A 56,072-nucleotide genomic window follows, 5' to 3' on the forward strand; every position below is an offset into this window, starting at 1 on the left:
GTCCCGACATTCGCAAAAACCGGAGACGCTGATTAGTGACTTCAGAGCAATCTATAAATATCTCAAGTGAGCCCCGGGTGCTAATTTCGTTTATGAGAACACCCATCGATATTCTATTTTTGATACAACCATGAATGAATATAATTCCTCCTCAGACTTTTCAATGATTTAATAAAATGAAGGTTTGGTGATCCGATTTGGGTACTGTTACCTAATGCTTCGCGATGATGTTACAATAAAGACAATCTTTCAGTAAAATAACAATATTTGAATGTGTTGACATGCAATTCTGGGTACAATCAGTAATTTGTTTCCATAATTAACACATAACGGTATATATTTTATTATGAAAAATAACAAAAACGATGCAAATACCTTGTAGGCCTAATGTAATTTCTCAAGAACGTCGTCTGGCTTCGGTATCCTAAACGTACTTAAGCTGAGATTTAAGTCCGAACTCAAGAACTCAAGCTCAGCGTCCGCATTTCGTTATCACAAACTAAAAACTCAGCTCAACGCCATAATAATGTGTGTAAATGTCAATGCTGCTAGTGATCAGCCTGTGCCAGTTTAACCTAGACATATGAGGACATGTTTGGATATGAGACCAATCAAACACACCTCTCTTGTATATGATTTTCGTATTATTCCGCTGGTACATTTTCAGGGGTCTTCGCGTAAATCTTTCCTATTTTAAGTTTTACCCTGGTTTCATCGTACTTCTTGGCAATTGTTTTGCTTTTATTTTTGTACTCTGTTTATGTCTTCTTTTAGAACGTCCAGGATGGTAGACAGCGTAATAAAACCAGCAGGTACACGGAATGTTTTGTAGAAACCTAACCCCTAGACCTGCACCCGTCTCTAGAATGTTTTGTAGAAACCTAACACCTAGACCTGCACCCGTCTTCAGAATATTGAATCATATAGAAACAGATAAACTCTAATTATTTTGATCACTTTGATGTCTGATCCTGAGTTCTAAACTAGGGCGAGATAAGCTAGCAGTAAAATGCAGCCAGGAAATTCGTCACATGCTGATATGTAGTGTAATTCACCATAGGTAGTTAGCCTGGTATTTGGGTAAATACTACCCATGATCATTTGTATTTACAAGCAAGTGGTTTTGAACCTGTAATTATTTACTAACTATAAGGTTTAAAAGATGACTGAAAGAAAACAAAATATCGTTTGGAATGAATATAAATACAATAAAACTATACCTAGGTATAAATCATAATGCTTCCATCATTAATCACTATTAAATGTAATTAAATTAGAGGCATCGACATCGGGATATCTGGTACATATCTCGTCCGGCTTGATATTATTTTCTGTACATTTAGAAATATGAATTGATCTGCTTTAATGTGATGGTGATGCTGCTTTATAGCTGCTAGTTAGGACTCGTAGTGTTAACACTTAGTGCACGTGCACTCCCTGTTTCTTAATATACGAAACATCGTGTGTGAAATGGTGCCCTCTTGAACTTGAAATAAAGAGAAAACTCACGAATTGTAAAATGATGCATGCCTGTTGTTGCATTTCATCAGATTATCTCATGTGATCAAGGAAATATGCTGAGTCAACCTTTCCTACGCTCCTCTTATTGGCTTATCGCGCCGCGGTCTAAATAATGACCCATACCTTGTAGTCCTGTTTATAACGCGCATGCAGTATAAATAGCGTGTCTCTAAAAGCAATCCAACAAGCAGCAGAGCAAGATGTCGATATCAACTACGCGCGTTACTCTTAATAATGGCCAGAATATGCCTCTTTTGGGGCTTGGAACCTGGCAGGTAAGTGTGCTGTTATGATACATGTGAGTACCCTTTATGGGGTATCATATTGTGTTTACGTGGTACATTTAAATTAAGTTCTAAATGCGTTTTGTAAGTTGTGATATGAATAGCTCTTCAGGAACAATATAGCTTAACAGCTGCCGTTAAATGACTCTGTTAGCATGAATATCTATATATATTTACAACGACAGCGTGACTTTGCGGTATTTGACCGACTAAACATAACATAATGTTTTAAGAGGGAAACAGATATTTGAATGCATGGCAAATATCTTATATAATCCTTTCAAGGGGAATGTGACCTTGAAGCATTAGACCGACTGTAAATTAATATTAAAGAGAGAAACAGAAAGATGCATGATTGAAAATATCTTTCAACGTAGGACATAGCAAAAATAATGCACCAACAATGTTTCTCTAGATGACGATATCGTGTGGTTAATCTACTGACATTAATATCCATATCTAATAATAGAAATGAATATATACGAATTAGAAAGTTTTACATTGTGTATACAACTAGTGACATAGAACGTCCTACAGCCTACAAATTAACCTTTTTTCTATCAGCATTCCTTTTTAGTTAGGTGTGCATGCTACTCAAACTTCGTTATCGGCTGTCTCTTCTCAAGTGTTGATATTATTTAGGTAATTTGAGTTTAGATCCAAGTACTGTAAAGTTCAATAGATATCGGTTTACCTGCTCAATGTGCAACATTTATATTAAACTCAAGACAGGTTTACTGTTTTAAATATCTGTGACGAGATGGAAACCTGTGCTGGGTATAAAACGGAGGCAAATAAGCAAACCTCCCCGACCTTCGGCACTTATGGGAACATGAACAAAAGATTACAATGATATACAATATTGGTATATACTTATCTAAGTATAGGTTCATAAACTAGGGAAGATGTTACATGCCTGGAGCCGTTGTAACGTTGAAAATGGATTCCCGTGGAAGACGGAACACGGGTCGATTTTCAACGTTAAACATAAATCAGGGGAGCCATACAAACCTGACTCTCCCATAAAAAATGACCTCGTTAGAGGTTAGTTTTCAGCGTGTAACCCGTGGAAAACAGAACCTAATCAGATTCTTAGTACCATTAACTCACCTTGTCCGAAGGATCTAAGTGATAACAATTCGTACCTTGGCGTCCGTCGTCCGACCAAATTAGGTCACTGTAACCGACTTCCGAAAAACTGACCTACATTATTTAAAATTGTCATTGGTTCACCAAATTAGGTCACTGTGGCCAACTTTTGAAAAAAAATGACCTGCATTTCTAAAAATGTCACAGGGTTCAAAAATGAATTTAGAAGTGTTGTATCGCCCAATTGGGTAACTTTGACCTACTTTTGAAGAAAATTTCCTACATTACTTAAAATTGTCATTGGGTTCAGAAATGAAATTATAAAAAGTTGTTTTACTCAATAAGGTCACTGTCAATTGATTTTGCCAAACAGCTGTTAAATTTTAATTTCTGACATCTGTGACCTTTTTTGATAATGCATGTCAAATCTTCAAATCTAGGTCACTGTGACCCAATTAGGTGAAACAATAGTTTGATGTTAGTTTCTAAACTTGATGTTTTACAACAAATAGGTCAAAGTGACCAAATAATGTCAAACATTGATATTGAGTTAATTTCTAAACCGAATGGTGATTTTTTGGTAAATGTCAACTTCTTAGAAATTTGTCACATGACATCATTACTGTTTTAATGAGTTGAAGTGCATCAGCAATGCAATAGTCTATTTTACCACAAAAGAAGTGCATACATGCGAAATTAGAGCAATTGAGCAATATTTGACTGACATCTGTGGCACAGACAATATAAAATTTTCAGAGTTGTTAAGCAGTTGTATTGCCTGAAATGTTGGCAATGTGAACATTTTCGATTAACGACATTTTGACAATGGCGGGAAAAAGGTAATGAAATGGTGCTACAGTGTTACTTAATATAGATTATGTCTTTGTTTATTCTTTTGTTCTCTTAATCTCTATAAGATGTTCTGAATCAAAGCAGAGGTCATGAAATGTACTGTAGCCTTCATCATGTAGTAAACAAGCTGACGCACACATGGTGGCATTAAAAAGGTCATATCTACTCTCATATTGCCAGTATAGTACAAATCACGGTCAGCTTATTTGTCAAAATATACTTAGTGTAGGGCTAAGGTAATGAGAATATCGCGTCGTCGTTAATACCCTTTAGTAATCTGTTATATCGTTATATATGTATTAGGAGAGTCAGCGTTTTGACATCAACCTTCAACGTAGATACACAGCTTCAGCATACGTAGTTATCTTGTTATTTCAGTGAAGGACACATTATGCCAATCTTCGTTCTACTTTTAAAGCTGACTAATGAAATGTCTGCATCATTTGTACTCATTAATATAATACGAGCGTACAAGAATTTATTAATGGTAAATGTCCTTTTCATAATTAAAAGAGTTATTTTTCGGTTTAAATTTTATTTTATTTGTCCATTAATTTAAATTTACTTTTTTCATATGTCATTACGTCGTATATTTACATGTATGATGCTCCTTCAGAGTGACCCGGAGGAAGTGAAGACGGCCGTCCGGACCGCCATTGATTATGGATACCGCCTCATCGATACAGCTTACAACTACGTCAATGAGGACGCGATAGGTGAAGTCGTAGAGGAGGCTTGTAAGGCAGGAAAAGTGAAGAGAGAGGAAATGTTTATTTGTACTAAGGTAATACACTAGATTGCCTTTTTATCGTCAGGATAAACGTGTTTAGTTCGTTGGAGAACAGCATATTCTAAATGGGTAACTCGCTTTACTGTAGTTGAACTAAAGATATAATTGGTGGTAGCATTTACCAGTTCACGTTCACGTTTTAGATGCGAACGCTGAAAAAAGGTTTTACAAGTGGTGAGCTAACGCTACGTGCAAAATTAATGCAACGCAAATAGTCACCTCGAAGAAGAACAGCAAATGTGTACGGACATAAGCCCACACCCCTTTTCCTCTATTAACACCAGAAATAACTAGTCTACTTCAAAATAAGACATGCCATCTTTGCAATATATAATAACAAGGTGTTATATTAAGTTTCATTATTAACCAAATAATGTTTTCCAAAGAAAGCCGTCTACAAAGTGTGATATACTATTAAAGCTAAGAAAATGACATATTTCTTTAAAAGTGGTACCGTATCGACCATGTTTTCTACTTAATAATAGAAACGTTGTTTTATCATTCCGTTTGATGTAATATATCCCAGTTTCAAAAGCATGCTTAGTAAATGCAGTAAACCTGACTGTAAGTTAAAACCAATCTAATGTTTGTAATGAATAAATATTGACCATAACAAGGTAAATAGTAAGCATGGTACAATGTATATCTATCCTTTAAAGCTCGGCGGTATCTACACCCGACCTTCGGATGTTGCACATTCTATGTCCGAGAGTCTGAGAAAACTTCGGATGTCTTATGTTGATCTATTCCTGATACACGGTCCTATGGCGTTTAAGGTAATTATATAAACACGTCGATCTATGTATACTTGATTATTTTTTATTTCTTTTCATTTTCAGTGTTATAAGAAAGTCTTCTGATAAGATTTTAAAATCTTGTAAAAATACTATAATAAATATTCTGTTAGACAGAACGATAGACAAAATATTGTGAATTGCTATCCATATGATATCATCTGACACATTATATCACTTTTACTGAACTGACCGTCATATTCGTTATATTGTGCTCGTTTATTGATCTTGTCATCCTATCACCGAGACACACTAATACATGCAGTATTTTCCAACCAATATGTGAATATGCGATTGAAATATATTTCTATACGTTGTTTTAGAAACCAGAGGATCCTAACAATGTTTTTCCCATGAAAGATGGCCGTCCGGACTTTGAACAAAAGGTAGACATTGAAGGTGTTTGGAAGGTAAGTGTGTCTTCCACCTGTTTACCGATTCCTAGTACCGTGTGCTAAATATGTTAACTGGAACAATTCCACTTATACCACACTTATATAACCTATTTAGAGACATTTTGGCATACTGAATATTATATCGATAAAAATAATGGGTTTTGCGTACAAATTGTGTTAGGCATCCGTCAAGATTTTCTGCAACATGTGACAAATAATTACCGCACGACGTTAAATATAACATAAAAAACATTCTTTGATAACCTAAAAATTGTAAAATATGTTTTCGCCAGTTAAGGCAGTTTAAATCATTGCTTGTATTTGGTTAATCTACTGGTATTAATATCCATATCTCATAATAGAAATGAATATATACGAATTAGAAATTTTGTGTGAGTTGACAATGTGTTCGTATTGTGTTGATGTCTCCCCTGTATCTAGTTGCTTTACCGTAGTGTTTGTGTGTGAGTTGACAATGGGTTCCTATTGTGTTGATGTCTCCCCTGTATCTAGTTGCTTTACCGTAGTGTTTGTGTGTGAGTTGACAATGGGTTCCTATTGTGTTGATGTCTCCCCTGTATCTAGTTGCTTTACCGTAGTGTTTGTGTGTGAGTTGACAATGGGTTCCTATTGTGTTGATGTCTCCCCTGTATCTAGTTGCTTTACCGTAGTGTTTGTGTGTGAGTTGACAATGGGTTCCTATTGTGTTGATGTCTCCCCTGTATCTAGTTGCTTTACCGTAGTGTTTGTGTGTGAGTTGACAATGGGTTCCTATTGTGTTGATGTCTCCCCTGTATCTAGTTGCTTTACCGTAGTGTTTGTGTGTGAGTTGACAATGGGTTCCTATTGTGTTGATGTCTCCCCTGTATCTAGTTGCTTTACCGTAGTGTTTGTGTGTGAGTTGACAATGGGTTCCTATTGTGTTGATGTCTCCCCTGTATCTAGTTGCTTTACCGTAGTGTTTGTGTGTGAGTTGACAATGGGTTCCTATTGTGTTGATGTCTCCCCTGTATCTAGTTGCTTTACCGTAGTGTTTGTGTGTGAGTTGACAATGGGTTCCTATTGTGTTGATGTCTCCCCTGTATCTAGTTGCTTTACCGTAGTGTTTGTGTGTGAGTTGACAATGGGTTCCTATTGTGTTGATGTCTCCCCTGTATCTAGTTGCTTTACCGTAGTGTTTGTGTGTGAGTTGACAATGGGTTCCTATTGTGTTGATGTCTCCCCTGTATCTAGTTGCTTTACCGTAGTGTTTGTGTGTGAGTTGACAATGGGTTCCTATTGTGTTGATGTCTCCCCTGTATCTAGTTGCTTTACCGTAGTGTTTGTGTGTGAGTTGACAATGGGTTCCTATTGTGTTGATGTCTCCCCTGTATCTAGTTGCTTTACCGTAGTGTTTGTGTGTGAGTTGACAATGGGTTCCTATTGTGTTGATGTCTCCCCTGTATCTAGTTGCTTTACCGTAGTGTTTGTGTGTGAGTTGACAATGGGTTCCTATTGTGTTGATGTCTCCCCTGTATCTAGTTGCTTTACCGTAGTGTTTGTGTGTGAGTTGACAATGGGTTCCTATTGTGTTGATGTCTCCCCTGTATCTAGTTGCTTTACCGTAGTGTTTGTGTGTGAGTTGACAATGGGTTCCTATTGTGTTGATGTCTCCCCTGTATCTAGTTGCTTTACCGTAGTGTTTGTGTGTGAGTTGACAATGGGTTCCTATTGTGTTGATGTCTCCCCTGTATCTAGTTGCTTTACCGTAGTGTTTGTGTGTGAGTTGACAATGGGTTCCTATTGTGTTGATGTCTCCCCTGTATCTAGTTGCTTTACCGTAGTGTTTGTGTGTGAGTTGACAATGGGTTCCTATTGTGTTGATGTCTCCCCTGTATCTAGTTGCTTTACCGTAGTGTTTGTGTGTGAGTTGACAATGGGTTCCTATTGTGTTGATGTCTCCCCTGTATCTAGTTGCTTTACCGTAGTGTTTGTGTGTGAGTTGACAATGGGTTCCTATTGTGTTGATGTCTCCCCTGTATCTAGTTGCTTTACCGTAGTGTTTGTGTGTGAGTTGACAATGGGTTCCTATTGTGTTGATGTCTCCCCTGTATCTAGTTGCTTTACCGTAGTGTTTGTGTGTGAGTTGACAATGGGTTCCTATTGTGTTGATGTCTCCCCTGTATCTAGTTGCTTTACCGTAGTGTTTGTGTGTGAGTTGACAATGGGTTCCTATTGTGTTGATGTCTCCCCTGTATCTAGTTGCTTTACCGTAGTGTTTGTGTGTGAGTTGACAATGGGTTCCTATTGTGTTGATGTCTCCCCTGTATCTAGTTGCTTTACCGTAGTGTTTGTGTGTGAGTTGACAATGGGTTCCTATTGTGTTGATGTCTCCCCTGTATCTAGTTGCTTTACCGTAGTGTTTGTGTGTGAGTTGACAATGGGTTCCTATTGTGTTGATGTCTCCCCTGTATCTAGTTGCTTTACCGTAGTGTTTGTGTGTGAGTTGACAATGGGTTCCTATTGTGTTGATGTCTCCCCTGTATCTAGTTGCTTTACCGTAGTGTTTGTGTGTGAGTTGACAATGGGTTCCTATTGTGTTGATGTCTCCCCTGTATCTAGTTGCTTTACCGTAGTGTTTGTGTGTGAGTTGACAATGGGTTCCTATTGTGTTGATGTCTCCCCTGTATCTAGTTTATTTACCGTAGTGTTTGTGTGTGAGTTGACAATGTGTTCGTATTGTGCTGATGTCTCCCCTGTATCTTTTATTGTCCCCACCTTTTTGTTAGTGTCTCTTTAGGCTATGTTGCTGTCTTTCATTTTGTTTTTTTTTGTCTCATCAGTTCCTGTAACTGTCTTTACTGTTAGTTTGGTGTCCGGTCGCTCTCTGGTTTTGTCTTTCTGATGTTTCATTGATCCTGAGTTTTTCTGTTGTTGTTTAGCTTTGTTTCAATGTCTCTGTATTTTTTCAGATTCTTCTTATTTTCTGTTGTTACCTTTCTTTTAGTTTAAGTGTCTCCTCAGGGTTTTTTGCCGGTGTCGCCTTAAGTTCCTATTGTTTTCTTTACCATTGGTTTGGTGTCTCATCAGTTTCGATATTTATAATGTTTCAGAGTCTCCTCTGTTGTCGTCTTTCCTTTAGTTCGGGTGACTTAATTACTAGTTTCTCTCAGTGTCTCCTCTAATCTTGTTGCTGTCTTTCCTTTAGTTCGGATGACTTAATTACTTGTTTCTCTCAGTGTCTCCTCTATTCCTGTTGTCGTCTTTCCTTTAGTTCGGGTGACTTAATTACTAGTTTTTCTCAGTGTCTCCTCTAATCCTGTTGCTGTCTTTCCTTTAGTTAGGATGACTTAATTATTTGTTTCTCTCAGTGTCTCCTCTATTCCTGTTGTCGTCTTTCCTTTAGTTCGGGTGACTTAATTACTAGTTTCTCTCAGTGTCTCCTCTATTCCTGTTGCTATCTTTCCATTAGTTTGGGTGACTTAATTACTAGTTTCTCTCAGTGTCTCCTCTGTTCCTGTCGTTGTCTTTCCCTTAGTTTGGGTGACTTTTAGTTCGGGTGACCTTTAGTTCGGGTGACCTTTAGTTCGAGTAACTTACTAGTTTTTGTCAATGTTTCCTCTGTTCCTGTTGCTGTCTTTCCTTTAGTTCGGGTGATTTACTAGTTTTTGTCAATGTCTCCTCTGTTCCTGTTGCTGTCTTTCCTTTAGTTTGGGTGACTTAATTACTAGTTTCTCTCAGTGTCACCTCTATTCCTGTTGTCGTCTTTCCTTTAGTTCGGGTGACTTACTAGTTTTTGTCAATGTCTCCTCTGTTCCTGTTGCTGTCTTTCCTTTAGTTTGGGTGACTTAATTACTAGTTTCTCTCAGTGTCACCTATATTCCTGTTGTCGTCTTTCCTTTAGTTCGGGTGACTTACTAGTTTTTGTCAATGTCTCCTCTGTTCCTGTTGTTGTCTTTCCTTTAGTTCGGGTGACCTATAGTTTGGGTGACCTTTAGTTCGGGTGACCTATGGTTCGAGTAACTTACTAGTTTCTGTCAGTGTCTCCTCTGTTCCTGTTGTTTTCTTTCCTTTAGTTCAGGTGACCTTAAGTTCGAGTGACCTTAAGTTCGAGTGACCTTTAGTTCGGGTGACTATTAGTTCGAGCGACTGCTTAATTTTTGGTCAGTGTCTCCTTAGTTCTTGTATTTTTTTGTTGGTGTCTCATCAGCTTCCGTTTTTGTCTTTTCTATTGTTTCAGTGTCTTATCAGTTCCTATTGTTGTATTCACTTTACTTTTGTATATTCTTAGTTGCAGTTCTTGTCTTTCCTTTTATTTTGATGTTTCATCAGTTCCCGTGGTTTTTTTTCGTTTTGTTTCTGTGTCTCCTCGATTGCGTTTGTCAGTGTTTCTTAGGTTCCTGTTGTTGTCTCTCCTTCTGATTTGTCTTTCGCTTCTTACCAACTCGCACCACCTGCACTATCATTTGCTTTCAGGAAATGGAAAAACTCGTCGATCAAGGAAAGACTAAAAGTATTGGCATATCAAATATGAACGCCGCACAGCTGGAGCGAATTCGTAAGATCGCACGCATAATGCCCGTGACGAACCAGGTATACACATTTTTAACGAATTCAAATATCATATTCACTAAAAATGTCCTGTGATATCAGTCATGACACAATCGTTTATGATTGTCTGTCTTAATTGTGAAGCGAAACTTCAAGGGTTCTATGAAATATTTCAATTTTATTGTTTATTTATATTGCATACATGTATCATATTTCTAAAAATGATATGAAGATTTATGGAAAGTTTATACTTATTGTCCCTGAAATAAAAATAAGTTAATCTTACGAAACTGCTTTTTAATTAGTACAATGATTAAACTATGATTTCAAAAGGCAACAAATAAGGCTAAAAATATATGAAGAACAGTGTATACAGCATATTTATGTTTTTAATGCCGTTGTATAACAACAATATTGATCAAGGATAGAGTCATCAAATCTGAAATCAGCACTGTTAGAGCGCATTGGTAGAGTAACAAGTGTTTGAAAGATCACACTGTTGTTTTGTAAAATATGTGAAAGTTATATAACGTCTTTCGTAACACACGGTCTATGTGTAAGTACAGACTACGTGTCATGTCTTTTTCAATACCATAGTCTATATGTGCTATGACAAACTATATGTCATGCCTTCTGTAATACCATAATGTGTTATAACAGACTGTGTGACATGCTTTCTCCAAATTAACATAATCCATGTGACATACTACGTGTCATGCCTGCTACAAAACCATAATCCATATGTGTTGAAAAAGAGTGTGTACCATGCCTTCAGTTATAACGTTATACATTTGTGTTATAACAGAATGAATGACATGCCTTCTACAATACACTAATCCATATGACTGATTGTCATGTTTTTGTCCCATCAATAACAAAATTTAAAAGTATTATAAAAGACCACATGTCATGACCTCTGGAATAACAAACAACATATATATAACAACGTTTTGTATGCCGTACTTACCTAATCAAAATAACGTATATATTATTATGCGTTATAACAGAATACGTGTCATGCCTTCTACAACATATAATCAATATGCTTTATTACAGACTTCCTGTAATGCCTTATACTACAACATAATCAATATGGATTGTGCAGGCCACGTGTCAGACTTTCTCCAGTAAGATAATATATATGTTTTAACAGTTTGCGTGCCATGCCTTCTACAATAACAATCCATGAGTCTTATAACAAACTGCATTTAACGTCTTCTGTCAAAGTACATAATCAATATGTGTTATAATCGACAACGTGTTAATACTATACAATAGCATTATCCAAATGTGTTATTACTGACTGTGTGTCATACTTTGTACAACCCACTGCCTGTAATGCCGTCTACAATAACATATAATAGACTACGTTGTAGCTTTCTTTAATAATATTATCCACTGTGTTATAACAGACAACGTTTCATGCCCTCTATAATTACATTATTATTTTTTATTATTTTAGGTGGTTGTCATTTCTTCCGACATATCATGATGATTCTGTATCAATACAGGTCGTGTGAATTGTTTTCCTTTGACAATATTATGTCGATAGCAATGACATTGCTTCAGTATAACCATGATAAAGTCGTGCCTAAGCTACATTTCTCGTGAACAAAACTACATTTGTTACGTCCCGAATGCCATGCCCCTAGTTCTTGATTAAATTGTTCTATATCTGGACTACTATACTTATTTCCAAAAGACAATGGCATGTTTATGCTGTAATTCGTACAGAGTAATTAACGTTCCTAATACAAATCATGTTAGTTCCTTGCTAATGAACTCAATCCTGACAGAATGATGCTTGTTTTAGGAACTTCCATTGATCACCAAGTTTTTATGAAATTTATCAAAAACAAGTTTGACTAAATTGCAAAAAATAAATTTAAAAAAATACAGCACGATTTTGGAACTGTTGTTGTTCTTATATCAACCACTCTATGGCACTGTCTAACCATCTCCTTACCATTCATTTCAGTTTTATTCGTAAAAATGGAAACATGATATGCAAAGGTATTTGAGCTTAATGATGTATGGAATACATAATTTTGATTATCTACGAGTAGAAAGATTTATAAAACATTTCTGAGCAGAATTTAATTGGCACCCATCGTAAATATGAACGCCAACAGGAACGCGACAAATTCTATAAAGCGAGCTATGACTTTGACTACCAACTGAATGCAGCTTTATATATCCGCAATCGTTGTGTCATGAATCAAGAGATAGTCTGGAAATCATTTAAACGCTGCATCATTGAAAGGGAAAATAAAAATTACAGAAAGCGAATAGGTACTTCGCATGCAATTAATTTGGTCGATTTAAGTCGTATATATTTTCATACATGTATCTGCTTTATCAATTTATGTTTTGCTTCTATACTCATTCAGGTTGAGTGCCATGCCTACTTTCCTCAGACAGAACTTGAGAAGTACTTGAAAAAGTATAACATGCCTATCATGGCTTATGGACCAATCGGATCGCCAGGAAGAGAAGCTTTTAAAGGGTTTGTTTGGTTTTAGTCTGTTTACTGACCTTGTAACAGCGCAGGTTATTTAAGGACCTGCTTCCGTGTGTGTTGTGTATGCGTGCATGTGTGTGTGTGTGTGCTGGAAACAGCAGGTGTATTCTTTTCTAGATCCCCGACCTGGAGGGGGAGGCTAGTTTTTATTTTCAGGAACTTGTATGTAATGAATTTGCATTATCTCTTAAATTAATCAATTGATGACAACGGCAACAAAACTAATTTAAATCGTACAAATAGCATAGTTCCTTGTCCATCGAAACATAACATGATGGGCTGGACACGTAAACAAGAACCTTCCAAACAGGCGTGTAATTTCACGAGGAATATATATGGTGTCGCCTTCCTTTTTCTCGAGATGACATTGGTCTTCGACTTCATTCTTGTGTGGTGAGGCTGTTTTGCATCTGTTTTGTTCATTTATAATATCATATTTTTTTCCAAATGCTATTTTCTTTTTCTTTTACGTTTGAGTGGCATTACGCAAGCAGTTTCGTTCACCTGTGTACTCCAACCTATCATTAATGACTTTTTCACTATTTAATGAAGAAATCAATCTTGCAAATATATTATTTCCTTTTATTGCAGTATCGATATCGGTAACGATCCAGCTGTTCCTGTGTTGTTGCAAGATCCTGTTATTGCCAAACTTGCCACAAAATATAATAAAACTCCTGCTCAGGTAGATATATGTTGTGCTATTTAAAAATCATCATTTGTTTTAACAAGACTTATTTTATACAAATGAAAATTATTAATATTTTTACTCTTAATCATTTGCATGCAACTTACGTTGATTTTGGACTGTGAAGTTCATATTCAATACTACATACTTTACAGTTAAACCTGCCCAAGAGGCTAGTCCTATTAAAAGCCCATTTGTGGTAAGAAATTTCTACTTCCGCATTGAATTCATTCCAGTGTTAATTGAACCTTTATCAGGTGACCGCCTGTTATAAAAGAATATTTTACATATTGACTTCTTATAGGTGGTCTCCGTGTTTGGCTGTATTGGTATTTCGTATGACATTGGCTACTGAATGGTACTATACAAACCCAATTCATGATGTGATTTATTATTGTTTCAGATCCTTTTACGGAACTTACTTCAGAGGAACATCATAGTCATTCCTAAGAGTGTAACACCAAGCAGAATTCAAGAAAACGGAAACGTATGTCGACCTTAACTTTCAATAAATTAACAGATTTTAATAATCACCTTCATTGCTTAAATTTATTTTGATGATCTACTGTTATATAAAGCATGACATTGTATTTGCTGATACTGCTTCAAATAATCTCAAAATGTTGCCGGCAAAGAAAACAACAGGTTTGGGGAGTGGGTTTGTATGTTAGTGATGTGGTGTTTTATCAGTTCGTTGTTTGTCTGACCGCAACGAACAAGTAAACTGAAGTTTGCAAGTCACTAAAGGTGAGATAACAATTTGTGTTATCCGCCGATCAGCTGAACAGTGCGAGTTGTCATGTCAACACGTGTACAGTAAAGTACGGGAAAGTGAGGGTGATATTATTGTATACTAAATGAAGGCTCATAATTTAAACAAATGGGGTGCACAGGCCCAACAATTCTCTGCTTTCTTTGTTGAAATTGTTACAACTCGCCTTCCAGTGAAAAACATGATCACTTTTACACCAATATTAAACAACAAATATTTAAGAAATTGAATACAGCGCTTGAATTACAGATTTAAAAAAAAAGTTTCTCAAGAGTTTACCGTCATCACAACAGGTACAAAAAGAAATGAAAAATGAAATAGTGGTCCATAATATCTCAATATGGACGGCAGATGTAATTGTGGTCCATAACATCTCAATATGGACGGCAGATGTAATTGTGGTCCATAACATCTCAATATGGACGGCAGATGTAATTGTGGTCCATAACATCTCAATATGGACGGCAGATGTAATTGTGGTCCATAATATCTCAATATGGACGGCAGATGTTATTGTGGTCCATAACATCTCAATATGGACGGCCGATGTTATTGTGGTCCATAACATCTCAATATGGACGGCCGATGTAATAGTGGTCCATAACATCTCAATATGGACGGCGGATGTAATTGTGGTCCATAACATCTCAATATGGACGGCAGATGTAATAGTGGTCCATAACATCTCAATATGGACGGCAGATGTAATTGTAGTCCATAACATCTCAATATGGACGGCCGATGTAATAGTGGTCCATAACATCTCAATATGGACGGCAGATGTAATTGTGGTCCATAATATCTCAATATGGACGGCAGATGTAATAGTGGTCCATAACATTTCAATATGGACGGCCGATGTAATTGTGGTCCATAATATCTCAATATGGACGGCCGATGTAATGGTGGTCCATAATATCTCAATATGGACGGCCGATGTAATTGTGGTCCATAATATCTCAATATGGACGGCAGATGTAATAGTGGTCCATTATATCTCAATATGGACAGCAGATGAAATAGTGGTCCATTATATCTCAATATGGACGGCAGATGTAATAGTGGTCCATTATATCTCAATATGGACGGCAGATGTAATAGTGGTCCATTATATCTCAATATGGACGGCAAATCGACTTTGGTTACTTAAATATTCCTATGCAGAGGACATCTTGATGAGTGATGTTAACTTTGCAGAAACAGTAGTTTCATATGTGCGCCCGCTGATAAGGTCACACTTACATATATGTACTTCATATTTTGTTAATGTTGATGCTTCAAGGTGTTCGACTTCCAATTGACACCCGAGGATATGGACACAATTGCAGGAATTGATAAAGGACTTCGATTGTTCAAAGCCGAAATGTAAGTAAATCATATAAGTATGTGTCATGTATTTATTAATACACAAAAAAACCCAATCATGATATCGATTATGACATCAAACGTTCAGGATGTTGGACCATTATATTAAGTTTCTTTAAAGTCTCGTTTTAATGAAGAAGCAAGGATATCCTAGCGGTTCTAGTTCTCACGTTTAGTCCTTCTGACCAACGTGGATAGCCTTAATAACATTAAACAATATATTACGCACGCCTCATGCCTCGTTTTGACCGCCGTGGCCAGGACGCACAAGGAGATTGCGTTTTGATCAACCCTTAATAGGCTCATTCATTTCTCTTTTTTCTTTCTTTCAGAATGGCTCATTTGGATGACTACCCATTCAACAGTCTTGTGTAACAAGATTGGTTTGACTTCATTCGAATTAAGCAAAGACAGATGATTGTCGGATTGACAATACCATCCTGTAGTCTAGATAATTTTAAAGTCATGTGTTGTGAAGTATTATATTTTGAAATAAATCCATAAGTTCTCAACATTTGATCAAAATATAAATCTGGACAGAAAGGGAAGATGGATATATGTTAAAAGATACTAGCAGCTGTGGATAAGTTGAGATTACGTTAAACAGATGACCAATAACATGAACAAAAATTATGGGACTAATAACTCTAATGAGGGTTTTGTACATCTCTGTTTATTATTCATATAGTTGCATATAGTTGTACGTAGCTGCAACATGATACATTGTTACAATTTGGAAACTTTATTATATCATTATAATGACAATCATATAAAATATACATAAAACAATTTCTTCCTCATGTTGATTCATTTCAAACCTGTGTGCGTGAATATTGTTTCGCTAATAAAAATAGTAAATGAAAAAAATGTTTGTTTAATGCGGCTGATTTGACAACACTTCTAACAATCACGTTGTGACAGCTACACGTCTTAAGTATACTGGCGTACACTTTACATGTTGGAATTCTGTGTAATGTAGTCATTGCATCGCCAAAACAGATTTGGGGATATTTTTTAATTTAAAAATATGTTACTGTTAATACAGATGAACTGCAGATGATACAGATAAGGAAAACAGCATTAACAAAATGGTAAGACATCTGGCTAAGCTTACATCAGTCTTTTCCCATTTAATATCTTATATCTACTTATATTAAGTTGTTAGATTTAAATGTTAAACAGGAGACAGTAGGACAGCAAAGAGAAAAAGCAAGATGGTTTGTACAATAAAAGAACTTATAATCTCTCACTCTCATACTCCATACATACTTGCCATGCAGTTAGAGAAACAAACCACCAAAGAGACAAACTGTGGCTAGCAAATAGTAAATAAAATAAATTGAAATACTAATAAGTATTGCTGGAATCAACCAAAGGGAGATAATCAAGAAAAAACTGCTTAACTTAGTATTGTACTTTATATTTGGTAGATTTACAACTTAATATACTATTTATAATATGGAAACTAGACTTGTTTGAAGTAGGATCTTGTATGGTTGATCCTTTTGCTATTTGTTTCATTGAAAATACCTATGACATCGTGTAATAGATATGAAGATTTGAATATCCGAACAGATTGTACACAATAAATATTATCAAGAGGACATTGAAAACAAAGTGTATTACGTGTTCTATATTGGCACCTCAGGTTCATGGATAGTCATCAACCGATCAGACCGAATATATTTTTTTGTGTAAAATATTAAACAGAATTGTTTGTAACGGGCAAGTTTTATTATTAAATGAGGAAAATATGGATGGATAGTAGTATGCTATAGAGTAAAATTTACTGTTATAGTTCTATTTTGCTTGAAGAGGATTTTTCATTGGATAGCCCGTGCAGTGATTGAGTACATTCTCCATTAAGTATATTACCAGGTGCATTAGTGTCATGGTCGTTTTCTGCAATAATATATAAAAAAAAAAACTTGCAAAATCTTTGATATTTGAAATTACAATATTTGTAATCTCATTTGGAAAGAAGATTCGTGAGGAACATTGATAAAGGAAATAAAGATAAAAAACAAAACAGAAAAGTCCAAAACAGATACATTGTATTTCAATAATTATATACATTATAACAATATGATTCAAGAGTAAGATTAGAAAGGTCCAAGAACCGATTCTTGAGGAAGAACTGCAGTTATTGATTTGATATAATATTGATAACATTTAATGACGACAGATATTTTTTTCTGACAAATTGCCTTTAAACTATTTATTTTTACACCATTTGTTTAGTTTAAATAAGTGACTTGCATTGCCATACCAAGTCCAATATCTTACTTATATATCAGAAAACAAAGTTCACATCTTTACATTTATCTACATCCGAAGGAAATGTGCTACATACATCTAAAACGTAATTTTCAGTTGAATCTCTATGTTGAAATCCTGGCTGATTTTCACTAAGCATATCATGTTTCATAATAGTATTACATGTATACTTAAAAAGAAGCGTTTTCCCGATATTTTGATAAAAAAAAACAGATGTTAAAGCAATATATCTGTAGTTATTAAAGTCACTCATTTTTCTTTACCTTGTTAGACCTGGAGTTTCACCATTAGTTGGTATGCTATTATACATGATTGACGAGGTTATCTTTGTGAGGTTGAAATAAGATGCAAAACTTTACTAGTTGAACTAACGAAATGTAGAAGATAATGTCAAAAAGGATACTTTTTTATGAAGGTCGGCACTCTCCCTGGTTTTACCATATTTTTCTCGATATTCAATTGTGGGGGCCAACATATCCATATCGTGTTATATGAACATTTTTTTGTCAAATTTGATACTTACTGTATACACGTAAAATTCATGGGGGAAACGACGATGTGTGCAAAAAGATTTCTGCACATCCAGGAACGATTTAAAGATGAACGAATAATCAATTTAAAATAGCTCATCAGAATATGTGTTATATATTGCAATTCAGAAAGACTATACAATACGTACGTATAAGTAATGTATCTTTTAATACGGAATGGAAATTGTCTCCCCTTACATATCCATTGATTGATACACAAAGGAATCGACATACAATTAAAAAACCAAATCAGCCCATTATTACTGATTTACATCTCTCATACGCTCTCTTTCGAATTGTAATATAATTTTAGCAGTATATTTATCAATTATATCTCTCATATCAACATGAATGGGTGTGACCATCTCGCGCAGAACTGTGTAATTTCCAATACTGATCTTCTCCATGTTACTAAGTTCATCAATTACCATGAATATATTCTCCAATCCAGCTCTGCAAGCCTCGTCTAGATAGCCTGATAATAAATTATCGAAGTCGGCCCATTTCGATTGTAGGCGTGGGTGAAGGTGTTTATTCAACTCTACTGCCATTTCATTTTCCAATTTTTTCATCTTTTCCGAGGCTTCCATGTCATTTACTTTCTGTACAAAAAGAACAACCGTAACTTACTGAAAGTGTTTCTTTTCAGAAAGTTATTATATGTATGTCTTTGAAAATAAAGTATACAAAATTGCAAGTTAAATATCACCAAAGAAATCAACATATTGATGAATATTTATTGCTCAAAAAATATCGATGTATTAAGATTGAAAATAGTTAACAAGAATAACAAGTCTAAATGACGACCTCTTCTCTGCTATTAAATGAAAACATTTTGAAAAAAGACAGGTTTTATCATCATCTTCTCACCGTATCCTTGGTGTCGGGTTCTCCATTCCCTGCCTGCATTCTGGCAGTGTAATCGTCAATGATATCACCCATTTTTACATGAATAGGATTCACCATATCCCGTAAGACTTTATAATCTCCAATCCTAATATCCTCCTTGTTCTTCAAAGCATCGAACGCCTGATGTATATTTGTTAAATTTGCTCTACAGACCGGGCTTAAATAAGTCTTTAGTCTACAGTCAAAGTCAGCCCACCTTTCTTTTAATCCTGGACTAAGATGTTTACTAAGCTCCACGACCATATCATTCTCCAATGACTGCATCCATTCTGGAGGATCCATATCACTTGTCCGTTACTGTCAATCTGTATTTTAAAAAAAAATGATTAGACGAATATCACAACATCAGGATCATGGAGAAGTTTTAAACCAAGTTAGAACATAATGTGTCGATGACATTTGATGGAAAGGCCGGTTTATTATGAGATGCCTTATAAAGAAAAAGAAAAAGGAAATAAAACATATCCCATTTAAAATAGGACTTGCGTATAAAAATAGCTCTGATCTAATTCATTGAAGATGATAACATCTATTTTATTAGTCTGACGCCAGAAACAGTAAAGTCATTGCATTGTGTCTTACTTTGATTATTTATGGCACCACTTATTTACGAGTGGCCTAAAATATATCAAACTTTGAAGGCAATATGCCCTTCTTTGAGACAGAAACAGTAACAGTTACTTTTTACAACATATATACAAGAGATAAGATAGTCACTATAAAACAATACTACACATACAATACAAAAGACAGTTTTCATTTATAGAATATCCTAATGTTATCGCATATCAATTCGGATATCTTAAAACCGAAGGCTTCTGGTAGAGAATTATCTTATTTTAAAGACTTCAAAAATAGAGAGAAAAAAACATATAAACAAAGGAAGCGAAAAAATGTATTACCGTAGTTGTTCGTGCAAGCACAAATATATATTAATATACACAAATAGTAATGGGTACCGGGAGAAGATGTGGCCGAAGTGAATTTGCTTTAAATCACTTCACCACAAAATATACAACTTGTCCTGGTAGCATAAAACACAGAAGAATGGTTCCATCGAACACAGAATACACAAAATTGGTCATCCATTGTATAGTAAACAGACGTGAGGTTACAACAGTCATACATTGTATAGCACACAGAAGTGAAGTTACACCTGTCATACTTTGTATTGCACACAGAAGTGAGGATACACCAGTCATACATTGTATAGTAAACAGAAGTGATGTTACATCAGTCATACATTGTATAGTATACAGAAATGAGGTTACAACAGTCATACATTGTATAGTATACAGAAGTGAGGTTACACCAGTCATACATTGTACAGTATACAGAAGTGAGGTTACACCAGTCATACATTGTATAGTAAACAGAAGTGATGTTACATCAGTCATACATTGTATAGTATACAGAAATGAGGTTACAACAGTCATACATTGTATAGTATACAGAAGTGAGGTTACAACGGTCATTCATTGTATAGTAAACAGAAGTGAGGTTACAACAGACATACATTGTATAGTAAACAGAGGTGAGGTTACAACAGTCAAACATTGTATAGTAAACAGAAGTGAGGTTACAACAGTTATACATTGTATAGTAAACAGAAGTGAGGTTACACCTGTCATACATTGTATAGTAAACAGAAGTGAGGGTACAACAGTCATACATTGTATAGTAAACAGAAGTGAGGGTACAACAGTCATACATTGTATAGTAAACAGAGGTGAGGTTACAACAGTCAAACATTGTATAGTAAACAGAAGTGAGGTTACAACAGACATACATTGTATAGTAAACAGAGGTGAGGTTACAACAGTCAAACATTGTATAGTAAACAGAAGTGAGGTTACACCAGTCATACATTGTACAGTATACAGAAGTGAGGTTACACCAGTCATACATTGTACAGTATACAGAAGTGAGGTTACACCAGTCATACATTGTACAGTATACAGAAGTGAGGTTACACCAGTCATACATTGTACAGTATACAGAAGTGAGGTTACAACAGTCATACATTGATTGTATAGTATACAGAAGTGAGGTTACAACGGTCATTCATTGTATAGTAAACAGAAGTGAGGTTACAACAGTTATACATTGTATAGTAAACAGAAGTGAGGTTACAACAGTCCTACATTGTATAGTAAACAGAAGTGAGGTTACAACAGTTATACATTGTATAGTAAACAGAAGTGAGGTTACACCAGTCATACATTGTACAGTATACAGAAGTGAGGTTACACCAGTCATACATTGTACAGTATACAGAAGTGAGGTTACACCAGTCATACATTGTATAGTAAACGGAAGTGAGGTTACAACAGTCATACATTGTATAGTAAACAGAGGTGAGGTTACAACAGTCATACATTGTATAGTATACAGAAGTGATGTTACAACAGTCATACATTGTATAGTAAACAGAGGTGAGGTTACAACAGTCATACATTGTATAGTAAACAGAGGTGAGGTTACAACAGTCATACATTGTATAGTATACAGAAGTGATGTTACAACAGTCATACATTGTATAGTAAACAGAGGTGAGGTTACAACAGTCATACATTGTATAGTATACAGAAGGGATCTTACACCAGTCATATATTGTATAGCACACAGAAGTGAAGTTACAGTGAGGTTACAACAGTCATACATTGTATAGTAAACGGAAGTGAGGTTACAACAGTCATACATTGTATAGTAAACGGAAGTGAGGTTACAACAGTCATACATTGTATAGTATACAGAAGGGATCTTACACCAGTCATATATTGTATAGCACACAGAAGTGAAGTTACAGTGAGGTTACAACAGTCATACATTGTATAGTAAACAGAAGTGAGATTACAACAGTCATACATTGTATAGTAAACAGAGGTGAGGTTACAACAGTCAAACATTGTATAGTAAACAGAAGTGAGGTTACACCTGTCATACATTGTATAGTGAACAGAAGTGAGGTTACAACAGTCATACATTGTATAGTAAACAGAGGTGAGGTTACAACAGTCAAACATTGTATAGTAAACAGAAGTGAGGTTACAACAGTCATACATTGTACAGTATACAGAAGTGAGGTTACAACAATCATACATTGTATAGCACACAGAAGGGATCTTACACCAGTCATATATTGTATAGCACACAGAAGTGAAGTTACACCTGTCATACATTGTATAGCACACAGAAGTGAGGTTATACCAGTATACAGAAGTGAGGTTACAACAATCATACATTGTATAGCACACAGAAGGGATCTTACACCCATACATTGTATAGTAAACAGAAGTGAGGTTACAACAGTCATACATTGTATAGTATACAGAAGGGATCTTACACCAGTCATATATTGTATAGCACACAGAAGTGAAGTTACACCTGTCATACTTTGTATTGCACACGGAAGTGAGGTTCCACCAGTGATACATTGTATAGTAAACGGGAGTGAGGTTACAACAGTCACACTTTGTATAGTATACAGAAGTAAGGTTACAACAGTCATACATTGTACAGTAAACAGAAGTGAGGTTACACCAGTGATACATTGTATAGTATACAGAATACATTGTATAGTATACAGAATTGAGGTTACAACAGTCATAAATTGTATAGTATACAGAATTGAGGTTAAATCAGTAATACATTGTACAGTATACAGAAGTGAGGATACACCAGTCATACATTGTGCAGTATACAGAAGTGAGGTCACACCAGTCATACATTGTATAGTAAACAGAAGTGAGGTTACAACAGTCATACATTGTATAGTATACAGAATTGAGGTTACATCAGTCATACATTGTACAGTATACAGAAGTGAGGTTACACCAGTCATACATTGTACAGTATACAGAAGTGAGGTTACAACAATCATACATTGTATAGCACACAGAAGTGAGGTTACAACAGTCATACATTGTATAGTAAACAGAATTGAGGTTACAACAGTCATACATTGTATAGTGTACAGAAGTGAGGTTAAACCAGTCATACATTGAATAGCATACAGAGGAGAGACACACCAGTCATACATTGCATACCATTCAGAAGTGAGCTTACAACAGTCATACATTTTATAGCACACAGAAGGGATTTTACACCAGTCATACATTGCATAGCATACAGAAGTGAGACACACCAGTCATACATTGAATAGTATACAGAAGTTAGGTTACAACAGTCATACCTTGTATCGTATACAGAAGTGAGATACACCAGTCATACAGAATTGAGGTTACATCAGTCATCCATTGTATAGTAAACAGAAGAGAGGTTACAACAGTCATCATACATTGTATAGTATACAGCAGTGAGGTTACAACAGTCATCCATTGTATAGTAAACAGAATTGAGGTTACATCACTCATACATTGTATAGAATACAGAAGTGAGGTTACTCCAGTTATACATTGTACAGCATACATAATTGAGGTTACATCAGTCATTCATTGTATAGCACACAGAAAGTCATACATTGTATTAAACAGAAATGAGGTTACAACAGTTATACATTGTACAGCATACAGAATTGAGGTTACAACAGTCATACATTGTATAGTATACAGAAGTGAGGTTACACCAGTTATACATTGTACAGCATACAGAATTGAGGTTACATCAGTCATACATTGTATAGCACACAGAAGGGATCTTACACCAGTCATACATTGTATAGCATACAGAAGTGAGACACACCAGTCATACATTGTATAGCATACAGAGGTGAGACACACCAGTCATACATTGTATAGCACACAGAAGTGAGGTTATACCAGTCATACATTGTACAGCATACAGAAGTGAGGTTACACCAGTCATACATTGTATAGTATACAGAAGTGAGGTTACACCAGTCATACATTGTACAGTATACAGAATTGAGATACACCAGTCATACATTGTAAAGTATCCAGAAGTGAGTTTACACCAGTCATACATTGTATAGAAAACAGAAGTAAGCTTACACCAGTCATACATTGTATATCACACAGAAGTGATCTTACACAAGTGATACATTGTATAGTATACAGAAATGAAATACACCAGTCATACATTGCATAGCATACAGAAGTGAGGTTATACCAGTAATACATTGTATAGTATACAGAAGTGAGATACACCAGTCATGCAATGTATAGTAAACAGAAGTGAGGTTACACCAGTTATACATTGTACAGGAGTGAGCTTACACTAGTCATACATTGGAAAGTATACAGAAATGAGGTTACGACAGCCATACATTGTATATCACAAAGAAGTGAGCTTAACCGGTCATACATTGCATACCATACAGAAGTGGGCTTATACCAATTATACATTGTATAGTATGCAGAAGTGAGCTTACACCAGTCATACATTTTATATCACACAGAAGTGAGGTTACATCAGTCATGCATTGTAAAGCATACAGAAGTGATGTTACACCTGTCATACATTGTACAGCATACAGATGTAAGCCTACACCAGTCATACATTGTATATCACACAGAAGTGAGCGTACATCATTCATACATTGTATAGCATACAGATGTGAGCCTACACCAGTCATACATTGAAGAGCATACAGAAGTGACGTTACACCTGTCATACATTGTATAGCACACAGAAGTGAGCTTACACCAGTCATATATTGTATATCATACAGAAGTGAGCGTACACCAGTCATACATTGTACAGCATACAGAAGTGACGTTACACCAGTAATACATTGTATATCACACATAACTGAGCTTACACCAGTCATACATTGTATATCACACAAAAGTGAACTTACAACAGTCATACATTGTAGATCACACAGACGTGAGGTTACACCAGTCATGCATTGTATTGCACACAGAAGTGAGGTTACACCAGTCATACATTGTACAGCATACAGAATTGAGGTTACATCAGTCATACATTGTATAGCACACAGAAGTGATCTTACACCAGTCATACATTGTATAGCATACAGAAGTGAGCTTACACCAGTCATACATTGTATAGCATACAGAGGTGAGACACACCGGTCATACATTGTATAGCACACAGAAGTGAGGTTATACCAGTCATACATTGTATAGTATACAGAAGTGAGCTTACACCAGTCATACATTGTATAGTATACAGAAGTGAGCTTACACCAGTCATACATTGTACAGTATACAGAATTGAGATACACCAGTCATACATTGTATAGTACACAGAAGTTAGGCTACACCTGTCATACATTGAACAGCATACAGAATTGAAATACACCAGTCATACATTGCACAGCATACAGAATTGAGGTTACACCATTCAAACATTGTAAAGTATCCAGAAGTGAGTTTACACCCGTCATACATTGTATAGAATACAGAAGTAAGCTTACACCAGTCATACATTGTATATCACACAGAAGTGATCTTACACCAGTCATACATTGTATAGTATACAGAAATGAAATACACCAGTCATACATTGCATAGCATACAGAAGTGAGGTTACACCAGTCATACATTGTAGAGTATACAGAAGTGAGCTTACACCAGTCATTCATTGTACAGCATACAGAAGTGAGTTTACACCAGTCATACATTGTATAGCATACAGAAGTGAGCTTACACCGGTAATACATTGTATAGTATACAGAAGTGATATACACCAGTCATACATTGTACATCACACAGAAGTGAGGTTGCACCAGTCATACATTGTATAGTATACAGAAGTGAGCTTACACCGGTAATACATTGTATAGCATACAGAAGTGAGCTCACACCAGTCATACATTGCATACCATACAGAAGTGAGCTTACACCAGTTATACATTGTATAGCATACAGGAGTGAGCTTACACTAGTCATACATTGTACAGTATACAGAAATGAGGTTACGACAGCCATACATTGTATATCACAAAGAAGTGAGCTTACACCAGTTATACATTGCATACCATACAGAAGTGAGCTTACACCAGTCATACATTGTACAGTATACAGAAGTGAGCTTATACCAGTTATACATTGTATAGCATACAGAAGTGAGGTTATACCAGTTATACATTGTATAGCATACAGAAGTGAGGTTATACCAGTTATACATTGTATAGCATACAGAAGTGAGGTTATACCAGTTATACATTGTATAGCATACAGAAGTGAGGTTATACCAGTTATACATTGTATAGCATACAGAAGTGAGGTTATACCAGTTATACATTGTATAGCATACAGAAGTGAGGTTATACCAGTTATACATTGTATAGCATACAGAAGTGAGGTTATACCAGTTATACATTGTATAGCATACAGAAGTGAGGTTATACCAGTTATACATTGTATAGCATACAGAAGTGAGGTTATACCAGTTATACATTGTATAGCATACAGAAGTGAGGTTATACCAGTTATACATTGTATAGCACACAGAAGTGAGCGTACACCAGTCATACATTGTACAGCATACAGAAGTGAGCGTACACCAGTCGTACATATGTATACAGCAACATACCCGAATGTATGTAATATTCTTATCTTTAATGTGTTTGCAGATCCTTAATTCACTGGACAGAATCTTAAATTTTGTCGAAGTTTAGCTTGCTATCGCATTTGTGGTCTGACTTTGTATTGTTAACGTATAGTGTGATGCCTGATTGAAGGTTCATGCAATTTTGTTGGTTTTGTTTTGTTTTTGATTGAAAATTTCCTTATTGCTGATTGGTAATCTAGTAATTTACTTAAATTTAAGTTGAAGGAGGAGGGCCTGTCTGTGAGAGAATGGACTGCACGAGGCCAGTAGGGCCGAGATCTGTTTGTTCAACCACATGATGGATAGTATGAGGCTTTTCACCAACTGGAAACATAGAACCCCTTTGTATTAATAACTGACACAATTTTATTGAACAATGTACCGGTAATGAGGTTAACAATAACAAAGCGTCTGTGTGTTTGCAGCATAATCTATGGTTATTCATACATTAATGAATAGTGTTAACTTGTGGACAGGTACAAGATAAATGACTATACAATGTACTGGAAAATGATCATGATTGTCATATCAATATACAAATGTACCAATATGATGAACCCTTGGTATTTTTCAGTCAGCTTAACTTGGTCATTTTTTAAGCGCAAAACATGTAACTCTCAAGCTTTGACAATAGAGCTCTCAACAGGATTTTGGAAAACAGTTTGACATGCTTATTAATGTATTACACACCATACATAGAAAACACGTAAACCAATACGGGTGCATGTGGCCATTTAATAATACCGATTCCAGAAAATAACGACTATATTCGAGACAATAACCTCAATGCCAATTACAAAGTATGACATCACACCTATGATTAAATTAGAAGGAAATTGCTAAAAATAAAACATAGGCATATTCACAGCACGTGTTACAACATATGTCGTCTGCTAGACTAGACTGATCGGGTTTTAACCTCTGGCCTGAAGACATATATTTGGATATAAACATGAGACAAGGAAGTAATTCCACCTATCTAGACAATATGAGGTTCTCAGTCAGTAATTTGATGACGCAGAACGGTATTTCCGTTTATGTGTATGTATTTTCAATATTTTAAAATGTTTACTTAGGTGTATTTTATTTAGCTCGCCTGTATTTTATTCACCCATGTAGGCCTATGTTTATTTGCATTCTATGTTTTAGTTTTTTTAGTATACCTATGTTTGTCGCAGAAATAGCTCAACCGAGCTTATATTTGTATGTTTAGGGTATGCGAAGTTAAATAAATACTCTTGTATCTTGTTTAAAATACATATGAATGTTTTTGAAATAGATTTGATCAATCATTAAAATACCCATCCTTGAATAAGTGTCTTTTACGATCCATAGAACACATCAACGAAATGTCAACATTATAGTTTCGGTTTTTTTTATAGAAAATAACGAATCTGAAAACGCTCAGGATATAGAGTATGTATCAAATAAGTAACAAAATAAATGTATTAAAACTTATAAAAAAAATCTAGCTCATTTATTACTCAACAGATGTAAGGAAAGGCTAAATGTCAATCTAAGTGTTTAAGTCTTAGTTTTGATTCCCACAGTCCACGTCCACCATGATGTGTAGCCAATATGCTTCTTCATAGCAAGTAAAAGTGAAATTAAATAACGGTGGTCATTTTGTATCATTCAGATTAATCGTAAATGAGATTGACATGTTATAGGGCCGATGAATCATCAAAATATCAGTCTAGATGCTTCATTTTGGTCGCTATTAGGCAGGGACGGATACAGGGATTTATTTCAGGTGTTGCCCAAACTAAATTAAAAATGAAAAATTATTAAGCCACAATCTGTCGCTCTTAGTAATAGCGCTCTGAACATGTCCTAGGTTATATCCTGCACTACCATTAAATAAAGATTGACATCAGGGTATATACCGCTGGTTATAATTGAGAAATGCTTTGATATGGTCGTTTATTTATGCTATCATACAGCGGACATATTTTTTTCATTCGCTGTTGCCATTTGGAAGTAGTGGGGAGGCGCGGGTACACTGAGCATCTATCTATTAATATGAGGTATGGGTCAAAGAAGTAATATAGACGGTAAAATCCCATATAACACTGGATCCTAATGGAGGTATGTCCGTAGGATACGAATTACTTAAAATATTATATGGGGCTTTGCCCTATTAATATGAGGTACACATACTTACATTGTACCTCAATAACTGTCAAAATGTTATATGGGGCTTTGCCCTATTAATATGAGTTACACATACTTACATTGTACCTCAATAACTGTCAAAATGTTAACTGTGTGCTTTAGTGGTGGATTCTATGATACTGAAAACAACATATTGTAATCACAATAAATCAGTATTGAAACCACAATTAGAAATACAAGTAACAATGAAATAACTAGGCTCTACCTAGATCTATCAGCCTGTATACAACTTTTAACTTTCAACTTTAGTATTCTCTTTACAAAAGTATAAATGTAAAGAGAAAAACACATGACGACAGTAAATGAAATCAAAAAAATTTGAAATCCGATGTTTAATGCGGGTCTTTAAATATCATTTATCAGCAGGTTGAAAGTTAAGGTTGACTAAACCATCTGTTAGGGATCTTTTTGAACCTTCATAAACGGAAATGATTTACAACTACAACTGTAGTACATTTTGTATGTATACTATCACGGACTTAGATAGCTAATCTAATTCCTTGATATTATATATAAATATATGAATTTCTAACTTTAGCAACCCATGACATCGTCTATAAATAGAAGTGGAAACAAGACCGAACTGCAACACATACATGTAGTAAAGAACCAACGACGTGCTCTATAAATAGATGTTTAACTTCACAATTTTAAGGGAACACTATACACATTTGTAAACTGAATCTATACATTTGTTTCAAAGCAGCGGGACGTATGTAAACAATAGGTCACACGTCGTAGGTCACTACATTGCCTTATTTCTAAACAAGATTAGATTATTCTAACTTGTCATTTGATACGATCACATTTAGCTATGATCGTCTATTTATGTTACACTAGTATCTGTACGCAGGGTACAACTGTCCTTAAATGTACCCAATAACAGACACGGAGAGAGATATTACCAATAAATAGATTCTGAACTTCACACTGTCTCACTCACATATTCATCAATATCTCTTACCTTAAGTCTGTCTTCTGGTCAGTGACAACAGTGTGCAACATCGGCGTGCTGTACAAACGGAAACAATGACCGTGATGTGGTAATTTTCAGATATCTTCAAAATCGGTTGACCTGCATAGCTCTTCCGCGAATACGGTTAAAAATAGATTTAACTTGAAGAGTAGAATTAGAATGCACTCATGTATTGGTATACCTAACCTCCTATCAGGACACAGCTGTCATGCTAATTAAACAGATGTAATGGGTTCATTTGTGTTTCTACATGTTCATCGTGCTGTGAACAACGTCAGTAACTTATGGCAATGGACATGTCATTGCCAAAAATGAAACAAACCACTGTTCGAAATGGATAATGACATAATGATAAAATTTGTGTATGTATAACAATGATACAATATACAGTTGTAAGTTACATTTTATTAGTAAAACAGGTTCTACCATTTTTGATTATGATTACTGAATAATTTGATAATGCTTTTGCAATTTACACAGCTCCATAATCGTTACATATATATATACCATTTTGTATATATGTGTGTATGTGTGTGTCGGGGGGGGGGGGGGGGGGGGGGGNCTGTGTGTCTGTGTGTGTGTGTTTTATCATATAAAAGTATTTTAAAAAATGTAGTTATTTAATTAAAAAGTAGTTTCTATAAAACTGATTTTGAAAATTTGAAAATAATACTAATTTGGATTTTGGCATGTCTATGGAATCCAAATACAGTATAGCAAATTTAATTACCTTTCTTATTAATCTAGTAAGTGTTAAAATCTGTATGTCATATTACGGAGGAGAGGGTTATCAAATTTTGGCCTAATCGTGTCGATTGATCCCATATAAAAGAAAATGGTATGTATATATAAGTATTAAAAGTGCCTATGGAACTAGAATTATACATAGTGATTCGAAGTAATTACGAATTTATGTAAGCGTATGTTAGCAACATATATAACCTATTACATAAAACCCGCACTATTCTTAATAGACATCAAAAACGCGTTATCGAGTTTTTAAATAGATAATTGGAACCAAAGAAAGTTTTCTTATTTATTTTCCGACATTCACAATAAGTTATCTCTTTCCTGATGTCTAACGGTTTTCGTTGATGCCTAACGTATAATTTTCGAATGTTTAGTGGGATCGCCAAAATTTTGAACAGTATACTAGTCTTTCGTTGTATATTATTTGATGTAGTTGGACTCAACATTTTCCGTCTACATCTTGTCTTATATATGTTATCGTATATCCTTTTGTCAACTGTTGCATTTCTGATCCTCCTTGGGTAAAAACAATCCAAAAAGGAAACTCTTTTTCTTTATGATATGAAAATGGGACAAAGGTGCATATATTAGTAATTCTACACACCAAAAAATGTTTCTACTTTACATTCCGTCATAACATAAACAAGTGCTGATCATTTGAATATTGATGGAACATATTTAAAAACAGTGTACATATATACTCATATAGGGATACCGTTAGCGTATTTCTAAGAATGATTACAGGATTACTGATTAACTTTATTTATGTCTTTGTATAGTCAGAAATGACATTTGTATGATTAAAATTAAAACAAGTGTTCCCTAAGCCATTTCCTCAATATCCACTTTGGTGCTCTGATTATCATAAGCATTGTTTCAATCAAGGTGTTAATTGTCCTTTGAAGTTTGAGAAGCCAATTCTGAAGCGGGGACAGCTTTAGACAATTAACGTTGATTTAATATAGACTTTCTAACAGGCCCTTATTCAGTTTGTCCTACAAATGATCGATTAAGGACAATCTTTAAGTTTATATCAACCAATTAAGAACAAGCCTGCTGTTTCTCACTTCAAGTCGCGCGATGCGGCTAATGTGAGGCCTCCCAGCAGAATCGAGTTTTTTTCTTCTGTTTGTTTTACTGAGATCACCTAGAGGAAACAAAATAGATCTGCTGCCCCGATTGCACCATTTGGGATCTTCGTATGTTCTCTCTTTTTCCTGACAGCCATTTTGTCTCCTAGTGCCTGGCTTTGCAGTACATCACGTCTCACCTAAGTGTTTAGCGTTAGTCAAAGTGAGACAGGCAACGGATTCTGTCCCCAGCCAGGGACGCCTGTACCAAAGTCCCAATAGAAAGTATGGTACAGTGTAGTAATGATTACCTTTAAACGTTCAGCATTTTGGGTAATCACAACAACTGATTCAATGTGACCGAGAAAACACTGTGCTATGTGTCTTTGACGTGGTATTTCATTGAGGTATAGCACTCTACAGTCGACATCAGATAATAATAATAATAATAATAATATACAGCATTTATATAGCGCCCTATATAATTTGTAAAATTACTCTAAGGCGCTTTACAACATATGGATAATAGTAATGGTTATAATTGTGAAAACAAACAACAAAGGCTTGCAATCACTTTCATACATTTAACAAGCAATGTGCACATAATTGAACAAATAAAAGGGTGGTATTTACATGACGTCTTTGCAAAGATTCTAAAATGCAGACGTGAAGAGGTGAGTTTTTATGTCCCTCTTGAACTTGGCCAGGGTATTCGACTTCCTAATAGCAGATGGTAAGCTATTCCACAACGTAGCCGAAACCCTCCCAAAGCATCTGTTTCCGTAGGTCACAGTACGAGATTTTGGGACACACAACAAAGATTCTGACTCCGACCGCAGTGATCTTGACGGCTGATACAGGGTAACAAGTTCCTGTAGGTACTGAGGAGCTGTTCCATTCAGTGCCTTGTATGTGTATACCAGAATTTTGTACTGCGACCTGTATCGTACAGGTAACCAGTGCAACGAATAAAGCGCAGGTGTGATGTGCTCTCTCTTTCGAGTACGAGTAACTAGCCGTGCTGCAGTGTTCTGGACCCTCTGCAGACGACTAGTTAGTTTGTCAGATATACCACAGAGCAGGGCGTTACCATAATCCAACCGAGAGGTAACAAGTGAATGCACCAAAATCTTGCATGCATCTGCAGTTAGAAACTGCCGAATACAGCCGATGTTCCTGATCTGGTAGTAACAGGATTTGGCAATAGCGTTCACTTGTTTCTCCATGTTCAGAGAACTGTCAAAGTATACCCCTAGGTTTTTAACAGCTGGAACAGTCTCAATAGTTCTGGCACCGACCTTGAGCTGGAGAGCCATTGTTTGCTGACACTTTGGGGAAAAGACGATTTGTTCCGTCTTTTCCTGATTAAGCTTAAGCATATACATGTTGGCGTTCATCCAGATACTAATATCTGTCAGACAAGCTTCCAGACTTTCTGAGACTGTATTCCAACTGTCCTGTGGTTTTATGACCATGTAAATGTGTGTGTCATCAGCATAGCAATGATAGCGAAGGCTATGGCGACGACAAATCTCTCCAATCGGTTTGGAGTACATACAATATTTTCGGGGTCCTAACACCGACCCTTGAGGAACCCCGAAATCTAGTACTTTGTCATGTGAGGTGGCAGATTCGATGGCAACACACGTTCACTCAGGTATGACTGTATCCAGCATAGTGCGGTATCAGTCACTCCATAAGAGTATTCCAGACGTTTATAAAGTATTCCATGGTCGATGACGTCAAATGCAGCTGACAAGTCCAGCATGACAAGCACCGCTCTGCACTTGTTATCCAATGCGGAAGCTATATCACTATGTACACGTAGGAGGGCCGTCTCAGTAGAGGGCCCATGCGGTAAGCCGATTGCATGTTGTCATGGAGACTGTTTGCATGGAGATGAACCTTTAAACGACGGGACACAACCTTCTCCAAGATCTTAGACAGAAAAGGCAGATTTGAAACTGGGCGGTAGTTTTTCAACTCCACCTTGTCCATTCCAGGCTTTTTTAACAATGGTCAAACATGTGCCCTCTTGAAACATAATGGAACCTTTGACTCAACCAATAATTTATTCATGATTGCGGTAATCAAAGGAAGCAGTGCTTCAAGACATTGCTTGAATAGCTCTGTAGGCTTTGGATCAAGCTCACAGGACTTCGATTGCGAGGTCATGATAATGTTGCGCAACTCGTCCTGGGTTGTTCGTGAGAGCTTTGTCAATGGTTCCTCATCAAATGCAATGTCAGCAGTCATGACAGAGATGTCAATGTCAGCAGAGGTGTTCACTTCAGTAATATTTTCCCTGGCCATTGCATGGAAGCATATGCACCAGCATACCCTACATCCGGCACTCGTACACACATGCAAGCGTACATTACGCACACGGAGAACGTCCTAACAAAACCTTGGCTTTGAATAGTACGTTTAACCTTATAAAACCAAAAGATAGAATTGTCAAATAGAAGTCGAGTCACAATATACACCTTTCATTTTAATGTTAAACACACTTACGACTTATATTGGCAAACAGGTATTGCAAGTCCTTGAATATTTGCCTGTAAATTTTTGCCATTGTGAACAACGCGAGAAAATTTAAAAAAAAACCCAATTGACATTAAACCATATTCAAAGACACAGCGAACAAATCTAAAAAAAAATATATATAAATAAATGAATTATCTAGAAGAAGAAAATGAATTAGTTATGGTACATAAGGCAGTAGCTCGTGGCATAGAATACAAAATTTAAGAAATGTTAGCCAATATGTACCTTGTAAAAATAATTCCAGGGGGCGGGGGGTTCGGCTTGCCAAAATACCAACACCTTAATATCAATACAAAGGAGAGAGAGGCTTGGAATCATCTAGTTGTGATTTCTTTCCATAAGAAAAAAATATCTCATGTACTTTTAAGCATTGTTAGCTGTATTGTACGAATTCAGATAGTTATCGTTATCAATGTTATTGGCTCAGATATTTTGGTGTACCGTTAGCTTTGACTCAGTGTTATTCAATATCTCTAAAAGTTAGCCTGATTGTCGTGTATAGAATGTAGTATTTTTAGTTTCTTTTGTGTCACTTGAAGAGATTAAATGTATATGTATGGATTTCTACAGTCACTTGTTATAGTTTAAACTATTATATCATGCCGGATTTAGCTAGACGATAGATTGGATTCATACAAAAATACTTCATAAAATAATAACATATCCATTTTGCAGGTGAAAACTGTATAGTTGTTTGTTTGATCATATTTTAATGTCTTACACTACTAAGATCGGAATAAGTCCTTTTATACTTGCCTGTGCCTCGGTGATATCGGTTGTCAGACAGCGGTGTGCACTAGTGAGTTTAAACAATTACTTTATGAACGATTGAACATTTCCAGACATATCGATACTCCTTCTACGAACAGATATTAAATAGATTTGACCTCAGAACTGTAGAAATTTCCTTTGTAAACCGGAAAAACCAAACCATAGCCACAAACCAGAGGATATTAAATGTACTGGCAATACAAGTGACGTAATTATAAGTGTGTTTACTTAGGTGTCGCAACAACAATGATTAAAAAACATAATAAGTAATGACGTAATGGATAACGTTACTGTAAAAATAGATTTACCTTGTCTTGGTATTTCACAGAATGAACACAAAATGGGACTACACATTGTACAATACACACACGTTAAAGGTTGGCTGTGTACTTTAATTATAGCCTTAAACTATAAATAGAACAATGATACCCTTTTAACTACACGCAATGTGTATTTGGATTAAGATTTGCGGAATTTCCAGTTTTATGTTGTCATTTTTGTGAACTATTTGAAAACACTCTTGCAAGATTTCTTGCATGAACTTTAAGAATAAAACTTTTCTCTATAGCATTACAAAACACAAACGCATCGAGTGTATCCAAAATTGTATTAACTACGTATGTTTAGGATTACATATAATTAAATGTGATTTTTCAAAATATGATGTAATGTTTAGGTATGTATATAAAGTTCAAATAAAGAAACACAATTTCAAAACCCGATTTGTCCGACAAAGGGTATTCATACCGTGTTTTCAAACGGCTGGTGGCTTGGGTTCATGTAAAATCACATAAAATCATCCATACACTGGGAGTTTATCGCAGCGATTCTGAAAAATAAACATGTACATGAGCAAGAAAATAGTGTGTAAACCATATTAGTAGTATCAACACCGGAATCGGTCATATGTTAGGATATAGTACGTGCTAATAGTGGCGTACGCTAGAAAATGTTATTGTATTTAATGGTCAAATAAAGTAATATTTTATACGTCCCTCGTATTTGCTCGTATATTTCAATATCTTCATTTCAAAGAAATCAACAAAATAATGAAATTATCAATGCTTATTACAATATTTGAGAAAGTCTCCCACAACAGAAATAAAGTCAAACAATTTCTTTCAGAACATTATGTACCTGTTTTATACATGTTATATTTATAAGAACTGATTTAAATCAGCTTTTGAAATTAATGTAAAGAAATAAGAAGACCGTACCCCTCTCCTTCGTTATTTGTTTCTTAATCTGATCCGAGTAGCTTCGTACACGGCTTGCCATTGCTTTATGGACTTTTTCCAGTTTCTTTGCAAATGGCTCGTAGTTTTCAAAACTGATGTACTTATCCTTCATAAGTAAATCAAAGAGATCGCCAATTTTCTTTATGCTGTTTATCTGTTTAGTTGACAGGGGAGCTCCGTTTGAAAAGAGTTGTAACAGTTTATCCCAAGTGTCTTTCATGCCGTCTAAAGGTGCGATTTCGTCATCTAATATTGTTATCATCTCGTTGTGTAAATCCCGCACCGTTTGGGAATAGACACATTCACTTTCCTGGTCATCAACCGCCATATACATAGTGTTGGTCAGATGTGTTTGTTCCCCCTAAAACAAACAATGTTGATATAAAGCGCACGATAAGAATTTCCGTTGATTTAATTCTTTTTTTAACACGCTTAGTTATTTAATATCAAAATAAATTAATTGAAACATAAACTGCAGTGAACAATAAGTAAAAAAGAGGTTTTTGTGAGGGCAGTGATACCGTGTATATGTACAAATGAATCTGAAGGTATTACATGTAACTACTATAGTCAAATGTATTAAAATCCTAACCTAGTTTTAGTAGACATATACACAGACTTTGTTAGTTAAGTCATGCAAAAGACTTTCTAATGACTTTCAGTCAGTCATAAATAAATTGTGTAACAATATTAATTTTGTTACTAACCTCCCCCATAAACAAGGAATGCATTACGTTTGCCTAGTATCAACATAACTGAACGTACACTCATCAGACGACTTCCGGTATATACTTACTACATAGCGGGCTCACTAGTATATCCAAGTAATAACTGGCTATATGTTCACTGTCATACAAATATAGAGCGTATTCTCAAACAGGTTATCTACAGACAAAGTATCCTGTAATACATAGAGTAATTGTCAATCAAGGAATATGCTTATGTATATATTTACTGCTATTACAGAAACACACCGTGAACTCAGAAAATCTCTATTTACGGCTTCACAAGCACATACACATATACTTACTGTAATCCAAGGATTATTCTACATGCAACTATTTAATGATCGTCTGATGTCTTTCGGCGAAACGGGTGGCTTCTGGGAAAACAATGACGTAACAGAAATTCAGATTTGTATTTATATTAGTCCTGACTGACCTACTTATGACAGGATGATCTCATACATATAAATACACGTATGTAATTATTTTTTTATATTTATATCTATGACTAGGTAATAATTGTATGATAATAACGTTAATACACGTATGTACTCATTTTTATATTTATATCTATAACTAGGTAATATTTGTATGATAATAACGTTAATACACGTATGTAATTATTTGTATATCTATATCTATAACTAGGCAATATTTGTATGATAATAACGTTAATACGCGCAATAATTATTTGTATATCTATATCTATAACTAGGTAATATTTGTATGATAATAACGTTAATGCACGCAATAATTCTTACTAACCACACTATGTTTACTTTATCTTTTAGATTGGTTGACATGTTAATACCTATAATATGATACAAGCCAACGTGTTCACTGGTTCAATTGTTAACTTATTCTGTTGTGATATATACGGATGACGGGTTCTAACTAACTTGGTGGACAAAGTTATTTACGATGTTATTGATATGCCAGATTGCATTCAGGAATTAAACGTTTGATTGTTTTCATTGTATACAGGTCCTAACCTTCAGGGGCGGCGGTGGTCAAGTGGTTGAGGCGTCTGACATTCTGCTACCACTAGCCCTTCACCACTGGGTCGCGGGTTCGGGACCTACGTGGGACAGTCGGCAGGTACTGGCTGTAGGTCGGTGGTTTTTCCCCGGGAACTCCGGCTTCCCTCCACCACCAAAACCTTGCACGTCCTTATATGACTATAGCTGTTACTAGGACGTAAAACACGAACAAACAAAACCAAAACCTAACCTTCTGTTTAGCCTATATTGTAGAATTCGTCTCATAATGACAAAAGACATTTGCACCAGACTTCCTGTTTCCTTTCAAAGCATAGCTTTTTTAGATCAAAAAATAAATAAAAAAGTCATGAAATATTTTCGAATATATTAAATGTACCTCAAAAGGTTCACACGTCTTTCTTTTAGTATCAAGGTAACTTTGTTACTGTTTGTACGGTCATTGTAAATTTTGTTAAAAACATTTTAGATACAGAGAAATTTTAGATATTACATGCCGTTGTAATGATATTTTGTTTCAAATGATTAACGAGGAAATAGTCAAGAGAGAGGCGTGAATCTTAGGTGAATAAATAAAGAGGGTTAGAAAGTGTTGGTAAAATATCTAACGAAGGCCTCTTTAGAAACTCTTTGTTCTAACCTTATTCGTCAATAGTCGATATCAACACGGAAATTGTTTTATTTGGAGCAATGTCTTTAATATCAACTGTGTGATGTAAATGCCATTGATTTTGGAATCAGATATTTAATTATCATCGAAGTGAATGTTCAGGATTAAAAACTCAAAATTGTTCAGCATTTTAGTAAGACATTCCTGCTGGTCATGATGAAAATTAATATTGAGAAAAGCGGCTGGAGTAAAACTCACGATCCTATAGATAAATTGGATGGTCGGTTGGCGCAGTGGATACGACATTGACACATTGACACGAGCAGACACAGAATATTTTCGTTTGCTTTTAAGCAGACGAACAAACGTAATGATCTGATATCATCTACGGAACACCTTTCCAACGACATACCACTGAGAAAGAGGCGTGTGTTTTTATCCGCGCCACAGCGACGAATCGAATCGCCTAGAATCGACACTGCAAGCTTTGTCAGTTGGCTGTTTCGCAGCGAGCGAGTGTGACGGACATCTAGATTTCGGATTGTTTTCTACAGAGGGATCTAGGGGAAGCTTTATAATCGACACTATCTTTGGTGATCAAATGTAATTTCGCGGAAGAAAGGTTAAAACTACTGGCACTGAGAGAGTGCTGGGAAAGTCGCTTAGGACTTTTCGCAGGACGCGATGACGTTCCATTAACGGATATGCCATTCTGTGTTTCGACGAAATGAGCAACAGGAGGAGCAGTACTGTACTGTGTGGGAATAGGAATAGCAGCCTTTTTGTCAGAAGACGATTGCGGAACACTGTCTTTGAAAGACATCTGGGCATTCTGCAACACAAATTCCTCCATACTAGTCAACTGGGAGCTGAGTTCCTCTGCAAATGCTCGGACAGCAATGTCTGTAGCTTGCTTCGCCTTACCAGTGACTTCTTTGACATCAGCCTCAACATGTCGGATGCGCGGTTTCAGCGACGAGACACAGTCAACAGCCGATGAAGCGCTGGACATTGCTAGACTGACACAGTCATTTTCCCGTCAATGGTCCTGATATCATTGTGAATGGCCGAAGCACTGCCAAACCGGTCGTCATTTAGACGAGATATTCCAAGACTAATGTCTTCTATCGATTTTGATAGGTTGGACATTTCCTTGCTAACCAAAACCCTAGATTGCTCTAGAGTTGCGACTTTAGAACCAACAACAAAAAGTCTCTCAGGGAAATCTACTTAAGAAGATAAGGTAGAGTGTTCACTGTCCAGGACTTTAGTAATTGAATCGCATGCCTTGCGGAGCTGGGATTTAATGCTGGATATATATGAGTCTCTTTTACCGAATTAATCCGGTTTTTCGAAGTTTCTCTTAACTCATGATGTAGTGCATGAAGCCTTGCCAGCTCAATTTTCAGAGAATCAATGTGGCACGACTTACTGGGAGACATTCTTTTGGGTTACTAACGGAAACATTCAAACCGGAAGTGTCCAGCTGGCTAGCGGACCGAGCAATCCGTTGAGACGAGAATAATACATCAGCTAACTCCGATGCTGACTCACCATCCAGGAGTTGCTGTAGAACATAACAATATTTCGCATACTTCTCCTAGGCTTGGCCCTTGATAGTAGTTTTGCGTGTAACAAGTTTTGAGGACGGACACCCGTCAATGTCCTGAGCACGATCATAGAAAATGGCTCGATAACAGGAAATTTGGTTTTTGAATTAGCCGCGATCTCTATCCATTTTGAAATGTACTCAGTTTTCGGAAGATGGAGCAAAGCTCTGTCAAACGAGGATGCAGATGAATTCGGATCTCGAGAAAGTTTGTTTTCTGACGACATAACGGCATGCACAATAAATAATGCAATAAATGATACCTTACAGTTGATAATAAGGGGTATAGATTGTTCATCGTGCGAATGCGCGATAGAACTCCATTGTCAGTGCGGCGGATCAGTAGAGCGTGACGAAATTTTGTTGATTATACAGGTAAAGCTTACTTTGGTGTATATATATCAACAACAGTATATAGAGCGTCAACTAACAGATGGTCACAAGTCACATTGCAAACTCAAACATCACTCGGCAAGAAACTCAAAATGTTCCACACACTTACTGCGTCAGTAAGATATTCCAGAACTCAGAATTCTTTCTTGTACACCATCTTTCCAGGGGAAAATATCCGCTGAACCGACGAAACATTCCAAGGGCGGTCACTCATTCGGTCCAACAGTATAGAGAAGCTAGGATTGTATGGAGACGGTAGATTTGTATAGAGAAGCTAGGATTGTATGTAGACGGTCAATTTGTATAAAGAAGCTAGGATTGTATGGAGACAGTAGATTTGTATAAAGAAGCTAGGATTGTATGGAGACAGTAGATTTGTATAGAGAAGCTATAATTGTATGGAGACGGTCAATTTGTATAAAGAAGCTAGGATTGTATGGAGACAGTAGATTTGTATAGAGAAGCTATAATTGTATGGAGACGGTCAATTTGTATCAAGAAGCTAGGATTGTATGGAGACAGTAGATTTGTATAGAGAAGCTAGGATTGTATGGAGACAGTAGATTTGTATAGAGAAGCTAGGATTGTATGGAGACAGTAGATTTGTATAGAGAAGCTAGGATTGTATGGAGACAGTAGATTTGTATAGAGAAGCTAGGATTGTATGGAGACAGTAGATTTGTATAGAGAAGCTAGGATTGTATGGAGACAGTAGATTTGTATAGAGAAGCTAGGATTGTATGGAGACAGTAGATTTGTATAGAGAAGCTAGGATTGTATGGAGACAGTAGATTTGTATAGAGAAGCTAGGATTGTATGGAGACAGTAGATTTGTATAGAGAAGCTAGGATTGTATGGAGACAGTAGATTTGTATAGAGAAGCTAGGATTGTATGGAGACAGTAGATTTGTATAGAGAAGCTAGGATTGTATGGAGACAGTAGATTTGTATAGAGAAGCTAGGATTGTATGGAGACAGTAGATTTGTATAGAGAAGCTAGGATTGTATGGAGACAGTAGATTTGTATAGAGAAGCTAGGATTGTATGGAGACAGTAGATTTGTATAGAGAAGCTAGGATTGTATGGAGACAGTAGATTTGTATAGAGAAGCTAGGATTGTATGGAGACAGTAGATTTGTATAGAGAAGCTAGGATTGTATGGAGACAGTAGATTTGTATAGAGAAGCTAGGATTGTATGGAGACAGTAGATTTGTATAGAGAAGCTAGGATTGTATGGAGACAGTAGATTTGTATAGAGAAGCTAGGATTGTATGGAGACAGTAGATTTGTATAGAGAAGCTAGGATTGTATGGAGACAGTAGATTTGTATAGAGAAGCTAGGATTGTATGGAGACAGTAGATTTGTATAGAGAAGCTAGGATTGTATGGAGACAGTAGATTTGTATAGAGAAGCTAGGATTGTATGGAGACAGTAGATTTGTATAGAGAAGCTAGGATTGTATGGAGACAGTAGATTTGTATAGAGAAGCTAGGATTGTATGGAGACAGTAGATTTGTATAGAGAAGCTAGGATTGTATGGAGACAGTAGATTTGTATAGAGAAGCTAGGATTGTATGGAGACAGTAGATTTGTATAGAGAAGCTAGGATTGTATGGAGACAGTAGATTTGTATAGAGAAGCTAGGATTGTATGGAGACAGTAGATTTGTATAGAGAAGCTAGGATTGTATGGAGACAGTAGATTTGTATAGAGAAGCTAGGATTGTATGGAGACAGTAGATTTGTATAGAGAAGCTAGGATTGTATGGAGACAGTAGATTTGTATAGAGAAGCTAGGATTGTATGGAGACAGTAGATTTGTATAGAGAAGCTAGGATTGTATGGAGACAGTAGATTTGTATAGAGAAGCTAGGATTGTATGGAGACAGTAGATTTGTATAGAGAAGCTAGGATTGTATGGAGACAGTAGATTTGTATAGAGAAGCTAGGATTGTATGGAGACAGTAGATTTGTATAGAGAAGCTAGGATTGTATGGAGACAGTAGATTTGTATAGAGAAGCTAGGATTGTATGGAGACAGTAGATTTGTATAGAGAAGCTAGGATTGTATGGAGACAGTAGATTTGTATAGAGAAGCTAGGATTGTATGGAGACAGTAGATTTGTATAGAGAAGCTAGGATTGTATGGAGACAGTAGATTTGTATAGAGAAGCTAGGATTGTATGGAGACAGTAGATTTGTATAGAGAAGCTAGGATTGTATGGAGACAGTAGATTTGTATAGAGAAGCTAGGATTGTATGGAGACAGTAGATTTGTATAGAGAAGCTAGGATTGTATGGAGACAGTAGATTTGTATAGAGAAGCTAGGATTGTATGGAGACAGTAGATTTGTATAGAGAAGCTAGGATTGTATGGAGACAGTAGATTTGTATAGAGAAGCTAGGATTGTATGGAGACAGTAGATTTGTATAGAGAAGCTAGGATTGTATGGAGACAGTAGATTTGTATAGAGAAGCTAGGATTGTATGGAGACAGTAGATTTGTATAGAGAAGCTAGGATTGTATGGAGACAGTAGATTTGTATAGAGAAGCTAGGATTGTATGGAGACAGTAGATTTGTATAGAGAAGCTAGGATTGTATGGAGACAGTAGATTTGTATAGAGAAGCTAGGATTGTATGGAGACAGTAGATTTGTATAGAGAAGCTAGGATTGTATGGAGACAGTAGATTTGTATAGAGAAGCTAGGATTGTATGGAGACAGTAGATTTGTATAGAGAAGCTAGGATTGTATGGAGACAGTAGATTTGTATAGAGAAGCTAGGATTGTATGGAGACAGTAGATTTGTATAGAGAAGCTAGGATTGTATGGAGACAGTAGATTTGTATAAAGAAGCTAGGATTGTATGGAGACAGTAGATTTGTATAACGAAGCTAGGATTGTATGGAGACAGTAGATTTGTATAGAGAAGCTAGGATTGTATGGCGACAGTAGATTTGTATAGAGAAGCTAGGATTATATGGAGACAGTAGATGTGTATAGAGAAGCTAGGATTGTATGGAGACAGTAGATGTGTATAGAGAAGCTAGGATTATATGGAGACAGTAGATGTGTATAGAGAAGCTAGGATTGTATGGCGACAGTAGATTTGTATAGAGAAGCTAGGATTATATGGAGACAGTAGATGTGTATAGAGAAGCTAGGATTGTATGGAGACAGTAGATGTGTATAGAGAAGCTAGGATTATATGGAGACAGTAGATGTGTATAGAGAAGCTAGGATTGTATGGAGACAGAAGATGTGTATAGAGAAGCTAGGATTGTATGGAGACGGTAGATTTGTATAGAGAAGCTAGGATTGTATGGAGACAGTAGATTTGTATAGAGAAGCTAGGATTGTATGGAGACGGTAGATTTGTATAGAGAAGCTAGGATTGTATGGAGACAGAAGATGTGTATAGAGAAGCTAGGATTGTATGGAGACGGTAGATTTGTATAGAGAACCTAGGATTGTATGGAGACAGTAGATGTGTATAGAGAGTGTTGACACATTTCTATTTAGAGACTGTAGTTGTATGGACGTGATCAAGTTAAGATATTTCTGTATATTTCTGTGTTATCGCTATTGTTTAATGTTCTTCTGTCTGCTACAACAAACAGTTAAATGATAATTAAGCCTTGTTGACCTGAACTGTATCAGAAAAAAACATCGTTTCCGTTCGCATAACACTTCACCCAATTTCAAGATGGAACATACTTTATTACCATGCTTTAATTATGTTGGCTTTTACTGTGTTCTTATGTTTAACTTTTCTTAATTTTAACTGTTTCCGTTCGATTATAGTTGTGGTATATACTTCTCGTAAGATGGAGAGCCTGGATATCTATAACGAACGTTCAAGTGAATAGAAGGTGGATAATGTATTAACTATTGTACTCAGATACAGAGATTGTATCTCAAACAAAAATGAGTTCCAAAGGGTTCGGAAATATTTCTATCTAGGATTGATTGCTCATTTATTGTGAAAAATATTAAGAGCCTAAAGCAGTTTTCATTATAATTTTATTTTTCTGGCTACAATTTAATCATGTTTATTGGAGTCCTTGCAAAAAATACCAAAGGATTCAGTATACCTGGTATGTGATCACAAAGAGCATTGTTCTATAGAAATCCAAGTCCATAATCGATATCGTTTCTCGTTACAGTTTTCAATGTTCAATGAAATCAGATAATATTTGAAATTGTCCAGATCTGTTTTATATTGGTAAGTACAAATAAAATATTGATGGTTTATGTATGGTTTTCAAGCAACCATCAACTGCAATGCGACATTTGGATTGTATGTTTCGTTCCCAATGGTCATTCCTCTGCCAAGTTCATTATACTCCTTTGTATTTTGTATTCTGAACGTCTTTTCCTCTCACCCATTTTACTCGTACCACGAACTCAGTCTACTTTTTTATCGCTGAAAATTGAAAACAAAGAATTGTATCTAAATAGCAATAGGATATTTTTATTTCAAATTCGCATAATTTAAATTGATTTATTTGTATATATATTTACTATTTCATCTAGCCCTGATATTTGACATATTGTATTGAACTTTTAATCACAATTATTAAATTTACAATGTATATTCATTAATGATTTATTTGCGTCTTATAAACAGTCCTGATACTTACATATATACTTCAATTTTCTCTTCGATATTCATCGCTACCTATGAATGACGAGACTTTTTCGTGGGCTGTTCATTCCGTTGTGAGCCCATTGACGCTTGTCCTTCGGCAAGATTTCCTTTTGATCTATATGACATGCGTCTCTTTGTACCTTTTCCTATTGGCGCTCGTTCTCTGGCTGGTAATCCACGATTTATATCGGCAGAGAACTTGTCGATTATCGTGACCATGTCATCATCGATAGGACGTACCATGTCTTTTAAAACATCATAGAATCCTAGTTTCAAATGACCACGTTTCTTCAACGTATTGAATGCATCCATTACGTTGTGTATATCTGCAAGTACGCCTGCTTTAAAATATACTCGTAAATTTGTCATAAATTTTGCCCAGTCGTCTTTTTGTTTTTCGCCCAAACAATCAGACAGTTCCAGTAACATTTCTGCTTGCAATTTTAATCTCTCTGTTTCTGGGAGTGGTGCAGACCTTAAAACAACAATACAAATAAATTAATAATATTAAAAAACAATTCGTTTGAGATTAAATGTTTGGTTTATTTCGGCAACCTAAACAATATGAACAGAATAATGACATGTGACCAAAAACCGTAATTCGAACTAAAAATTGTTAAAAGAGAGCAAAATATGATACGTATGCAAATCTAGGCCAATCCGAGCAATGCCACGTCCTTAAACCGAGAACTGCGGTAGTGACTACACAACAACAAGGCACACCGATGAGTGATAGTGACAACACAACAACAAGGCACACTCATGAGCTGTAGTGACAACACAACAACAAGGCACACTCATGAGCGGTAGTGACAACACAAACACAAGGCACACTGATTAACGGTAGTGACAACACAACAACAATGCATACTCATGAGCGGTAGTGACAACACAACAACAAGTCACACTGATGGGCGGTAGTGACAACACAACAACAAGTCACACTGATGGGCGGTAGTGACAACACAAACACAAGGCACACTCATTAGCGGTAGTGACAACACAACAACAAGGCACACTGATGAGCGGTATTGACTACACAACAACAAGGCACACTGATGGGCGGTAGTGACAACACAACAACAAGGTACACTGATGAGTGGTAGTGACTACACAAACACAAGGCACACTCATGAGCGGTAGTGACAACACAAACACAAGGCACACTCATGAGCGGTAGTGACTACACAAACACAAGGCACACCGATGAGCGGTAGTGACAACACAACAACAAGGCACACCGATGAGCGGTAGTGACTACACAAACACAAGGCACACTCATGAGCGGTAGTGACAACACAAACACAAGGCACACTGATGAGCGGTAGTGACAACACAACAACAAGGCACACTGATGAGCGGTAGTGACTACACAACAACAAGGCACACTCATGAGCGATAGTGACAACACAACAAGGCACAGGTATGAGTGGTAGTGACAACACAACAACAAGGCACACTTATGAGTGGTAGTGACAACACAACAACAAGGCACACCGATGAGCGGTAGTGACTACACAAACACAAGGCACACTCATGAGCGGTAGTGACAACACAAACACAAGGCACACTGATGAGCGGTAGTGACTACACAAACACAAGGCAAACTCATAAGCGGTAGTGACAACACAACAACAAGGCACACCGATGAGCGGTAGTGACTACACAACCACAAGGCAAACTCATAAGCGGTAGCGACAACACAACAACAAGGCACACTCACGAGCGGTAGTGACAACACAAACACAAGGCGCACTGATGAGTGATAGTGACAATACAACAACAAGGCAGACTGATGAGTGATAGTGACAATACAACAACAAGGCACACTCACGAGAGGTAGTGACAACACAAACACAAGGCCCACTGATGAGCGGTAGTGACTACACACCAACAAGGCACACTGATGAGTGATAGTGACAATACAACAACAAGGCACACTCACGAGCGGTAGTGACAACACAAACACAAGGCACACTGATGAGTGATAGGGACAATACAACAACAAGGCACACTCACGAGCGGTAGTGACAACACAAAAACAAGGCACACTGATGAGTGATAGTGACAACACAACAACAAGGCACACTGATGGGCGGTAGTGACAACAACAACAACAAGGCACACTGATGAGCGGTAGTGACTACACACCAACAAGGCACACTGATGAGTGATAGTGACAACACAACAACAAGGCACACTGATGACCGGTAGTGACTACACAACAACAAGGCGCACCACTGATGCGTGATAGTGACAACACAATGAGTGATAGTGACAACACAACAACAAGGCGCTCTGATGAGCGGTAGTGACTACACAACAACAAGGCACACTGATGAGCGGTAGTGACTACACAACAACAAGGCACACCACTGATGCGTGATAGTGACAACACAACAACAAGGCACACTGATGAGCGGCAGTGACTACACAACAACAAGGCACACTGATGCGGGATAGTGATAACACAACAACAAGGCACACTGATGAGTGATAGTGACAACACAACAACAAGGCACACTGAGGAGCGGTAGTGACTACACAACAACAAGGCACACTGATGCGGGATAGTGATAACACAACAACAAGGCACACTGCACAAACACAAGGCACACTCATGAGCGGTAGTGACAACACAACAACAAGTCACACTGATGAGCGGTAGTGACTACACAACGACAAGGCACACCACTGATGCGTGATAGTGACAACACAACAACACGGCACACTGATGAGCGGTAGTGACAACACAACAACAAGGCACACTGATGAGCGGTAGTGACTACACAACATCAAGGCACACTGATGAGTGATAGTGATAACACAACAACAAGGCACACTGATGCGTGATAGTGATAACACAACAACAAGGCACACTCATGAGCTGTAGTGACAACACAACAACAAGGCACACTGATGCGTGATAGTGATAACACAACAACAAGGCACACTGATGAGCGGTAGTGACAACACAACAACACGGCACACTCATGAGCGGTAGTGACAACACAACAACAAGGCACACTGATGAGTGATAGTGACAACACAACAAGGCACACTGATAAGCGGTAGTGACTACACAACATCAAGGCACACTGATGAGCGGTAGTGACAACACAACAACAAGGCACACTGATAATAACAATGACAATAAGCCTTAAAAATAATCTGCATTCGGAGCTAGCATTTGCTATCGAATAAAGTGCGAAACCATAATATGTTGTTGTGTTACTCTCGTCATATTTTTTGGTATAATTTAGTAATAAGCCTAACTTGCTGGTCATATTTTAAGTAAGATTTAGGAATACGGCTGATGTAGAGCTTTTGATCGTATGATATAAAATTTCACTATGATGAATAGTCACAGTATTTACACATGTACATAAGCTTATACCTTCATCCATTACTGTTTTTTATTTTATTTCAGTTTTCGCATACAATATCTCAATAAGTTCAGGTATTGGTTTAAGGCCTTAATTGTGAATTCGTGACATGAGAAAAAAACAGTGATATGATTACTAAAATGAATAAGTGAATTCTGTTTGTGTGCAGCAATTTATTCTGCTTCTTTATACCAATAGGAAATGTAATTTTGATAATTACCGTACCGAAAACGTAAGTAAAATTAGTCAATAAATCGCATTCCAACATATGGCGTCATAAAGACATGGAATTTGCACTATATTCCAAACAGAAGTAACAAGAAGCTATATTTTGCTAAATTTGATATACGAATATACATGTAAGCTGTGTTATCTTAGCGACTATAATACTACCCTCATCCCCGAATATAACGAAATTATAAATAACGCATCAACTATTTTTTCTATATTTTAAAGAAATACTTTGTTTCAACATTTTAATAAAATAAAGACCCAAGAGTAGTTAAAATTTCTTTGAATATCTTTGCCTAATCCATTCTTATGTATAACACGATAAATAAATATCAATGTTCTTTAACATCCAGTTATCTGGAATGGGTATATCACTGTAAGCATGTTATGTTACCTTTCATCCTTATCTTCGTCGTCCTCTATAATTTCATCCCAATCCTCATTCTCATCGTGTCCCACCTCTTCAACAGTATCTTTTCCTATTTTTGGTGTCAACGCAACGTCTCTCTTCTTTTCTTCTAAATATAGAAAAAGTCAATCTAGGAGTAGAACAAGTAATAACCATCAATTTGTCTACAGAAAGTATTTACCGATGACATGTTTATATTAATTTATACGTTTATCGTCCATGTAAAGATGTTCTATGTTAGGAATGAATTATGTTTTGAATATTTTATTCATAATGTAGGCGCATATACTTACCTTTTGCAATTTGAGCAATGATTTTAGCCTGAAATTGTTTAACTGCGCTGGCCATATTTGGATGTATTGGTCTAAGGCTCTTTTCAAATGGACCGTACTTCCCATAATCGATGAACCTCTTGTCCATGAGGGCTACGAACAGCTGTTGCATTGTGGATATTCCTTGAATTTCCGCTTGGGACAACGGATTGTCGTGTGATAAAGAATCTAGAAGTTCACCCCATTTTATTTTTAAATTCCAAACCGGCGCTAAGTTTCCGGACAACTTCCTCACCATCTCAGTATGGAGTTTTTTCACTTCAGCAGAATATTCTTCAGTCATATTTATGGTCGTAATGTAAACTGGAACAGGAAACCTTTGCATCAGAATTATGAACGTGAACATAACAAAAACAATAGAGGAGGAGAGAATATTTCGAGAGTTGAAGTCAGTTATTAGTTATTATACAATAATGGAGAAACCAATCGGATGAACATAAAAATCAAATTGGATTAATGAACTGTCATGTCTTTAAAATAAGGACTGGTGTATTGACCACAAAACTAATATGAAATAGGCAATGCCTATAAGCGAGCGCACAAAGTTCAGTAACCATTGTGATGATAGTGTAGATCTCGGGCGCCTGCGGCCTCCCAGCTAAGGGCTTAAACTTGAGGTGGTAACAAAACAAACAGAAGTTCACCAGTATCTTTCAGACAAATATACATATGTACAATGCACATACATCGTATCAGGACAAATAGTAATGACATTTTACCTTGTAGAATTCAATCCTTCAAAATGACAGTGTCGTTAAATGAAGTCCTACTGCATGTATTATAGCCGTTACTGACGTAAACACTACGGAGGGTTTTTTATATCGAAAGTAGAAAGTACCTGTTTACACCAAACTTACTATTTATGAACATATATATAAGATCTACACCACAAATTCGAACCGAAATTAATTATTCCCCTTTTAAATACTTATTCGATAAATAAGTTTTATTTCAAAACAAAATTCTGTGAATCTATAAATAGGTACGATGTGAGTAATAAATAGTTATAAATAGAAAACTATGCGTCACAATATGAACCAATGGGAAACCAAAGAAGGACAAAAACGCAGATCAGGGAAAAAAATACAATATGATGTTTTGCAGTTTGTGATTGCATATATAAACCTATTTATTAACGTTTGATGCTTCATTTGATCTAAACCTTGTGTTTGCTAAATTAGTATGAGTTGAAGATACTTGGGTGATATAGAGAGCCTTGATTGAATGAAGAAGTAAGGGCATTAGAGGTGTATACAGAGGGTCAATAGTGAATAGTGTTTCTTTTTATTTCAATGAGTTTGAGGTTGTATAAAAATCCCAGTATCAAATGTAGAGACTGGAAGTCTTACCAAAGAGCCTATGGAGAGGTTCGGGTTTTAGTTAGAAACAAAGGTTTTATGACAATATAAGAGTGTATAAGAGAAAGTCGACGGTTTGTGGAGAGAGCTGAGTTTAATGAAGCGTTTTGTGGTTTGTAGTAGGCAAGAGTTCCATGGAGTTATATGGACTTGCTATGATTGTTTGGAGAAGGTAGATTTCTATAGAGAACCTGGGGTTTTATGTAGATAAGTAAAGATAAGCTAGAATTGTATGGAGATGGTATATTTGTATAGAGAATCTGGGGTTTTATGGAGACGGTAGATAGGTATAGAGAAGGTATGATTGTATCCAGACGGTAAATTTGTATAGAGAAACTATGATTGTATAGAGACGGTAAATTTGTATAGAGAAACTATGATTGTATGGAGACAGTAGATTTGTATAGAGAAGCTATGATTGTATGGAGACGGTAGATTTGTATAGAGAAGCTATGATTGTATGGAGACGGTCGATTTGCATAGACAAGCTAGGATTGTATGGAGACGGTCGATATGTATGGCGAAGCTAGGTTATCTGGAGACGGTAAATTCGTAAAGAGAAGCTAGGTTTTATAGAGACGGTAGATTTGTATAGAGAAGCTAGGATGTATGGAGACGGTAGATTTGTATAGAGAAGCGAGGATTGTATGGAGACGGTAAATTCGTATAGAGAAGCTAAGTTGTCTGGAGACGGTAAATTCGTATAGAGAAGCTAGATTGTATCGAGACGGTAAATTCGTATAGACAAGCTAGGATTGTATGGAGACGGAAGATTAGTATGAAGAAGCTAGGATTGTTTTGAGACGGTTAATTCGTATAGAGAAGCTAGGTTTTATGGAGACGGTACATGTAGATTTGTATAGAGAAGCTAGGATTGAGGAAGACAAAAGATTGGTATGAAGAAGCTAGGATTGTATCGAGACGGTAAATTCGTATAGAGAAGCTAGGTTGTAAGAGGCGGTAGATTAGAACAGAAAAGTTAGATTGTAAGAGGCGGTAGATTAGTACAGAGAAGCTAGGGTTGTAACATCACTGAAAATAAGAAAATACAATGTACCAGCCAGATAACATTCAGATATTTCTTGTTTCAAATTCATTTAATTCGAATTAATTCGAATCATAAAGCAGTTCAATACCATCTTTGTTTTCCTGAAAATTCGGACACATCCGTCCTTTATTTGAAAGCAGTTTTCATTTCTCTGTATCCATGAGTGATGCAGGCCTGAAGTTAAAACAAATACACAGACAAATGTTGGAAATTCCACATTTACAAATGGGTTATTGGTATATTTAATATAAACTTTATTTTTTTTACAACCATTTTGAAAACAGGTTATTTCAGCTTATATCGATCATTCGTGTAGGCCCGGATGTCAGCGCGGGAGGTCTTAATGTGGGAGGAAACCAGAGTACCCGGAGATAACCCTCGTGGTCGGGCAGGTGACCCCATACATTTTACGTACAATCGGGTAATCGAACCCCGGTCGCCTTAGTGAAAGGCAAGTGCGCTATCCACTACGAGCCCGACCATCCATTAATGGTTCGATTTCATGTTATCATGAAGTAAATTTCAATACGAAAAGTTCAGAATCAGGCACAATGATGTAGTCATACTTAAACGATATACATCTATCATATTAAAACCTCATACAGATGATGACAGCTTATCAAAGGTAACATACTTCACTTTCGGATAAAAATAAACAACAACAGCACAGCGAAGTGTCAACCAAACCGCACTTTAAAACCAAAACCGAAAATCCTAGCACTTTTGACCAAAGGAAAATATTTTATGGAAGCTACGGGGAAAAAACAAAGACAATTAGACCAGTTTTTCGGAAAAGTAAGCGTCTTCTTCTTTATCTACGCCATTCGCCGTGTAAGTCAAAGAAAAAGTATTGTCACATACAAAAACATAAGGTCCATTAATAAAGTAATGAAATAAGCATCGACCCTTATATCGCAAAAGCAAAAGAGTATTTCTTAATTGGATTATGATGGAAACAATCGTCACCTGCTTGCATCTTTAGAAACTCTTTGTTCTAACTTTATCCGTCAATAGTCGATATCACCACGGAAATTGTTTTATTTGGACCAATGTCTTTAATATCGACTGCGTGATGTAAATGCAATTATCATCGAGGGGGGTGTTCAGGATTGACACACAAAATTGTTCAGCATTTTAATAAGACATTCCTGCTGGTCATGATGATAGTGAATATTCACGATCATAAATAAGTTGTCCCTATGAAACTAGGGTTTTATTTAGTAAATGCATATGATCATAACTTAATAAAACAATTACTGCATTCAGTATTAGAGTTTTCCGCAAACAATAACTATCTCTACAGGTAATTTACTTTACGCACTTCGTATTAAGCTGATTGATACGATGTGAGCGATATGTATTACCAAGGACTGATCCTACATCTACTGTATCTGACGAGTAATTCTTTCTTTTAAGTACTACATAAATTGCCCCCTTTAACCAGATGTCGAACCTGCGTCTACGAGCATAATGGGTTTCAAATATTGGCAAACACATTGTATCTTATATCAAACCGGAACTCATAATTTATTGTAAAATGACAATCATCAACACATATTTTCCTATTTCCACAAAGGATTTAAATCTGTGAATGTTTCAAAATATCCAGTGGCACATTAACGTGTCTAACAAGCGGTTTTTTCTTCCGTAATTTTTTTTTATAAAGAAGGATAAATCAGCTGAGCTAAATAAACACTGCAATCATCGGCAATCTGCAAGTTCTTCCTGCTGATTTCGGAATCTGAATAAAGATGATAGATATCAAATTAATGTTTTTAATAGTAGCTATATATATATATGAAAAAAAGGTCGAATATTCTTGTTATTTTTTATCAATGAAGTAGTGCTCTATAATACGAATATATTTTGTGGTCGTATGATTTATAACATTTACATGCTGACAGATAAACACACAGACAGACGGACAGACAGACATTCTTTATTTCCTCCGAAAGAGATTACGTACTAACAGTCGTCACGTCAGTTTTATTGTACATCATTCATTTCAGAGATCTTAGGACCATGGCTCCTAACACAGTGTACTATTGTAATATAAGGAACCACTGGTTTTCTCATCTTAGAACCATGGCTCCTAACACAGTGTACTATTGTAATATAAGGAACCGCTGGTTTTCTCACCTTAGAACCATGGCTCCTAACACACTGTACTATTGTAATATTAGGAACCACAGGTTTACTCACCTTATAACCAAGGCTCCTAACACACTGTACTATTGTAATATTAAGAACCACAGGTTTACTCACCTTAGAACCATGGCTCCTAACACACTGTACTATTGTAATATTAGGAACCACAGGTTTACTCACCTTAGAACCATGGCTCCTAACACAGTGTACTATTGTAATATTAGGAACCACAGGTTTACTCACCTTAGAACCATGGCTCCTAACACAGTGTACTATTGTAATATTAGGAACCACAGGTTTACTCACCTTAGAACCATGGCTCCTAACACAGTGTACTATTGTAATATTAGGAACCACAGGTTTACTCACCTTAGAACCATGGCTCCTAACACAGTGTACTATTGTAATATTAGGAACCACAGGTTTACTCACCTTAGAACCATGGCTCCTAACACAGTGTACTATTGTAATATTAGGAACCACAGGTTTACTCACCTTAGAACCATGGCTCCTAACACAGTGTACTATTGTAATATTAGGAACCACAGGTTTACTCACCTTAGAACCATGGCTCCTAACACAGTGTACTATTGTAATATTAGGAACCACAGGTTTACTCACCTTAGAACCATGGCTCCTAACACAGTGTACTATTGTAATATTAGGAACCACAGGTTTACTCACCTTAGAACCATGGCTCCTAACACAGTGTACTATTGTAATATTAGGAACCACAGGTTTACTCACCTTAGAACCATGGCTCCTAACACAGTGTACTATTGTAATATTAGGAACCACAGGTTTACTCACCTTAGAACCATGGCTCCTAACACAGTGTACTATTGTAATATTAGGAACCACAGGTTTACTCACCTTAGAACCATGGCTCCTAACACAGTGTACTATTGTAATATTAGGAACCACAGGTTTACTCACCTTAGAACCATGGCTCCTAACACAGTGTACTATTGTAATATTAGGAACCACAGGTTTACTCACCTTAGAACCATGGCTCCTAACACAGTGTACTATTGTAATATTAGGAACCACAGGTTTACTCACCTTAGAACCATGGCTCCTAACACAGTGTACTATTGTAATATTAGGAACCACAGGTTTACTCACCTTAGAACCATGGCTCCTAACACAGTGTACTATTGTAATATTAGGAACCACAGGTTTACTCACCTTAGAACCATGGCTCCTAACACAGTGTACTATTGTAATATTAGGAACCACAGGTTTACTCACCTTAGAACCATGGCTCCTAACACAGTGTACTATTGTAATATTAGGAACCACAGGTTTACTCACCTTAGAACCATGGCTCCTAACACAGTGTACTATTGTAATATTAGGAACCACAGGTTTACTCACCTTAGAACCATGGCTCCTAACACAGTGTACTATTGTAATATTAGGAACCACAGGTTTACTCACCTTAGAACCATGGCTCCTAACACAGTGTACTATTGTAATATTAGGAACCACAGGTTTACTCACCTTAGAACCATGGCTCCTAACACAGTGTACTATTGTAATATTAGGAACCACAGGTTTACTCACCTTAGAACCATGGCTCCTAACACAGTGTACTATTGTAATATTAGGAACCACAGGTTTACTCACCTTAGAACCATGGCTCCTAACACAGTGTACTATTGTAATATTAGGAACCACAGGTTTACTCACCTTAGAACCATGGCTCCTAACACAGTGTACTATTGTAATATTAGGAACCACAGGTTTACTCACCTTAGAACCATGGCTCCTAACACAGTGTACTATTGTAATATTAGGAACCACAGGTTTACTCACCTTAGAA

At 36.3% G+C, this 56,072-nt stretch overlaps 4 protein-coding genes across 9 annotated transcripts; 1 reads left to right on the top strand and 3 right to left on the bottom strand.

Moving 5' to 3' along the window:
- Positions 1-1,637: 1,637 nt before the first annotated feature.
- Positions 1,638-17,570, top strand: LOC110463459 (aldo-keto reductase family 1 member B10-like). Its single transcript, XM_021518073.1, has 10 exons — positions 1,638-1,796; positions 4,363-4,530; positions 5,196-5,312; positions 5,654-5,740; positions 10,181-10,297; positions 12,646-12,761; positions 13,368-13,461; positions 13,868-13,951; positions 15,519-15,601; positions 15,934-17,570. The coding sequence occupies exons 1-10, from the start codon at positions 1,722-1,724 to the stop codon at positions 15,974-15,976; spliced, it is 984 nt and encodes a 327-aa protein (XP_021373748.1). The 5' UTR covers positions 1,638-1,721; the 3' UTR covers positions 15,977-17,570.
- An 85-nt stretch (positions 17,571-17,655) lies between these two features.
- Positions 17,656-30,479, bottom strand: LOC110463460. Of its 3 annotated transcripts, XM_021518074.1 has the most exons (4): positions 29,960-30,479; positions 29,055-29,114; positions 19,279-19,622; positions 17,656-19,010 (listed from the first exon to the last, which is right to left on the bottom strand). In XM_021518074.1, the coding sequence occupies exons 3-4, from the start codon at positions 19,597-19,599 to the stop codon at positions 18,669-18,671; spliced, it is 663 nt and encodes a 220-aa protein (XP_021373749.1). In that variant the 5' UTR covers positions 19,600-19,622; positions 29,055-29,114; positions 29,960-30,479; the 3' UTR covers positions 17,656-18,668. The 3 variants fall into 3 exon arrangements, with proteins under 3 accessions (XP_021373749.1, XP_021373750.1, XP_021373751.1); XM_021518075.1 differs by lacking the exon at positions 29,055-29,114; XM_021518076.1 differs by lacking the exons at positions 29,055-29,114; positions 29,960-30,479 and adding an exon at positions 28,985-29,013.
- Positions 30,480-35,701: 5,222 nt separating this feature from the next.
- On the bottom strand, positions 35,702-37,480 carry LOC110463461. Of its 4 annotated transcripts, none has more exons than XM_021518078.1 (3): positions 37,378-37,480; positions 36,327-36,708; positions 35,702-35,938 (listed from the first exon to the last, which is right to left on the bottom strand). In XM_021518078.1, exons 2-3 carry the CDS (start codon positions 36,679-36,681, stop codon positions 35,925-35,927), a joined length of 369 nt encoding a protein of 122 aa, XP_021373753.1. In that variant the 5' UTR covers positions 36,682-36,708; positions 37,378-37,480; the 3' UTR covers positions 35,702-35,924. The 4 variants fall into 4 exon arrangements, with proteins under 4 accessions (XP_021373753.1, XP_021373755.1, XP_021373754.1 ...); XM_021518080.1 differs by having other exon boundaries at positions 37,322-37,379; XM_021518079.1 differs by lacking the exon at positions 37,378-37,480 and adding an exon at positions 37,144-37,315.
- A 7,191-nt stretch (positions 37,481-44,671) lies between these two features.
- LOC110463466 lies at positions 44,672-50,494 on the bottom strand. Its single transcript, XM_021518084.1, has 5 exons — positions 50,413-50,494; positions 49,655-49,996; positions 49,347-49,470; positions 45,328-45,810; positions 44,672-45,110 (listed from the first exon to the last, which is right to left on the bottom strand). The coding sequence occupies exons 2-4, from the start codon at positions 49,974-49,976 to the stop codon at positions 45,366-45,368; spliced, it is 891 nt and encodes a 296-aa protein (XP_021373759.1). The 5' UTR covers positions 49,977-49,996; positions 50,413-50,494; the 3' UTR covers positions 44,672-45,110; positions 45,328-45,365.
- Positions 50,495-56,072: the final 5,578 nt, after the last annotated feature.

This window comes from Mizuhopecten yessoensis, unplaced genomic scaffold (assembly GCF_002113885.1).
Source record: "Mizuhopecten yessoensis strain PY_sf001 unplaced genomic scaffold, ASM211388v2 scaffold10911, whole genome shotgun sequence".
NCBI lineage: Eukaryota > Metazoa > Mollusca > Bivalvia > Pectinida > Pectinidae > Mizuhopecten > Mizuhopecten yessoensis.

Coding starts and splice junctions, on each gene's coding strand:
- LOC110463459 (XM_021518073.1), top strand. CDS start 1,722: ATGTCGATATCAACTACGCGCGTTACTCTTAATAATGGCCAGAATATG. Junction 1,797..4,362: donor TGGGGCTTGGAACCTGGCAG/GTAAGTGTGCTG, acceptor ATGCTCCTTCAG/AGTGACCCGGAGGAAGTGAA. Junction 4,531..5,195: donor AAATGTTTATTTGTACTAAG/GTAATACACTAG, acceptor TATCCTTTAAAG/CTCGGCGGTATCTACACCCG.
- LOC110463460 (XM_021518075.1), bottom strand. CDS start 19,599: ATGGATCCTCCAGAATGGATGCAGTCATTGGAGAATGATATGGTCGTG. Junction 19,011..19,278: donor AACCCGACACCAAGGATACG/GTGAGAAGATGA, acceptor CTTTTTGTACAG/AAAGTAAATGACATGGAAGC.
- LOC110463461 (XM_021518077.1), bottom strand. CDS start 37,078: ATGCATTCCTTGTTTATGGGGGAG. Junction 36,709..37,054: donor ATTCCTTGTTTATGGGGGAG/GTTAGTAACAAA, acceptor TGTTTGTTTTAG/GGGGAACAAACACATCTGAC.
- LOC110463466 (XM_021518084.1), bottom strand. CDS start 49,976: ATGACTGAAGAATATTCTGCTGAAGTGAAAAAACTCCATACTGAGATG. Junction 49,471..49,654: donor CATTGCTCAAATTGCAAAAG/GTAAGTATATGC, acceptor TTCTATATTTAG/AAGAAAAGAAGAGAGACGTT. Junction 45,811..49,346: donor GACGAAGATAAGGATGAAAG/GTAACATAACAT, acceptor TGTTGTTTTAAG/GTCTGCACCACTCCCAGAAA.